The sequence below is a fragment of the Crotalus tigris genome, unplaced genomic scaffold (genome assembly GCF_016545835.1).
Source record: "Crotalus tigris isolate CLP2741 ecotype Arizona unplaced genomic scaffold, ASM1654583v1 scf7180000017667.1391209, whole genome shotgun sequence".
In the NCBI taxonomy this organism is placed as follows: domain Eukaryota; kingdom Metazoa; phylum Chordata; class Lepidosauria; order Squamata; family Viperidae; genus Crotalus; species Crotalus tigris.
Genome location: NW_024096553.1, coordinates 140,175 through 211,000, shown reverse-complemented (window position 1 = coordinate 211,000; position 70,826 = coordinate 140,175). Strand labels below are relative to the sequence as shown.

General features: G+C 39.9%; 2 protein-coding genes across 9 annotated transcripts; both read right to left on the bottom strand.

The window, feature by feature from the left end:
• Positions 1–10,098: 10,098 nt before the first annotated feature.
• Positions 10,099–33,399, bottom strand: LOC120305321 (dimethylaniline monooxygenase [N-oxide-forming] 1-like). Of its 5 annotated transcripts, none has more exons than XM_039336996.1 (6): positions 33,226–33,389; positions 25,838–25,912; positions 21,260–21,396; positions 18,268–18,456; positions 17,439–17,601; positions 10,099–10,158 (listed from the first exon to the last, which is right to left on the bottom strand). In XM_039336996.1, the coding sequence occupies exons 3-6, from the start codon at positions 21,389–21,391 to the stop codon at positions 10,106–10,108; spliced, it is 537 nt and encodes a 178-aa protein (XP_039192930.1). In that variant the 5' UTR covers positions 21,392–21,396; positions 25,838–25,912; positions 33,226–33,389; the 3' UTR covers positions 10,099–10,105. The 5 variants fall into 5 exon arrangements, with proteins under 5 accessions (XP_039192930.1, XP_039192932.1, XP_039192928.1 ...); XM_039336998.1 differs by lacking the exon at positions 10,099–10,158 and adding an exon at positions 11,807–17,248 and having other exon boundaries at positions 33,226–33,386; XM_039336994.1 differs by lacking the exon at positions 10,099–10,158 and having other exon boundaries at positions 11,807–17,601; positions 21,260–21,393; positions 33,226–33,398.
• A 10,007-nt stretch (positions 33,400–43,406) lies between these two features.
• LOC120305319 (dimethylaniline monooxygenase [N-oxide-forming] 2-like) lies at positions 43,407–62,017 on the bottom strand. Of its 4 annotated transcripts, none has more exons than XM_039336990.1 (9): positions 61,716–62,017; positions 58,318–58,454; positions 56,580–56,768; positions 54,617–54,779; positions 53,021–53,163; positions 51,231–51,430; positions 47,885–48,240; positions 47,145–47,217; positions 43,407–43,966 (listed from the first exon to the last, which is right to left on the bottom strand). In XM_039336990.1, exons 1-9 carry the CDS (start codon positions 61,732–61,734, stop codon positions 43,615–43,617), a joined length of 1,632 nt encoding a protein of 543 aa, XP_039192924.1. In that variant the 5' UTR covers positions 61,735–62,017; the 3' UTR covers positions 43,407–43,614. The 4 variants fall into 4 exon arrangements, with proteins under 4 accessions (XP_039192924.1, XP_039192923.1, XP_039192925.1 ...); XM_039336989.1 differs by lacking the exon at positions 61,716–62,017 and adding an exon at positions 61,236–61,371; XM_039336991.1 differs by lacking the exon at positions 61,716–62,017 and adding an exon at positions 58,664–59,311.
• Positions 62,018–70,826: the final 8,809 nt, after the last annotated feature.

Sequence of the window (70,826 nt, the reverse complement as noted above, 5' to 3'; positions counted from 1 at the left end):
AAGTAAAAGAGGGCCAAGGGTGGGAGGTGGGAGGCCGGTGGGCGCAGGGAGGGTTGCTGGCGGGCGTGGGGCCCGGTGGGTGCCTTACCTCCCTTGGGCTGGGCCAGCTGGTGGCCCAGCCGGTGGTCGGCCTGTGCCGTCTCTGCCGCTTGCCAGCTACGCCTCGGCCGGCGCAGGGGGCGGCACCACGCATGCACGGCGCTCCCGGGGAGTGAAAGTCCTTGACTTACGACAGGTTGGGTAGTCCTCGACTTACAACTGGTTGGGTAGTCCTCGACTTATGACTGGTTGGGTAGTCCTCGACTTACGACTGGTTGGTGTCGCGGCATTAAAAAGCTTGAGAACCACTGATCTAGAATCACACATCGTAGGACTTGGCAAGTTCAAAATATTTTTCATGTGGTGTGGGTACACGTGTGTATGTTTTAATGGTGTATTTTTACCTTTTTAATTTTTTTTTTTTAATTTATATCCTGCCTCTTTAATTTTTAGGCAGGGGTCTTCAAACTCGGCCCTTTTATGACTTGTGGACTTCAACTCCGAGAATTCCTCAGCGTGGCTGAGAAATTCTGGAGTTGAAGTCCACAAGTCATAAAAGGGCCGAGTTTGAAGACCCCTGACTTAAATAACCATACCTAATATTCCATCCTCTTCCTATTTTTCTTGATGGAAGTAAGGGAACAATTCCCAAAAAAAAGTATACTGTATCTACAATACCAATTTTCAGGAAAAAGAACATACAGATAGTCCTTGAGTTAATAAAAGTTTGTTTAGTGACCGTTTGAAGTTACAATAGCCTAGAAAAAAGTGACTTATGACCATTTTTCACACTTTCGACCATTGCAGTATTGCCACAGTCATGTGATTTACATTCAGATGTTTGCCAACGGATTCATATTTATGACTCTTGCAGTGTCTTTGAGTCATGTGATCCCTTTTGTGACCTTCTGACAAACAGAGGCAATGGGGGAGCCAAATTCACTTAACAAATGTATTACTAACTTATGAACTGCAATGATTCACTTAACTAATGTGGCAAGAAAAGTCGTAAAAAGGGACAAAACTCATTTAACAAATTTCTCACTTAGCGACATAAATGTTGGGTCCAATTGTGGTCATAAGTTGAGGACTACCTGTATTTCTTCCTCTCAAAGGTTGTAACAGGGAAAAATATTTATCTGTGATGCATAGATGCTCCCAAGGTCAAACAGACACCGGAAGTATGGAACCAAGAGAAATTTTGTGTTAAAACCAGTAAGAAGTGAAGGATGGAGATCAGATTGGAAAAAGTGATCCTGCTGACATTTCAATGTAGGATTGATTGAATGATTGATTGATTGTATGCCATCAAGTCATTTACGACTCCTAGTTAATCAGAATAGATCTGGAAGGGACCTTGGAGGTCTTCTAGTCCAAGGCTTTTCAACCAGTGGTACGGGTACCACCTGTGGTACATTGGCACCTGGCAGGTGGTACGCGACCATCCTAGAAAAGTGGTAGAGGGGGAGGGGAATGGGCTGAACCGGTGGCAGCACCACACAAGCCTGAGCGAGGGATGGCTGGAGTTGCAGGGCTGTCAGGGCTCAGCGGAAGCGCCAGGATCAGTGCCGCTTTCCAGCTGATGGGCGCTACTTAGGGGCTGTCAGTGGAAGTGCCAGAATCAGTGCTGATTTTACAACCTTTTTTGCTGTGGTCACTAAGTGACTCATTCTTAAGAGAACAGTAAGTGGCCCCCAAGTAACCCAACTGGATGATTGGTTTCATGCCAAAGGCAGGACTAGAACTCACCTTCTCCTGGTGATTGGCTCAAAGTCACCTTGTCTAGGGCAAGACTAGAACTCACAGCCTCCTGATTTCTAGTTCAGCATTTTCATAAGAATTGTTGCTATTTTCCAGAACTGCTCTGGAAACTGCTCTCTCTCTCATTCTCTCTCTCTCTCTCTCTCCCTCCCTCTCATTCTCTCTCTCTCTCCCTCCCCCCTCTCATTCTCTCTCTCTCCCTCCATCCCTCCCCCTCTCTCATTCTCTCTTTCTCTCTCCCTCCCTCCCTCTCCCTCCCTCCCCTCTCTCTCATTCTCTCTCTCCCCCTCCCTCCCCCTCCCTCCTCCCTCCTCTCTCATTCTCTCTCTCTCCCCCCTCCCTCCCCCTCTCTCTCATTCTCTCTCTCCCTCCCTCCCTCCCCCTCTCTCTCATCTCTCATTCTCTCTCCCTCCCTCTCCCCCTCTCTCTCATTCTCTCTCTCCCTCCCTCCCTCCCCTCTCTCTCATCTCTCTCTCCCCCCTCCCTCCCCCTCTCTCTCATTCTTCTCTCCTCCCTCCCTCCCCCTCCCCCCCTCTCTCTCATTCTCTCTCTCTCATTCTCTCTCCCTCCCTCCCTCCCTCCCTCTCTCATTCTCTCTCTCTCTCCCTCCCTCTCTCCCTCCTCATCTCTCTCTCCTCCCCAAATCTAATCCTCTGCATGGAGGTCTTCAACTCCTGGCTGTTGACACATTATAATTTAGCATCTTGAGGGATATTTTAAGGCTGTAATTTAAGGGTTGGGGTTTTAGAGTTGGGCAAGACATACAAACTGATCTCCCTTCCCCCTTTCTTCCCCTTCTCTTCCCTTTTTCACTCCTTCCCCCCATCTCTTCTATCTCTGTCAGCCTACTGATGGGAAAAAGCCAATATTTCTCTATTTTATTTATGTATAAGATTTTGAATCCACCCACCCAGCTCCATAAGGACCTGGGTGGCTTACAATATTAAAAGGCATAAAACAGGAAAGCAGATTTTTCAATTTTATTCAATCATGTCTGATTTATTTTTTTCAGTTTATTTATTTATTACATTTATATGCTGCCCGTCTCACTCTGAAAATCCATTCTGGGCAGGCTAAGATTCTAGTTCTCAGTTTTCTTTGCAAGGTTTTTCAGAAGAGGTTTGGCATTGCCTCTTTCCTGGGGCTGAGAGAAAGTGACTGGCCCAAGGTCACTGTTGAGTCCGTGGCGGGAAAACAGACACGAGAAGCAGCTGGAGTTCTCAGTTTCCTTTATTCAGCGTTCAGCTTACAGGAAGATGGCTTCAGCCTCGCCCAAACGCCTCGCAGCCTCTTATATAGGCAACTCCCAGGTAAATGGGTTACTTTTCCCGCGCCAGCACCCGCACATGCGCATGGCGCTGGCGACAGCCTGTCTGGTCCCGGGCAGCTTTGCACCTGCCCGGGACTGCCTGCAAACGCCCGAGCCGTTTGCAAAGGCTCGGGACATAACACCCCTTTCCCCCGGGCTAAAACTACTACCAACATACAACATTTATTTTATACGACATTTTGCTCCCCAATGTTCCCACTGTTTACTGGCTTTTGCTTTGCCAGCAATGTTATGTAGTCTTCTAGGTACTTGGGAGATTTCTTTGCTCTCTGTGACCTTCTTAGCTCTGGATTACTGGCATAAGTCCCCTGACTGGAGGGAGGCGTGAGCCTGTTCTCTCTATTGTGTCCTGGTGTCTTCCAAGGACTGTGCCCCGATGCCTGGCCTGCTTGCTTGCCCACCGGGCTCGTCAGGCCAGGGCTTCTGTTACTTTGTGACCTGGTTGACCTACCTAGCTGTAGACCCTCAGGCCCCTTGAAGTGATAGCCGCTGCTGGGCGTCTCTGTAGAACCTCCTAGGTCAGTCCAAGACCTGTCAGGAGGCTGTCCATTCCCTGAACCCCATTCTGTGTTCGGGCTCGTGTGGGTTTCTGTACTTTCCCAAAACTCAGGTGTTCCCTGATTTGTGCTAGGGTTGTTGTAGTCGGGACTTGGTTCCTCGACTAACTCTGTGTATGTTTGACCCCCTGTAGGATTTGGGGTAAGGTCAGGCCAACCTTGGGAATTGTGTGCCAGCTCTCTTGCGGGGAATGATTTGTTGGGATGCCCCCGGGTATCCTCCGTTGCTGGAGTGCTGTGTGATGTGTGTGGAAAGTGAGTATGCCCCCGGGGTGACTCCCTGGCTGGAGTAGGCGTGAGTGCCTGTTGTGTGGGTAAGCTCCATGACTTTCTTTTCGGAGCAATTGCAGAACCTTGGGACGAGCCGTTTGTGGCTCCCTCAGTGGAGATGGGCAGTAGCTCTTGCCCTTCCCTTTGCTCCAAAGGGTCCCCCTCCCCCCCTGGAAAAGACCCAGGAGTCTCAGCAGAAAAGTCTCACCTAGAGCAAAGTTGGTCGATGTGCCGACGCAGGACACGACCGTTGTCCAGGGCAACCTCGTAGGAGAGAGGACCTGTGATCCTGGACACAGAAGCGGGGACCCATGTATGACCAGGCCGTAATTGCGAGCCCAAACCGGGGCACCCACAAGTAGTTGTCTAGGTGCCCTAGGATGTGAGGTAGATGAAGGCAGTCTGTCCGGATGCAACCGGTCAAGTCTAGTAGTAAGTTGGCGCCCCCAACGAAGTTCAGCTGGACTTCTCCCTGTAGAAGTGGACGGTGTGGTGCGATAAGAAAGGAGAAAGTCAGCCAACCTGTGATGCCAGTCCCCGTAGGTGAGTCTCTTCAAGGCGTCCTTTGCGATGCGCACCATACGTTCAGCCATACCGTTGGTGGACGGGTGAAAAGGTGCATGTTGAGTCCGTGGCGGGAAAACAGACACGAGAAGCAGCTGGAGTTCTCAGTTTCCTTTTATTCAGCGTTCAGCTTACAGGAAGATGGCTTCAGCCTCGCCCAAACGCCTCGCAGCCTCTTATATAGGCAACTCCCGGGTAAATGGGTTACTTTTCCCGCGCCAGCACCCGCGCATGCGCACGGCGCTGGCGACAGCCTGTCTGGTCCCGGGCAGCTTTGCACCTGCCCGGGACTGCCTGCAAACGCCCGAGCCGTTTGCAAGGCTCGGGACATAACACCCCTTTCCCCCGGGCTAAAACTACTACCAACATACAACATTTATTTATATGACATTTTGCTCCCCAGTGCTCCCACTGATACTGGCTTTTGCCTTGCCAGCAATGTTATGTAATCTTCTAGATACTTAGGAGAGTTTCTTTGCTCTCTGTGACCTTCTTAGCTCTGGGTTACTGGCATAAGTCCCCTGACTGGAGGGAGGCGTTAGCCTGTTCTCTCTATTGTGTCCTGGTGTCTTCCAAGGACTGTGCCCGATGCCTGGCCTGCTTGCTTGCCCACCGGGCTCGTCAGGCCAGGGCTTCTGTTACTTTGTGACCTGGTTGACCTACCTAGCTGTAGACCCTCAGGCCCCTTGAAGTGATAGCCGCTGCTGGGCGTCTCTGTAGAACCTCCTAGGTCAGTCCAAGACCTGTCAGGAGGCTGTCCATTCCCTGAACCCCATTCTGTGCTCGGGCTCGTGTGGGTTTCTGTACTTTCCCAAAACTCAGGTGTTCCCTGATTTGTGCTAGGGTTGTTGTAGTCGGGACTTGGTTCCTCGACTAACTCTGTGTATGTTTGACCCTCTGTAGGATTTGGGGTAAGGTCAGGCCAACCTTGGGAATTGTGTGCCAGCTCTCTTGCGGGGAATGATTTGTTGGGATGCCCCCGGGTATCCTCCGTGCTGGAGTGCTGTGTGATGTGTGTGGAAAGTGAGTATGCCCCCGGGGTGACTCCCTGGCTGGAGTAGGCGTGAGTGCCTGTTGTGTGGGTAAGCTCCATGACTTTCTTTTCGGAGCAATTGCAGAACCTTGGGACGGGCCGTTTGTGGCTCCCTCAGTGGAGGTGGGCAGTAGCTCTTGCCCTTCCCTTTGCTCCAAAGGGTCCCCCTCCCCCCCTGGAAAAGACCCAGGAGTCTCAGCAGAAAAGTCCCGCCTAGAGCGGAGTTGGTCGATGTGCCGACGCAGGACACGACCGTTGTCCAGGGCAACCTCGTAGGAGAGAGGACCTGTGATCCTGGACACAGAAGCGGGGACCCATGTATGACCAGGCCCGTAATTGCGAGCCCAAACCGGGGCACCCACAAGTAGTGTCTAGGTGCCCTAGGATGTGAGGTAGATGAAGGCAGTCTGTCCGGATGCAACCGGTCAAGTCTAGTAGTAAGTTGGCGCCCCCCAACGAAGTTCAGCTGGACTTCTCCCTGTAGAAGTGGACGGTGTGGTGCGATAAGAAAGGAGAAAGTCAGCCAACCTGTGATGCCAGTCCCCGTAGGTGAGTCTCTTCAAGGCGTCCTTTGCGATGCGCACCATGCGTTCAGCCATTACGTTGGTGGACGGGTGAAAAGGCGCAGACGTGGCATGACGAATCAGGTTTGCCTGTAAGAAAGCTTGGAATTCGGAGGAGGTGAATTGAGGGCCGTTGTCGGACACGATGACATCTGGCAGCCCGTGTGCAGCAAAAATCCCCCTCAGTACCTGAATAGTCTTTGCAGTGGTGGTGGATGAGACAGGCACAACCTCAAGCCATTTTGAATGGCTGTCAACAAGGACCAAGAAGAACTGGCCTGAAAGGGCCCAGCGTAGTCAATGTGCACCCTAGACCATGGGGACTGTGTTTCCTCCCATCTATGCACAGGAGCTTGGGGCATCTCTGGGCGAGATCGTTGGCACAGGTGGCATGCGTGTACCTTAGCCTCAATATCTTTATCTAAACAGGCCACCACAAGGGGCTTCGTGCAAGAGCCTTCATACGACAATGCCAGGATGACCCTCGTGGAGGGATTCTAAGACCCTAGTCCTCATTGAGGTGGGAATGACAACTCTGTTTCCCCAAAGCAGACAACCCTGAGAAAGGGACACTCGTTCCTTTTGGACCAGAAACTCTGAAAATCAGGACTAGGGCAGTGCTCAGGCCATCCGGACAGGACCCAGGAGCGGACACGTGAAAGTGTGTGATCTGTACCTGTTTCAGCGGTAACATCCCTGGCACTAAGAGGGAGCTCGGGCAAGGCTTGGATTGATAGAATGTTGACAGCTGGCGCGGGGTCAGCTTCTACTACTGGCAGAGGCAATCTACTGAGGCCATCAGCATGGCCCATTTCTTTCCCAGGCTTGTGGAGTAATGAAAAATCATATGCAGACAAGAAAATAGACCACCTAAGCATTCTAGGGGAAATGATGTGGGGAGTCTGCTTACGTGTGGTAAACAGTCCCAGCAGAGGCTTATGGTCAGTGAAGACCGTGAAATGCCTGCCATATAGAAAATCGTGGAATTTTTTAATTCCAGCAACAACAGCCAGAGCCTCCCTGTCTATCTGAGCGTAGTTGCGCTCGGCAGAAGACAGTGTTCTGGAGTAGTATGCAATAGGAACCTGAGTTCCATCAGACCTGAGGTGACTCAGGACAGCTCCAACCCCGTAGGGGGATGCATCACAAGCGATGCACACAGGAAGAGACTCGTTGAAATGTGCAAGAACACTGTTAGAAGTGAGCAAGGCCTTGACTTCTTTAAAGCAAGCCTCATGTGCTTGTGACCACAGCCACACAGCTTGTTTGTCTAGTAGCCTGTGAAGAGGCTCAGCTACACTAGCTTTATGTGGAAGAAAAGAATTGTAGAAATTCAGGAGGACTAGGAAGGCCTGAAGTTCGGCCTTAGACTTTGGCCTGGGTGCTTCTAAAATAGCAGTTAGTTTGGATTCAGCAGGATGAATCCCAGCAGCATCAATTTTGAATCCCAGAAATTCAGTAGAAGGCACCCCAATCTGGCATTTGTCTTTTCTGAGCTTGAGGCCTGATTTCCTGAATCTTAACAGGACAGCCCTAAGCCTTTCAGCTAGAATGTGTGTGGAGTCTCCTGCAATCAAGACATCGTCAAAGTAGGGGCAGACCCCTGGTATACCTCGTAGTGTGTTTTCCATTACGCTTTGGAAAATCCCAGGAGCGACATTTACTCCAAACTGTAGCCTTTTTACTTTAAAGGCTCCCCTGTGGGTCACAATGGTCTGAGCTATGGCAGCATCATCATCAACAGGCAGCTGTTGATATGCTTGAGCTAGGTCAAGCTTTGCAAAAAACACGCCCCCCCTTGAGAGAGGCCAGGATGTGACTGACCACAGGAACAGGATAGGCATGTTGCTGCAATGCCTTATTGAGTGTGCATTTGTAATCAGCACAAATGCGAATGTCCCCATTTGCCTTTAGAGGCGTGACAATGGGGGTCTCCCACGGGCTGGAATCAACAGGTTCTAGGATTCCCTGTTGGATTAGTTTGTCTAGTTCAGTGTCAATCTTACTTTTTAAAGCAAAAGGGACCCTTCTTGCTTTAATCCTAATGGGAGTGACAGTGGGGTCTAGCTTTAAGGACACAGGTGGTCCTTTGAATGTGCCCAGCTGGGGGCTGAAAACATCTGCAAATTCTTTGCAGACTTCCTGTAGGTGAGTGTTTGTAAGCTATTGAGTCCTGTGACGTGTATCCCCAGGGCCTCAAACCAATCGAGTCCTATGAGACTCGTTCGTTCACCCCCTACTACTAATAAGTCTAGTGGACCTTCAAAACTCTTGTATTGCACGTTAAGGGTGGCCTCCCCCTTAACACACACTCTTGAGTTCTGAAAATCTGTTAATACAATATCAGAAGGCCTTAACTTGGCCTTAGACCCACTTCTGGAACAAATCTTCCTAAATGTATGCAATGAAATGATGGACAGGGCAGACCCTGTGTCTAGGTCCATAGATACTGGAACCCCTTGTAGCTTCACGTTGAGTGACAGCTTTTTCTTCATGGGCTTGTGTGTGCCTGTTCTACAGATGCTTCTTCGCGAAGCGCAAAAACCTACCCTATTCTGGCTGGGGAATCTGGTACCCTTCAGGCGTTCTTCTTGGGGTTGTGCCTTTCATCGGCCCAGGCACACAGCTGCAATGTGCCCTTGTTTACCGCATGCCCGGCAGGTAGCGGAGCGGAACTTGCAGTCGGTTCTCCTGTGGCGACCTCCACAGCCGATGCACTTGAGCGGAGCCGAAGAGCTTCCCTTCTGGTTCTCTTTCTTCGCGGGGTGTAGACGGTTGACTTCCTCGTCCGGATCCTCCTCGGAATTTCGTCGGACGTCTTCCTGGTGCACGGACGCACCCTCTGCACTGTTTCTGATCGGCCGCATGTTTTTGACGGCGCCGCCTGCTGCTTCTTCTGCGGTGACTTCCCTTAAGGCGTCTTGGAAGGATAATTCTTCCTTTGCGAAAAGTCTCTGTTGTAGCTCGCGATGCCTTAACCCGAACACGAATCGGTCCCTCAGTCGTTCCTCGAGGTCCTTGAACTCGCAGGGCTTGGCGGCCTTCCGTAACGCGGCGATGTATTCCTTGGTTGACTCACCGGGCCATTGATCCCTTTGTTCGAAGGTGTGGCGCTTTGAGATAACGGACACCTTGAGGTTGAAGTGCTCTTTCAGCAGCTTCTTCAGGTCTGCGTAGCTTACAGACTCTACTGGAACAGGTGCTGCAAGGTTTTCTGCGATTTCGAAGGCGTCTTGGCCGCAAACGCAAAGCAGGGTGGCCGCCTTCAAGCTATCTTCCCTCACTTGGTTTGCCTTGAAGTAGTTCTCCATTCTGGATACGTAGGACTCCCACCGCTCTGGATGTGAGACGTCGAATTCCGAAAGCCTTCCGATTTCGCCATCTTCGGATCTTCAGGAGACGGGTCTATCAGCCAGCCTACCCCCGAATGCGCACCGGATTGGCGGGCAGCTGCCGAGTCGACGCCTTTCCTCTTTCGCCGCTCAGGACTCCTTGGGTAAGCTTACACTTCTTCCTTTCCAGGTAGTGCAAGGCATCCCACCTTCGTCGCCAGTGTTGAGTCCGTGGCGGGAAAACAGACACGAGAAGCAGCTGGAGTTCTCAGTTTCATTTATTCAGCGTTCAGCTTACAGGAAGATGGCTTCAGCCTCGCCCAACGCCTCGCAGCCTCTTATATAGGCAACTCCCGGGTAAATGTGTTACTTTTCCCGCGCCAGCACCCGCGCATGCGCATGGCGCTGGCGACAGCCTGTCTGGTCCCGGGCAGCTTTGCACCTGCCCGGGACTGCCTGCAAACGCCCGAGCCGTTTGCAAGGCTCGGGACATAACAGGAACTACATCAGCTCTTTTCCAGTCCTCTGGTAGTTCCTCAGTGCTCCAAGAACTTTGAAAAATATAGTTCACTGGTTCTGAGATCACATCTTCCAGTTCCTTGAGAACCTTGGGGTGTAATCCATCTGGTCCTGGTGATTTGAGGCTGGACAGGTGCTCACTTATCATTTTCTTGCCTTTCTTTTTTTAATTTTAATTTTTCCTTTTTCTCTTTACAAACAACAAAATACAAAGTACATTTTTTCTTTTTTCTTAACAATACTATGTCCTATATCTCTTACATTTATTTACATTTATTTACATTACTTCTCATACTTTTTTATTCCTCAATTCTCACCAATTGTAATACATGTCCCATATCTTATAAAATTCTGAAACTTCTTTGTCCTTTATTTCTAAGGTAAGTTTGTTCATCTCAGCACAATCTAATATCTTGCATATAATCATTGCATTTGTTGGTATGTTTTCCCTTTTCCAGCATTGCGCATATGCAATGCGTGCTGCAGTTATTATATGTATAATGATGTATTGAAATTGTTTTTCCATTTTTGGATTGATTATGCCTAATAGAAATATTTTGGGTTTAAGTTCAATTTGTTGTTTTGTTATTTCCTGTAACCATCTCCTTATCTGCTCCCAATAGATCTTTGCTTTGGGACATTGCCACCACATATGGTAAAATGTTCCTTCTTTATTTTTGCATTTCCAACAATCCGGATTCATATTTTTATATATCTTGGCCAATCTCGCCGGTGCTAAATGCCATCTGTAGAACATTTTATATTGGTTTTCTTTGTATGCAGTTGACAGTGTTAGTTTATAATTTCTGTTCCCTATTCTTTCCCATTCATCTAATTCTATATTTCTACCTATATTTCGTGCCCATGCTATCATTGGACCCTTTACTATTTCTTCTTCCAATTCAACTTCTAATAAGAGTTTATAGGTTTTTCTTAAAAATTTTCCTCCCTTGTTTGTCAGTATTTTGTCCAATTGCTGTGGCATCCAACTTATTCCATACTCTTCCATGTCTTTGCTATATTTTGATTGTATCTGTATATATGGCCACCAATAAATAGTTATTCCCTGTTCTTTTAATTCATCTCTTGATCTTAGCTTCTCTTGGTTATCTAATAATTCTTTGTACCTTATCATCTTTGTTTTATCCAGTGTGTTTGGGTGAATCATTGCCTCCATTGGTGAGATCCAAATTGGAATTTTCGTATAATATATTTTTTTAACTTTTTCCCATGTCCAAATTAATGCATCCCTTATCTGATGCCGGTAAAAGTATGTGTGGGATTTCTTATCTTTTCCCCATAAAAATGCATGCTATCCAGCCTGTAAATCATGACCTTCAATTGTTAAAACCCTTTTGTTTTCTAAGTTTATGCAATCGCTAATCCAAAGCAACCCCGCTGCTTGGTAATAGATTTCCCATTTTGGGAGCCCAAGGCCACCTCTACTTCTACTGTTCTGTAATGCTTTAACATTTATTCATGCTTTTTTACCTAACCATATAAATTTCTTAATCATTTTGTTTAATTTGTCAAAAAAAATTCCCCAATTTTATTGGAACTGTTTGAAATAGATATAACAATTTTGGTAGAATATTCATTTTAATCACCGAAATCCTTCCTAACAATGTTAATTGTAATTTCCCCCAAATCTCTAAATCTTTTTGTATTTGTAGTATCATTTTTTATAATTATCTTCTTTTATTGAAGAACATCTTATGGTGAGCCAAATTCCTAAATATTTAATCTTTTTTACAATTTGCAACCCCAATTTTTCTTCTAATCCCTTTTTTGTTTTTCAGTTAATTTGTTTACTAATATTTTAGTCTTTTCTTTGTTTATTTTTAGTCCTGCCACCATTCCATATTTTTCTATTTCATTCATTAGAATATTACCTCTTTTTAATGGTTCCTCTATAAAAAACACCAAATCGTCTGCAGATGCCTGTGTCTTGTATTCATCTGTTTTAACCTTTAGTCCTTTTATCTCTTTGTTGTTTCTAATTTGAGTTAATAGCACTTCTAACATTAGAATAAAAAGTAGAGGTGACATTGGACATCCCTGTCTTACTCCTTTATTAATTTCTACCTTCTCTGTATTCTCCCCATTTATTATTACTCTAGCCTTTTGTATTTTGTATATTGACTTTATCATTTGTTCAAACTTCTCTCCAAATTTCATATCTTCTATCTGTTGGAACATAAATTGCCAATTAAGTTTATCAAATGCCTTCTGAGCATCTAAAAATACTAATGCAACCTGTTTTTTGGGGTATGCTTCATAATATTCCAGGACATTTAACACCATTCTCGTGTTGTTCCCAATTTGTCTGGTAGATAAAAAACCATTTTGATCCAAATGTATTATTTGATTTAGTATTATTTTTAGTCGTTCCGCAATTATTGTAGTAAAAATTTTATAATCCGAATTCAACAACGAAATTGGTCTATAATTTTTTATTTGTTTAGGATCCGTATCTTCTTTTGGAATAAGAGTTATGTTGGCTTCTGTCCAGGAGTCTGGTAATTTGGCTTTCTCCAATACATCATTATATACATCTAATACTATCATTTCCAGGTCTTCATAAAGAGTCTTATATACTTCCCCTGGTAGACCATCTGGCCCCAGGGCTTTATTATTTTTTTGTTTTTGTACTGCCATTCTTAGTTCCATTGCTGTTATTTTTTTATTCAATAATTCTCTGTGTCCTTCTTTTAATTCCGGGAGACCATTGGCCTTTAGATATTGTTTTATATTCTCCTCCTCTTTTCCTCTTTTTTATATAGAAACTCAAAGTATTTCTGAATTATTTTTTTCTTTTCATCTATTTTATATTGCAACTCTCCATTTTTGTCCTGTAGTTCCTGAATAAATCTTTTTTCCTTCTCTTTTTTTAATTTGTAAGAAAGCCACCTCTCAGGTTTATTTGCATGTTCAAAAAATTTTTGTTTAGTTACTTTCAGTTCTCTTGCCAATTCCTCTTGTTCTACTATATTTAATTTATGTTTAGCCAGAGTCATTTCCACTTGAATCATTTCATCTTGTGGCTCCCGTTGTAATTTGGATTCTAATTTTTTAATCTTTTCCAGAAGTATATTTTGTGTCTGCCTTTTCACCTTATTTTTCCTAGGTGTACATGCTACTGCTATACCTCTCAGTTATGCTTTGGCAGTATCCCATATAATTTGTAATGATGCTTGTTATTTTGTATTCTCTTTAAAAAATATTTCCATTTCTTTTTTAATCCTTACAGTGAATTTTCTTTCCTTTAAAATTTGGGTATTAAGTGTCCATCTTCTCTTTGCTTTTTTCTGACCTGTCCACACTATTTTCAAAGGATTATGATCTGCCCATATATTTGGCATTATTTCTATTGTCTCCACTTCTTGTCCTATTTCCCCGTTCATCCATGCCATATCCAACCTAGACCATGATTTGTGTGGATTTGAAAAAAAAGTATATTCCTTTTTTATGGGATTCTGTTTCCTCCATTGGTCAAATAAATTAAATTCATGTGCCATCTCAAAAAATGTTTTTGGTAGTGTTTTCCGCTTCTTTTTATTTTTCATATTGATAATATAATCCATTTTTACATCCACTATCACATTATAATCTCCTATTATACAGATGTTTCCTTGTCCAATTTCTATAAGTTTTTTGTGTAGATCTTTATAAAATTCTTTTTGATTTTCATTTGGAGCATAAATTGTCACCAATAACCATGATTTCTGTTCCATTTTTAGTTCTATTATTAATACCCTTTCCTCTGTATCTTGATATTTTAAGTTGGCTCTAATTCCTTTTCTAATATAAACTGCTATTCCTCTCTGTTTTTGTTCCATTAGTGATGTATATAATTCTCCTAATTTTGGAAATTCCAAATATTTTCTGTGTTGCTTTTTTGTCTGTACTTCTTGTAGACATACTATGTCTACACCTTGTTTGACTAATTTAGTTAATATTTGTTTTCTTTTAGCTGGTGCATTTAGGCCATTGACGTTAATTGATACTAATTTAATTTTCTCATCCATTATTTTACTTCTCAGTTTGTCTTGCTCTCAAACCTGTTCCTCTTTCTTTCCTTTGTCTTTTTACCTCCTTACTTTCTATCTCCTTCTCTCTCTCTTTTAACTCTAGTTGCTGATCTTCCTGACTTTTAGATTCTAATTCTAATTCTTCCCTACTACTATTCTCTTCTTCTTCCCCTTCTAGTTGTTCATAAAATTCTCTTGCCTTGTCCAGGCTGTCAATTTTAATCCTTCTCTCCTGCCATGTTATCAGCATCCCCTTGGGGATTAACCATCTAAATGGAATGTTTTTTTTTAATGATATGTGCACTGAGACATCTGTAGTTTCTTCTCTGTTCCCTCACTTTCTTTGGAATTTGTTTTAATGTTTGAATTTCTATGCCTTTGTAAATTATTGGATCTTCCCTTGTAATCCTGTGTATTAGGTCTCTAATTTTTTTTCTGGCGAATCTTATATGTATCTCATGTGGTAGTTTATTCCTTCGTGCATAATTTGTGTGGATTCGGTACACCTCATCTATTTCTGGCAATATTTCTTGTTATCTCTTTGTAGAGCTTCTGCTATCAGCTCTACCATAATGGTGCCCAAATCCTCTTCCTTATCCTCCACCACATTTTGAAATCTTAAGTAAAACGCCGCCCTGTCAATTTCCAGATGTATAATCGATTCTTCCAATTTTTTGTTAGTTCCCGTCAATTTTTTATCTACTGTCGACTTTTTCCCCTATTTTATCCAATCCTACTTCTACTGTCAATATTCTTTCTTCATTTTTCTCAATTGTTTGTTGTATTGTTTCAATCTTATTATCTAATTTATTCATATCTCCTCTCATTTCAATATGGTTTTTTGACATTGTCTCCTGCATCTTTAACATTGTTTCTTGAATAGTTAATAATGTTGTCTGCATGCTTTGCATATTTGATAGTACATTTTGCTTCTCTGTCCCCAACATTCCCTCTGTTGTTCTCTGTCCAGGAGGAAATGAAGGTGTCAGTGCTAAACTTGACATTGTTTTTTTCCCTGTTCTCAGTGTTGTCATCTTAATATCTTATTTATCAAATACTTTTTATTCTTTATGTCTCTTTGTTTAGTCAGCAAGCTTTCTAACTTTAGTCCTCTCTTCTCCTTCCCTAATCCTCTTCACTTTCTTTTTCCCTTTTTTATTTAACACCCAATCTCTCTAGGACTCCATTTTTTTTCTCCCAACTTATATCATCAACCATTAGTCTCTCACCGCCCAATCACGTCCTCTAGCCGTCTCCTTCACTTTCCAAACTTTCCACACTTCCAGGTTCACTTCTTCTGTTCTCTTCCAGCCTCGCTTTCTCCAATCTTCTATAACATGCTGTTTCTCCGATCTCTCTCGAATTCCAAGTTTCAATCCATTCCTGTCACTTTCACTTCCGTATTACGCCCTCTCGCTGATTCCTTCACTTTTCAAACTTTCTCTTCCTTTCTGCTCCAACTTCACTATTCTCCAATCTTCCCCGATGTACTGCTTCTCCGCATTTGGCACGCATTCTCTCTATCAATTTCTCTCCTTCTAACCGTTCTTATCACTTTCGCCACTGCAACACGTCCTCTCCCCGTTTCTTTCCTCCTTTCTCCTCCGACCTCACTTTCTACAATCTTCTACAGCTCGCTGCTCTTCCGTCCTTCTCAGATCACCATTTTCACCACCGTTTCGGCTGTCAGCTTGCCAATCATCTTCTTTCATTTCTCTCCTCCTAGTCACTTCGCCTTCTACTCCGTCTCCATCTTTTGTCTCCTAATCTCTCCTTCCACAATCTTTCACCTTCTTTGTTCTGTGCTAAAACATTTACCACAAAACTTTTCTTTCTTTTTATCTCACTCCTGTTAAACCTCTGGCTATTTTAATGCTGAATTACAGCTCTTCCCGCCGGGTTGCCACTTGTGCTGAGGATTCCCTCTTCTATTGAGCTTCTTTACAACACCAGAACCAACAGACAGGTAAATCTTTTAGACTTTTCTAGTACTTTGGAATATTTTTATAAATTTTTAACTCACTCTATGACAAGTCCATTAAGTATATCTTGCTTCCGCATCCTCTGTGGTTAGTCGAGGCCTCAGATCCGCCATCCATTGAAAGCAGAAGTTTTCAAGTTGGATTTAAGGGTTTTCCTCCATCGTAGTGGGTGCTTGCCTCTCACCTCACTACTCCCCAAGGCTTCACCCTTTTCACACGTAGCCCTCCAGACTCTCTGTGCCCCCGAAGGGTCTCCAAACTTGAAAAGATCAGAGTTAGAGGACGGAGACTATCCTCTTTCCCCTGCACCACCTCAACGTCTTCTTGTCTGTCTTAACTTGTGTTTCTATACTGTTTTTTATGGCACTATTTTTGATAGGTTGGTTTTTCCCTTGTGTAAAGACAGATGCAAAAAATGAGTTAAATAGTTCTGCTTTCTCCCTATTGCTAGTTACCTTCTAATACTTTCACCCACTAATGGACCAATTGTTTCCTTCACTTTTTTCTTATTTTTTTACATGTTGAAATAAGCTTTTTTTTATTTGAATATTGCTTAATGCTAGCAAAACTAACACTAGGGGAAGTGTTTTCTCCCTTTAAGGTTAAAAAAAAATTGAATCCTTATTGAGGATTCTTTTAATATGAATCAGGATAAAGATTAATGAGTCAATAGAAGTATATATATTATCTCCCATAGCAATGTGAAGTAGAGATGGTTAAACTGATCCTTTTATCCAAAGATGAGAATATATTTACGTTAGCTTCTATATTGAAATTGCTTCCAGATTTTGTGCTTACAATGATAAAGAAAATGAAAACTTGATTTTGTTTTTGTTAATCAGACAGGTGTATTGTTATAGAAATGGTTTGTACATATTGTTGTGTAAAAGCAAAAAGTTGTGACTAATGTTATCTTCTACTGTGTTAAAGAGAGTCGGAAGTTGGTGCCTTTTTCTTTTTTTCATTTCTGTTTGTATTTTATATTTTGATAAATCAATAAAATTATTTAAAAAAATAAAACAAAACAAAGAACCTGGTGGCTGGACACTATTAAAGCTGACACCAGCCAGAGCATAGAAAAACATAAAGAAATAGTGCAAGATTGGAAGATGTGGAGAGACCTGGCCCATAGAATTGTCAAGTCAGACTTGACTGAAAGGATAAAATCATCATCATCATCATCATCATCATCATCATCATGTTTACAAAGATATTTAAGTGTGTATGTACCTATATATTATATTGTCATTTCCTTAAGTATTGCAACCTGTAATTTAACAAATAAAACAGATGTATTAATGGCAAAAGTCATGAAGCACGTCTAGAGAACACAAGTTCAGCAAAGTGACAATTGATCACTTCTTAAGAATTCTGTCCATGTGTTTTGAAATAAATATTAAACCTGGAGTACCTGATTGTGCATTTCAAATTAGATATATGCTTGGAAATAGATATACCTGGGTAATTGTTGAGTGGCAAAAAAGGCTCAGTAAGGTAGCCCACACAAACCATCACAGCATCAAAAATGGTTGAGTTCTGCTTCCCATTGGCCTCCGTAACAACTTCCCACTGGCCAGTGTTAGAGAAATGAGGACACTTCTTTATGCTGATCACTTTTGTCTGAAACATTTCCAGAAAATAATCAGTTGTGATAATCCCCAAAAAACTGAACTTGTAAATACAGGTAGTCCTTGACTTACAACCACAATTGAGCCCAAAATTTATGTTGCTAAGTGAGACATTTGTTAAGTGAGTTTTGCCCCATTTTACAACTTTTCCTGTCACTGTTGTTAAGTGAATCATTGCAATTGTTAAGTTAGTAGCATGGTTGTTGAGTGAATTGACTTTGCTTGTCAGAAGATTGCAAAAGCTGATCACATGACCCCATGACACTGCAACCTTCATAAATATGAGCCAGTTGCCAAGCATCCGAATTTTGATTATGTGACCATGGGGATGCTGTAATGGTCATAAGTATGAAAAAATGTCATAAGTCACTTTTTTCAATGTTGTAACTTTGAAAGGTCACTAAATGAACTGTTGTAAGTCGAGGACTATCTGTACATCTGGCTTTATGTTCATCTGCATCTTTTTAGATTAGAAATAGATGAATGTACAAATGAAGGTGAATAAGTGAACAAGCCAAAACCATATATTTGCTCTGGAAAGTTTACACTGCGAGAGGCAAAGTCTGGGTTTCAATTGCACTAAACCAAAGTCTCTAGAAATAAATGTACAGCTTTTTTTAAATGTGAACATTCAGCTAATGATACTTTTAAAGCTTACCTTTAATTGAATGTATTTCTGGAGATCAAAATGTTTTGTATACATCCTCAGATATTCCAGGAGTTGGTGGTGGGATAAAAAGGATGGAAAGTTTTCTGGAAATGGAAAATCTGTGAAGGCAGACATCTCCTTAGAGGTGTTACTAACCATTGACTTGTACACGCTAGGTCTTCCATCTTCAACATAGTCCTATCCATAAAATATTACAAGATTATGTATTAAAAAGCCAGTTCAGTATAGTAGTTAAGGCACCAGGCTAGAAACCAGGAGACCATGATGTGTGGGCAGGATTCCAAAAGGCACTTGGAATCTAGGTTTCTTAATTTAAAAAAGGGGTAAACTGCAATTTTCTTGAGTTTAGACAGATTCAGGTAACATTTTCAGGCAAACTTCCATTTTCAGATCAAGCACAATACTTGTTATGAAAAGGATATGTGAGGTGATTAAAGAAGGCTAATTACAATTCTATTATCTGTCGGCAAATATCTGATAAAATACAAACATTTAAACCCAAAAAACTGGAAGGTGGCAAATAGATCAAATACTGTACAATACTTGAAAGCTGGATATATTCTTTCATGATTCACCCACTGTGAATAAAAAATGGAACTTATTTTGCACAATAAAGGGCATAACAATAAAAATTAATTAATTAATTGATGTTGATGTTACTATTCACATGATGTAACTCCTAAAAAGTTTATGCCTGGAGAACATTGAGGTTAATGAGACACTAACGTGTAGAAAATTATGGGATTTTGCCATTATTTTGCAGTATCATCCTTTTTCCTTATATGAAATATGTATGTGTTTGTGTGTGTGTGACTGTTATACAATAAGAATAGAATAGAGCTGGAAGGGACCTTGGAGGTTTTCTAGTCCAGCCCCCTGCTTAAGCAGGAGAACCTATACCATCTCAGACAGGTGGTTGTCTAACCTCTTCTTAAAAATCTCCAGTGATGGAGCACCCATGATTATTGGGGGTAAGCTGTTTCACTGGTTAATTGTCCTCACTGTCAGGAAGTTTCTCCTTAATTTCAGGTTGCTTCTCTCTTTGATCAGTTTCCAACCATTGTTTCTCATCCTTCCCTCTGGTGTTCTGGTGAACAACGTGACCCACTCTTCCTTGTGGCAGCTTCTCAGATACTGGAATACTGCTATCATGTCTCCCCTATTTCTTCTTTTCCTTAGACTAGCCAAACTCAAGTCCTGCAGCTGTTCTTCATATTTTTTAGTCTTCAGGCCTTTGATCATCTTAGTTGCTCTTCTCTGAATTTTTTTCAAACGCTTAACATCTTTTTTGTGATATGGTGACCAAAAGTGCCTGCAATATTCCAGGTGTGGTCTTACTAGGGTTTTATAAAGCGGTACTAATGCTTTGTGTGATCTTGATTCTATGCCTCTGTTTATACAACCCAGGATTGTATTAGCTTTTTTGGTTGCTGCTGCACACTGCTGGCTTATAGTCAAGTGATCATCCACTAGGACTCCAAGGTCCCTCTCACAGTTACTGATTTTAAGCCAGGTCTTGCCCAATCTGTACTTGTACCTTTGATTTTTCCTGCCTAAATGTAAAACTTTGCTTTTCTCCACACTGAAACTCATTTTATTGGATAGGCCCATTGTTCAAGTTTGTCCAGTCCTTTTTGGATCCTGAGTTTGTCTTCTGGGGTGTTGGCTACTCCTGTCAGTTTGGTGTCATCTGCAAATCTGATGAGTTCCCCTTCAATTCCCTCATCTAAGTCATTTATGAAGATATTGTGGAAAACTGGGCCTAAGACGGAGCTTGTGATACCCCTGTCAGGGCCCACTTCAAAACCTCATCCCAAGAAAGCAGAACTCATGGAAGCAGTGTCTTCCAAAAGGAAGTTTTATTAGGAGAAGCTGATAGCAGGCATAATAGACAGGATCTGAGGATTTTCCGCTCAAATCAATAGGTTAAAAGAGTCCCAAGCAAACCCCACCCCAATAGTTCATCTGGTCAATTCAAATGGGCCAATCCCCAAGTGTTAAGTCTGTTATGGGAAAAAGCTGATAACAGTGATCTGCCTCTGGCTTGTAGCAATGTTTGTTGGGTCTTCGCACCTTCCCTTCCAAAACAGGAGATAAACCAGATGGCCAGAGGCGCATTCCTTTCCCCCCTTTCAAGCTGACATCAAGGGGAGACAGTTCAAAGAGCATGTAATCAGAGACAGCAGAAGAATTACATTGTAGTGATAGAGAGAAACAAAGAGGCAGCCCTCAGCATCTTCCCTCCCTTCTAGTAGTATGGCAGAACCCAGAATAATAGAAGAAATAGAAGTAGGAAGAGCCCCTTTAACAATATGGGTTCTGACAACCCCACTGCTTAATTCTCTCCATGTGGCTGTAGTGCCACTGAGGACTACTCATTGAGTACGGTTTGTCAGCCACCTGCAGATCCATCTGGGGGTAATGTTGTCTATTCCACCTTTTTCTAGCTTGCCAAGGTTGTGGTTTACTTTGTCAAATGCCTTACTGAAATCTAAGTATGTCCACAACATTTCAGCGGTCTACTAATTTAATCACTTTATCAAAGAATGAAATAAGATTGGTTTGGCATGGTCTGTTTTTAACAAACCCGTGCTGGCTACTGGTTATGACTTTGTTTGCTTCTAGTTGTTCGCAGATCTATTTTTTTATTATCTTTTACAGTTTGTTCTATTTTCTATCTGTATAACATATGATCTGATTTAAAGAAAGAATTGGGAAAATAGTTATTAAGTACAATTATTAAATATTTTGTGAATATTTTGAAATTATTGTTAGCGTAAATATATTGAATACTTTTCATCAGAACCTGCTAAGGGAAAAATAGTTTTATTTATCAGTTAATTTGCTGTTTAAATAATAAAACCTGTAATAAAAGCCACCCTCACATAGTCCAAACATTCAGTTGTCTCTTTTCATAGTTAAGCAACTTAACACATGGGCATGGTAGAGATGAGTCTACACTCCACTGTCATTAACTTACTGTGAATCGCCACAATCCCCCTATGTCATCACTTTGCTCAAAACAGGTTGGCTCCAGTCCCTCTTCCAGGCAGCACTTAATGGAGGTCAGTCCGCTCACACCGGCTCCAACAATGGCTACTTTTTTCACCATGGCTTCTTGAAGCAAGAAAAGCAGAAACATATGGGGTTACTATTTAAAAAAATGAAAGTAGCTTCCTGTTTTAGCTTGTCATGACAGCTGGTTGGACCTTTCTTAAAAATTGTGTTTAAATTACACTTTTAGGTCTGAATTCTGATTTCCTCTGGGTAGAATACAGAATAACACAGTTGGAAAGGATCTTGGAGGCTTTCTAGTCCATCCCCCTACTCAAGCAGGAGACCTCATACTATTTCAGACAAATGGTTGCCCAGACTCTTGTTAAAAACCTCCAATATGGAGCCTACAACTTCTGAAGGCAAACCATTTTATTGATTAATTGTCCTCACTGACCGGTAACTTCTCCTTAATTCTAGGTTGGATCTGTCTTTTTAAAGCTTCCATCTGTTACTTCTTTTCCTGCCCACAGGTGCTTTTGAGAACAGGTTGATCCCCTCTTTGTGACAGCCCCTCAAATATTGGAACACTGTTATCCTGTCATCCATAGTTCTTCATTAAACTACTAGACAATAGCAGTTTCTGCAACTGTTCATCGTATGGTTTAGCCTGCACTCCCCTAATAATCTTTCTTGCTCTTCTCTGTACTCTTTCTAGAGTCTCAACATGTTTTCCAAATGTGACCTTGCTAGTGCAGTATAAAAGGGTGCTAATGCTTTACATGATCTTGATACTATCCCTCTTTTATGCAGTCTAGGACTGTATAGGCCTTTTTGGCAACTGCAGGATACTGCTGTTAATTGTTGTCTATTAGAATTCCCAGACCCTTTTCACAGTTACTGCTATTGAACCAGGCATCGCCTATTCTATATCTATGCATTTGATTTTTCTTGCATGTGAAAAATCTTATTTTTCTCACCACTGAACTGCATTTTGTTGGATAGGGCCCAATGTTCAAGACTGTCAAGATCCTTTTGGATGTTGAGCCTATCTTCTAGAGTGTTGGCTATTCCCCCCAGCTTGGGGGGATTAAAAAGGGTGCATAATTGAAAAGAGGTTTGCAGGAAGTTCCATTTCATTAATGGATTGTTGGTACAATTCACATGGCCTGTTAATAGCTTATCATTTACTAGAATTCTTGCAAAAATATGTGGAACAGGATAAATGCTTTCATCATGCCTGATCTTCAGATCCATGCCCGGGCTTGGTATATGATTTTCTGAGACAAACTGTGGCAAATAACCCATACGATATGGTAGTATATGTATTCTCGTTGTTTATTCTTATTTCTAAAGACACAGATATTCAGATATGATGAATTGAATTGATTATTCATATTTTGATTATCTTTAGTATAACTTAAATGCAGTATAGTCATTTTTGAATATAAATGGAAGATAATTAGAAAAATTTATAGGAGGCAGAAGAACAGGTAAAAGTAGGTCACGAAGGTATAAATAAAGGAATTGTGCAGAGAAATAGAATTAACTGAAAAGCTGAAATTGGAACTGACCAGGAGACTCTAGTCTGAAAGAAAGAGATAACTAGATATCATATGATTCTCAGGGACAGTCAATCTAATCAATGTTAGCAAACATTTTTGAGGTAACAGGTGCTGGCCTGGGGAAGGACACCATATTACTAAGCAAAGCCTCCCTTGTTGCATGATTGTGTGTATTAGAAGGAACATTGCTCATAAATGCATCTTTTTAATACAGCCAGGTGATGGTCTCAGCTTGGGCTGTTTAATCTCTCTGCATATCTATCTTGCAGAGCAGGACTATCTTCAGATTTGTGTAGGATACAGATATGGTCAGATAAACAGAATAGTGTCTTAGCTTTATGCATAAGAATTCTGTGCAAAACAGTGCATATTATTGGAGACATGTCAATAGTCAAATATATTTTGGCAGATTTCATATTGAGTCCCAAGTTTCTTGGAAATGAAAGTGAGAAGCGATTTACTTATTACACTCACAAAAGATCAAAATATTCTAATGATTTTATTTGGATTAGTTTACAGTGTTTCAGGATATGATAAATTAATATATAGCAAATGATTATACATGCCTAACAGGGTGAAGACTGAACAGTCATATCTGTGCCAATAGGAAAGTTGATATTAGTCAGGTTAAGGTATTGAAGCTCTTGTGAGTTAGAAAAATAACACAGAAGATGAGATATATAGAAGAAGAAAAAAGGAGGAACCTTGTTGTAGTTGTCCCAAGAATAAACTTTATGTTATGTTTAATAACCTTTCAAAAGAAAGTTACTTGAGGTACTATAAGCAGTCATCAATACGAGGGCAATTTGGAAATAAACCTCTGTTTGGTTATCAATGACAGATACTCGCAAATACAGAACTTGTATTATACACCTTAGAAAACTACAACATTACATTACTTTTCAACATAATCACCATTCAAATTGTCATAATGTTTTACAAGGTTTGAGATTTCTTCTGCAAAAATATCTGCCACCTGGGAATCAAGCCACCCTGTAACAGCATTGTGAAGTGTGTTGTCATCGTCAAACCGGTGCAACACAAGCCACTGTTTCTTTTAAAAAAACTGGTTCATTTTCAATTGATCTAGCAGACGAGTCAACTGCAACACAACCTTCTCCTTCCACTCCTTACTGCCTACTGAACTACTGTGCACAGCGCCATAGGACGGGCATTGCTATGGCGCACATGTTCAAACAGAGGTTTATTTCTGAATTCCCCTCATATAAGTATCCAGAACTTGTAAAGGCATAGATATTATCCTCCTAAACCCAGAGTGTTGTAATTCATGACAGTAATATTGAGGGCTCCAGAATCTCTCTGTGCTTTCATATAAACCAGGCTTGATTAGTGTGGAAATATTTATAACTTAACATTCTAAAATATTTCAATTAGCCATTAAGTATTTATCGAAGACTAAAGCTCCGTTTTTTATATAGGATGTAAAGGAGGACACAAATCATGGCTGGAAATGTTTCACCAATGTTCAGTGTTAATAGTTTTCTACCATTAAAGCACAGGGGCCAAAGATAAAAAATTCTATGTCCTGCCCCGCCACGAGGAATGATATGGATAGGAAAAAGGGCATAAATATTCAAAGGGAAAGATAACTGTGGTCAGTTCCTTTCCTATTAATAAATGCATAGTTGAGAGTATTCAAGTGTAGTCTTTCTGTCTTCCAGATGACAAGTGTGGCCAACATTCCTCTTCACAGCTCTATAAGGCATAGGAGATTCCTCCCCTATCAATTACAATATCACTGATGACATCTTATTGGCAACTGATGCACTCCATCACATGATATGGTAGTATGGTGAACGAAAGCATTCAACTGAAAAGACTGTAGTGTCTGAGTTGGCTGGCAATCCTTCTGTTTGCTTTCCTGCTTCTTTTTGCTGAAACACTTAAATTCTTATCTTGAAAATATTGCATAACTTTTTGAAAATGGATTGTTCCCAGTCATCTGGAAATCCCTCCATTACAAAATTAATTGAGTTTCAGGATCTTGAAGTTTTCCTGCACTGTTGACTTAAATCTGCACATTTAAAATATTACCTGGATCAGCTATAGTCCTCATGAAATCAAAATCCTCTCACAGTTAATTTTTAACTGATAATGAGTTGGCATTTCAACTTTCAGTTAGAGTACAATCAGCTTGTCAATCAGAAATAATAGCTAGGAAGCTATACTAATTGTTAGAAAGGTATGGCTGTTTTTCTGTATTGAAATTAAATGGATCTGCTAATAACAAAATTACACAGATGTATTTACTCTTAATACAATTTGAGACAGAATAACATCTGTTTTCCATTCCTTAAAGAGATTTTGTTTTCTAAATGCTAAGTGCAATACACACTGCCTTGGTTTAGAGCAGGGACAACTTTAATATGTATGGACCTACTCCCAGAATTCTAGGAGTTGAATGGATGGGATAGCTGCTCATACATCTTAAAGCCAAGTTTGAAAAAAAAAATAGTTTAGAGAAACAGTTGATAGTACACATATTTCCCAGTAAGAGGATTGGGCAGAGCTGCCATTGTGACGAAACAACATATAGAGATGAGACAGGGTTGATTATAAGAAAATTATAAGAAAACAGCCTTACCTTTCTAACAATTACTACAGCTTCCTAGCTACAGGAAAAGAGAGCAATATTGTAATAATCCTAATATTGTTGGGGGCAATGTAAATATATGTATACATTGCTTACTGGTGTACACCGCTTAGAGAGTGCTTACACTTAAAGCGGTATATAAGTCTCATAAATAAATAAATAAATATTTAGATGTAAAGTGTAAGAATTTTTATACATGGGAAAAGAAGCAATTAGCAGAATATTGTCATACATATATTGACATATATGAAATTATAAGAGAAAATCATAATAACTATACACAATATTAGCAGAACCCAAAGACTGATGTGGTGAATATAATTAAATCAAAGATGAAAATTAAGCATAAACAGAAGAATTAATACATTTAAAAATAAAACAATACCTTTATTATGACAATTTCAGATGTCTAAAAAGTATGCAAGCTTTCAAGTTCTCCAGACCTTTTCTTCATGCAAGACTATAAACATAGTAATCAGTTAGTAGATAAAATGGAGAAAAAAATGATGATAAACATAATTCTGCAGTTACATTTTTTGTATGGTATGGTATACCATTTTCATGGTATTTTGGTTAAAAATTTAAGGATTGGCATATCCACAGATGGGCTCATCCACAAATATATGCAATAGTTTTAAAATAAACCTTTTTTTTTAACAGAAGGAACAACATGCCAGTAGGTATGAAGTACAATGTCTATTTCTTAGCTAAGTCATAGGAAACATTTTTGTGCTGGACATCCATTTAAAAAATTTGAAAATATGAGGTAAATGGGTGGGAAAGCTGCTCATAAAATGGCTGGCACATGTGGCTGGCACAATACACATAGAAGGTTCTACTTTTTCTAATACCCTGAAATACCTCTAATATGATCATCTTGCCTTTGCCTGTTCTCTGGGCAGTGGGTGCCTCCAAGCAAGGCACTTAGTGGAATACCCTTCCCTTTGTTTTTATTATGACTAATGTCCATGCAAGGTACAGAAATAAGGATGCTGTCAGAGATTTTATTGTATGTTGATGCTAAATTATTTTCTTAATTAAAATATTTGTTAAGCTAGAAAAGAAATATGAGAAAGTAGTGGACTTCCAGTTTGCTGACGCAGCTGCCATGGGCGGTTAGAAGGCGAGGTCCATCTTCCACGTCTGATTTCGCACTGCTGGGGGATCCTGGAAAGGGTTGAAAGTCACCCTGTAAAGGCGACGAACAAGGAGGGGATCCCCACTTGATCACAGGAGGACAGTAGCCCTTCTGCTTGATCCGGGACAGCCCTCCAAACTGGCAGATGAAAGACCGGCCATAGAAATATGGCTCATCACTAGGCTGCAGACAGCCAAAGTCAAATCTACCACCAGGCACCCATAAAGCAGTGCAGATGAGACTGGGTGAGATCTACCTTTCTTTAATCCTAACTATTTTTTTGTACCTGCATAAGCTGCCCAACCCCTTTATGGATTACTGCCTTGTCGTGGCGAAGGGGCTTGTGTAACTCAATGAAGCTATAAGCTATGCCGTGCAGGGCCACCCAAGATGGACAGGTCATAGCAGAGAGTTCTGACAAAATGTGATCCACTGGAGAAGGAAATGGCAAACCACTCCAGTATCTTTGCCATGAAAACCCCATGGACAGTACTAAAAGGCAAAAAGATATGACGCTGGAAGATGAGCCCCTCAGGTCGGAAGGTGTCCAATATGCTACTGGGGAAGAGCAGAGGGCTAGTACTAGTAGCGCCAGAAAGAATGAAGCGACTGGGCCAAAGCCGAAAGGACGCTCAGCTGTGGATATATCTGGTGGTGAAAGGAAAGTCCGATGCTGTAAAGATTTTTTCTCCATAGGAACCTGGAATGTAAGATCCATGAATCAAGGCAAGCTAGACGTAGTCAAAAAAGAGATGACAAGACTGAACATCGACATCTTAGGAAATCAGCGAACTAAAATGGACAGGAATGGGTGAATTTAACTCAGATGACCATCAGGTATACTACTGTGGGCAAGAATCCCTCAGAAGAAATGGAGTAGCCTTCATAGTCAATAAAAGAATAGGAAAAGCAATACTGGGATACAATCCCCAAAATGACAGAATGATCTCAATTCGAATCCAAGGCAAACCATTCAATATCACAATAATCCAAATCTATGCCCCAACCACTGGTGCTGAAGAGGATGAAATTGACCGGTTCTATGAAGCCCTACAGCACCTTATAGAATTAACACCAAAAAATGATGTCCTTATCATCATGGGGGATTGGAATGCTAAGGTAGGAAGCCAAAAGATAACCGGAATAACAGGCAAGTTTGGCCTTGGAGTACAAAATGAAGCAGGGCACAGGCTGATAGAATTTTGTCAAGAGAATACGATGGTCATAACAAACACTCTTTTCCAACAACCCAAGAGACGGCTCTACACATGGACATCACCAGACGGTCAACATAGAAATCAGATTGACTATGTGCTCTGCAGCCAAAGATGGAGAAGCTCTATACAGTCAGTAAAAACAAGACCAGGAGCTGACTGTGGCTCAGATCATGAGCTTCTCGTTGCAAAATTTAGGCTTAAATTGAAAAAAGTAGGGAAAAGCACTAGGCCACTCAGGTATGAACTAAATCATATTCCTAATGAATATACAGTAGAGGTGACAAATAGATTTAAGGAATTAGATCTGATAGACAGAGTGCCTGAAGAACTATGGATGGAAGTTCGCAACATTGTACAAGAGGTAGCAACTAAAACCATCCCAAAGAAAAAGAAATGCAAGAAAGCAAAATGGCTGTCTGGGGAAGCTTTGCAAATAGCTGAGGAAAGAAGGGAAGCGAAAGGCAAAGGTGAAAGAGAAAGATACACCCAATTGAATGCAGAATTCCAGAGAATAGATAGACGAGATAAGAATGCCTTCTTAAATGAACAGTGCAAAGAAATAGAAGAAAACAACAGAATAGGGAGGACCAGAGATCTCTTCAAGAAAATTGGAGATATGAAGGGAATGTTTCATGCAAAGATGGGCATGATAAAGGACCAAAATGGCAGGGACCTAACAGAGGCAGAAGAGATTAAGAAGAGATGGCAAAACTACACAGAAGAACTATACAAGAATGAGCTTAACATCCCAGATAACCACAATGAGATGGTCACTGACCTCGAACCAGACATCCTAGAATGTGAAGTGAAATGGGCCTTAGAAAATCTGAGCAACAACAAAGCTAGTGGAGGTGACAGTATTCCAGCTGAGCTATTCAAAATCTTAAAAGACGATGCAGTAAAAGTGCTACACTCAATTTGCCAGCAAATTTGGAAAACTCAACAGTGGCCACAGGATTGGAAAAGGTCAGTTTACATTCCAATTCCAAAGAAAGGCAATGCCAAAGAATGTTCAAACTATCGCACCATTGCACTCATTTCACATGCTAGTAAAGTTATGCTTAAAATCCTACAAGCTAGACTCCAGCAGTATGTGGATCGAGAACTACCAGAAGTACAGGCAGGATTTCGAAGAGGCAGAGGAACTAGAGATCAAATTGCCAACATACGCTGGATCATGGAGAAAGCTAGGGAGTTCCAGAAAAACATCTACTTCTGCTTCATTGACTATGCAAAAGCCTTTGATTGTGTGGATCACAACAAATTGTGGCAAGTTCTTAAAGAGATGGGAGTACCAGACCATCTCATTTGTCTCTTGAGAAACCTATATGCAGGTCAAGAAGCAACAGTGAGAACTGGACACGGAACCACTGATTGGTTCAAAATTGGAAAAGGAGTCCGGCAAGGCTGTATACTGTCGCCCTGCCTATTTAACTTATATGCAGAGCACATCATGAGAAAGGCAGGGCTAGATGAATCAAAAGTTGGAATTAAGATTGCCAGGAGAAATATCAACAACCTAAGATATGCAGATGATACCACTCTAATGGCAGAAAGTGAAGAGGAACTAAAGAGCCTCTTGATGTGGGTGAAGAAGGAGAGTGCAAAAGTTGGCTTGAAACTCAACATTAAGAAAACCAAAATCATGGCATCCGGCCCTCTCAATTCCTGGCAAATAGATGGGGAAGAAATGGAGGTAGTGACAGATTTTATTTTTCTGGGCTCCAAGATCACCTCAGATGGGGACTGCAGCCAAGAAATTAAAAGACGCTTGCTCCTGGGGAGGAAAGCTATGGCAAATCTAGACAGCATACTAAAAAGCAGAGACATCACCCTGCCAACAAAAGTGCGTATAGTCCAGGCCATGGTTTTCCCAGTTGCAATGTATGGCTGTGAAAGTTGGACCATAAGAAAGGCTGAGCGAAAAGAATTGAGGCCTTTGAACTATGGTGCTGGAGAAAACTCCTGCGAGTCCCTTGGACTGCAAGGCGTTCAAACCGGTCAGTCCTAGAAGAGATCAACCCCGACTGCTCTTTAGAAGGCCAGATCCTGAAGTTGAAACTCAAATACTTTGGCCACCTAATGAGAAGGAAGGACTCACTGGAGAAGGGCCTAATGCTGGGAAAGATTGAGGGCAATAGAAGAAGGGGACGACAGAGAATGAGATGGCTGGATGGAGTCACTGAAGCAGTAGGTGTGAACTTAAATGGACTCCAGAAGATGGTAGAGGACAGGAAGACCTGGAGGAACATTGTCCATGGGGTCGCGATGGGTCGGACACGACTTCGCAATTAACAACAACAACAAAGCTGCCTAAAGTACTTTCCCGCCTGTGGAGAGGGAAGGGAGATTCTATCCCACCCTCTAAAAACAGCAGCGACTGACTATCCAGGGGAGTTTAAAACGTTGCAAGAATAACTTGATTCTAACTGGATTTTTATCTTTTCAAAATTTGTGGACTAAAAGACTTTTTATTCTTATTGAAGATTTGGGTTTTCACTTACAAAAAAGAAGTAAAATTGGAATAAGGATTATAAAAATTTTGGACTTAAAAGAAAACTCTAAATGGTATGGGCGACATCTTGTGGCTAAACCGTATATTACAACTTGTTACTGCTTAAAACAGACTTGCCTTGCAGCCCAAACTATAGATAAAACTTTGTAATATTGACAGGTATCATCTGTGAGAAGCCCAGCTGTGTTCTATACTCACTGACAAAAAAATTTTCATTCTCTGATTGTAACACTTTTAACTTAATATATTAATAAGAGAACATGGATGAAGATCAGGAACAGATTCTCTTTATGTTGAAAGCAATTTATGAAACTATTCTTACAGCTACTGATGAAATAAGAAGTTACAGAAAAGAACAAGATGTCAGCCTAGATATACAAACCCAAACTTTGAGTACAACTACAAAATCAACTACACCAAACATAATAGAAGAAGTGGAACAATTAAATACAATGACAGAAGATTCAACTGATCAATAAACACAGTTAATGGAAAACCCAGAAAAGGGACTGACAACATGGAAAAGGGAAAAGACTTTCTATATAAACCAGAAGAAACCTGAGGATCAAGAAGAAGAACAGACTGAAGGGAAGATAAATACTTCAGGGCAACCATGTTGAGATGGAAAAATAGAGAGATGATTTGTTAGTCCTTTCAAAAAAATGGCAATTGGATGGCTTTTTCTACTTAAAACAATATACATAACAACACAGGGTGACTTATTTGATGACTTAAAAGCATGGTCATGGAAGGCGAGTTGGCAAAGAAAGAAAGCTAGAATAAGACTGAAGAAAATTGGGGTTTTGACTTATCAGTGAGAGTTAAAATAGAACATACTCAGATAAGATATGTATTTTGAATACTAGATTTTGCTATGAGCTGAGATAAAGAAAACTTTGGTCATTTAAAACCTGAAAGTATAAATATTAATAGTTAAATTTGAATATTGATTTGCTTATAAAGATTGAATACAAAAGTAATTAAGATATATATAAGCTAAAAATCCATTGATGAATGCAAGAAATACGTTTTACTTAGCTGTTATAATAAAAACTATTAGCTTAAATATGAGATAGTAGACATTGAGAGAAAAAGAGAGGAAGTATTAAATGTTGAATTAAGAGAAATTTTGGTTATTAAATTTAAGACATTTGGAAATTAACAGAAAATAAGAATGTTATACTGTATTATTAATTAGTTGATGTAAAATGGTGAGAAATAGAACATATTCAAATAGATAAGACGTGTATCCTGAACATTTGATTTTGCGATGAATTGTGATAAAGGGAATTGTTGTTATTTAAAACTTGGAAATTATAAATGTTAAATGTTAAATTTAAATATTAATGGAAAACTAAAAATTGGGAAAAACTAATTAGGACATTGATTGTCTATAAAGATTGAATGTTAAAATAACTAGGATATGTATAAACTAAAAATTATTGATAAATGTAAGAAAGTTATTTTATTCAATTGATATAATAATAATTGTATTAGTTTAAATATGAGACAGTAAATACTAAAGGGAAAAGAGAGGAAATATTTAATGTAGTAGTTTGAGACTCGTATTAAAGATACTTGTATGTTATTGAATTATTGATTAACTCAGCTGCCACGTTGCTTTTTAAATATTTAAATGTAAAATTAGAAAATCAATCAAATTTTCTTTAAAAAAAAGAAATATGGGAAAGTAATACTGTATGTGGCAAGATTATTGTGCACACAAAGTTGGGGAAATAATAAATTGCCCAGACTAGAAGATTGGATTCTGAAATGGATGGAGCTTGCAGAAAGGCAAAGCTGACCAATTTGATCAGGGAAAATATAATAGAGATTTTAAAGGATTAAAAATCTCATAGAAGTTTTGCTGAAAGAAGAAAAGATGTTTATGGTATTGAAAAATTCTCATAAAAATTAATTAAACCACTTTAAAATATCAATTATCTATCTATCTATCTATCTATCTATCTATCTATCTATCTATCTATCTATCTATCTATCCATTAATTAGTTTATAATACTTTCAAGGGAAAGAGCCATGACTCTTAATTGGTTGTTTATATCCCTAACTATAAGCAAGCACTCCTAAGAATTAAGTCTGGATTCAAAACTTGTCCTTAAAAGAATATGTAGTTTAAAGTGCCAGACTTCTCCTAGGATGTGAAAAGTGAATTTATTTGTAAAGAAGTAGAGAACCAGCTCACATACATACATCTGGAGTTTCCACAGAATTTCTTTTGGTGACCTCATTAGCTACCTCCTCTGAATATAAATTTAAGTTACTGGGCCTATTGCAGCCTAATATATTCAGCCAAACCCTTTATTAGTTTCATGTACAGAAATTTGTGGACAGCCAACATGGTGAGGTAGTTTAAGCAACTGTAAAAGGAGTGGGCAAACCCTGGTTTTAGTCCCCATTTAAGCATGAAAACCAGCTAGGTTACTTTGGTTATGCCTTGCCCTCTTAGCCCTAATTAGTTTCAGGCTCTGTGACCTCCTGGCTGGAAAATCATCATAAGTTTCATTGTAAGAACTAGGTGAGTACAGTGTAAAAACAAGGAAACCCTGCAACTAAGCAGAACAAATGCTATGAATATGTGCTGAAATTAATGACTGACAATACATGTAGTATATCTACAAAGTATACAATATATCATCATAAACACATACAAAATTACTTTCTGTATTCAAAACTGCTGTACAGGCAAATTATAGATATTCTGGTCAATTGGCAAAATTAATCCTCCTCATATTATATAATTCTGAAAAACAATAGAAAGGATTTTAATGGCAAATCAATCCCTAGCTATATTCAGCAGCAAAGTTTTATTTATTCCTATTATGCATATATTTCTACTTTGAAATGTCTCTAGCAGAAGACTGACAGATTGTCACAATCTTACCTCATTTCATAAGCCCCCATTCAAATCTTCTTCGATTTTACAGGCTTGCATAAGTTGCTTTGAAGGAATTACTTTGAAATGCAGACGGCACAGTACTGCAATGAATATGTGTAAAGTATGTTGCAAGACTGTGTGGAAGGGTGGAACTGCTTTTTCTGAGAGGACAGAACAAACATTCTTTTGATTAATATTGCATTACATAAGAGAACCTTGTAAACTGACATGATCAGCATGTGGAAAGAAGCTGTTTAATCAGATTTAAAATGATGAGAGGAGTTTCTGACATTTGAGCCAAGAAAAAAAAAAGATAACCATGGGCATCTTTTGAGAGATTCAGTCCCCCCCCCCGCATTAAACACCTATTTAGCTAGAGTTTAACACCAGAATATTTCATTGCAGACAGTAGCAAAAACATTCCACACTTAAATATTATGGTTAAGGACTTGTTTGGAATGCTAGGTTGTCTCATCAACAGAATAGGAAAACAACTGTTTCTGAAGGCATAAATGGATGATATCACTTCTTTCAATCCCCTGCTCATCTTCAAAATGACTTCAGGGCTCATTTTTTTCTTCTACTTTTTTCTATTACATTGCCTCAAGCATTCCTGTCTGTTTGGGATAGCATGATTTAGTTTATTGCAGGCTAATTCTAATATTTGATTGATTTCACATTATATTAGTTCTACAGTATTCCCTAGTCTACTAAGTTAACAAGTCTATCAGAGAGAGAGATAAACTCAGCCAGCATGAATTGTTTGTGACAATCTCATGGCGTCTCCTCATAATTGTAATATGCCCATCCTACTCACAAAATCCTAATTCCAGAAGACAGGCTTAAGATACAGAAGGATCTTGACAGACTTGAATATTGGGCGCTATCTAACAAGAGGTGAGGTATCATCAGTATGCAGATGATACCCAATTATATATCTCCACCCCGTGCCCTTTCAGTGAAGCGGTCGACGTGATGTGCCGGTGCCTGGAAGATGTGAGGGTCTGGATGGGGGTGAACAGGCTTAGACTCAACCCTGACAAGACCGAGTGGCTCTGGGTCCTGCCTCCCAAAGGCCAACTGGATGGTCCATCTTTAGTCCTGGGGGGGGCAAATTTACCTCCCTCAGTGCAGGCACGCAACTTGGGTGTCCTCCTAGACTCACAGCTAAATCTGGAACAACATCTATCAGCTGTGGCCAGGGGGACCTTTGCACAGGTTCGCCTAGTGCACCAGTTGCGGCCTTATTTGGACCGGGAGGCTTTACTCACAGTCACTCATGCCCTTGTCACCTCAAGACTGGATTACTGCAATGCGCTCTACATGGGGCTACCCTTGAAGAGCGTTTGGAGGCTGCAGTTGGTTCAGAACGCAGCCGCGAGAGTGATTGTGGGCGCGCCAAGGTACGCCCACGTGTCACCTATCCTCCGCGAGCTGCACTGGCTTCCTGTGGGTCTCCGGACGCAATTCAAGGTGTTGGTTATCACCTTTAAAGCCCTTCATGGCATAGGGCCAGGTTACTTACAGGACCGCATTCTGCCGCATAGCTCCCAGAGACCGGTGAGGTCCCATAGATTGGGCCTCCTTCAGGTCCCGTCGGCCAGACAATGTCGGCTGGCGGGCCCTCGGGGAAGGGCCTTTTCCGTGGTGGCTCCGACCTGGTGGAACCAACTTCCCCCCGAGGTTCGAACTACTCCCACCCTGCCGGCCTTTAAGAAGGCTGTTAAAACCCTCCTGTTCCGGCAGGCCTGGGGCTGATGTCCCCGGGGGGCCGGGATATGACCGGACTCGCAGTATGATCGCAGTATGATTGTATTATTTTATTATTTTATTGTTTTTTGACTGTTTTTTAACTTTGTACGCCGCCCTGAGTCCTTCGGGATTGGGCGGCATATAAATATTAAAAATAAATAAATAAATAAATAAGATGAAATTCAATGGTGAAAAAAGTAAGGTTTTACATTTAGGCAAGAAAAACCAAATGCACAGGTATAGTATAGGTGGTACCCTGCTCAATAGTAGTAACTGTGAGAGGGATCTCAAAGTCCTAGTGGACAATCACTTAAATATCAGCCAGCAGTGTGGTGCAGCTGCCAAAAAAGCCAACACAGTGCTAGGCTCCATTAACAGAGGGATAGAATCAAGATCATGTGAAGTGTTAATACCACTTTACAACGCTTTGGTAAGGCCACATGTGGAATACTGTATCCAATTTTGGTCACCACGATGTAAAACAATGTTGAGACTCTAGAAAGAGTACAGAGAAGAGCAAAAAAGATGATCAGGGGACTGGAGGCTAAAACATATAGGGAATGGTTGCTGGAATTGGATATGTCTAGTTTAATGAAGAGAAGGACTAGGGGTGACATGATAGCAGTGTTCCAATATCTGAGGGGTTGCCACAAAAAAGAGGGAGTCAAGCTATTCTCCAACCCTGAGGGCAGGACAAGAAGCACTGGATGGAAACTAACCAAAGAGAGAAGCAACCTAGAACTAAGGAAAAATTTCCTGACAGTGAGAACAATTAATCAGTGGAGTAACCTGCCTCCAGAAGCTGTGAATGCCCCAACACTGGAAGTTTTTAAGAAGAGACTGGACAGCCATTTGTCTGAAATGGTATAGGGTTTTCTGCCTGAGTGGGGGGTTGGACTAGATGACCTCCAAGGTCCCTTCCAACTTTATTGTTGTTGATGATGTTGCTGCCGTTGTTGTTGTTACTACTACTACTACTACTATTATTTGAACTGCTTTTCAAAGATCTTTCCCAAAAGAGATGTCAAAATGAAACCAGGTCCTTCTTTTTTCCCCTTTCTGAATATGGTATTTGTTCTCCTCTAATCTTATGGGACTACCAGTTCTACAGTAATTCTTAAAGATTACCATGAGAGGATGTGGACATTCCTTTGCCAGTTTTTCCAGTACCTTGGGCTACAATTTATCTGGTCTTAAATACTTGGATTCATTTAAATTAGCTAAGCATTCTCTTTGTTGTAAGTTGCACTTTTCTCTTCTCCAGTAACAGAACTATGATCAATCAGGGTTCCATTTCCTTTCTGAAAGATGACAGATACAAAATAACCAATTTGATATTCTCATCATCAACTGTTACTGCTTCACTAGCATCTTTTTGCAATCAACCTACATTCTCTTTGCTTTTCCTTTCATCCCTATCACATTCAAACAACTCCTTATTTTTAGTGTCTGTCACAACCCTCAGTCATTCTAAAGTTTTACCTTTTTGACGGAGTTTCTACAGTTTCTGAAGATGGTCTTATATCCTTCTTTGGCTAAATTCTTCTCCCTCTATTTACATACCATTTTTTTTTATGGATCCATGCTGGCCTTTTTAGATTTCTCCATGTTTCCTTGTAGGGGGGATTGTTTTAAATTGTACTTCACTGTCTCATTGTGTAGAATTAACTGTTCTTCTTGAACACTTTTCTCCTTCAGGATTTTAAATCTTCCCAATCTATTTTCCTTCTGAGTTCATCAAAACTACTCTTTTGAAATCCAGTTTGCAACTCCAATTCTTCTCATTTGCTCCTCTTCTGGAGATCATAGATTCAAAGATAACATAATCATTTCCTCCAGGGTGCCAGTCACTTTCACTTCTTCAACCAATTTCTTTCTGACAATTATGTCCAGGATAGAGGACCTCCATGTTGTTTCTTCTATCATCTTCTGACAAATGAAGTTATCAGCAAGAGAGGACAAGAATTTATTAGACCATTGACTTTTGTCTGAGTTATATTTTTAGCAAATGTCAGAATACTTGAGCTCCTATATATCTATTTGAAAGATTGCTAATCTTCTGACCACATCTATATTTTCTGCCTACTTAGCTGGTGTATAGAAACATTTCTGCAATGTCTCAGTCATCCAGGTCATGGTTGTCCCAAAGGTGCTTTTTTCAAAAGGCAACTGGACTTTCTTATTTTTCTTTGAAGATGTTTCACTTCAGCTGAAGCAAAAGAAGCTTCAGCTGAAGAAGCTTCTTGGATGAGAAGTGAAACGTCTTCAACGAAAAACAAGAAAGTCCAGTTGCCTCATGAAAAAAGCACCTTTGGGACATTCCTGCAATGTTTCTCTCTCTTTTTAATCTTACACAAATACTTTCAAGAGGATGTCTATGCCCTGGTTCTTCAATTTCTGAACGGGTTTATTTTTTCTTTACATACAAAATGTAAATGGCCAAAATGTGTTTTTTCCACATCTTATATTTTATTGTCATAGGTTTATTTTTGGCAATAAGAATGAAGATATGGAATTTAAACTATCAGAAAGTTCACTTGGTTTAACTTTTTGGCTATACATTATGTAATAATTGTACAAAAGTAATTGATTTTGGAATTTTAATAAAGATTTAGTTACTGGGGAAAGTATTTGCTTTTGCATTTTTCTCATAAGCACTCTAAAGCTGCGATTAGGACAATTATCTTTGGCCATATTGGCTAGGAATTTTGAAAGTTTCATACCTAACCTATCTGAGATGTTAGGCTAACTCTCAGATCACTGATAAGGGAGTAAGGAGCACTTAAGAAAAGTTGGATGAGAATTGGTAACCTGAATCTACCGGTATACATTTTGTTATCCTTCAAATGGATCAGGTGACTGTAAATAAACTTGTCAGGTATGATGGCCTTGGAGGTATTTATATGGGTGTACTCATGGGCACAGGGAGGATTAAATGCTACTTCCTACTTGACAATTCTTCTCAATAAATACCAAGTTCTGCATTCATAGAAGCTTGGAAGATTTAACAATGTCATCGTAAGACTTACTTAATGGAACTGTGCTTTAAGATTACTCTTCACTTCTTAAATAAAAGCAAAATATATTATAACTCTCAATCCATAGCTCACTTTTCTAGGTCATATAGAATACATATAAACAGTTCACCAGAATATTTTATATTGCTAGTTGATCTTGCAGAAACTTGTTCGCATGAGGCATTAAGTACAGCATAATCAGTTGTACTGTAACTTCCTGCAGTTAAAACAGTTTAACACTTCAGTACTTTTTTCTAAATCCCTTTGACTTTGTCTTGTGTCCTGAAATTTCCTGGACAAGTTCATGACCATATTTTCAAAGTGGTTTCTCATTGCCTTCTTCCTATGGTTAAGAAAGGGTAATAGGTCCAAAGTCATCCATCTGGCTTTGTGCCTAAGGCAGGACTAGAACTCGCAGGCTTCTAGTCTAGTGCCTTTAACCACTATACCAAATTGGCTCTTTCAATAAGTATACTTTTATTTTTCAACCTAGCAGCTAATCAAATGAGATTCAAATCCATGTAAGGCTCTTGAAATACATTCTGGCTATTTAAGAGCTATTTCTTAATGAATGATGTACAGGGCTTAACAAACTTATCCAACTTGGTATTCTTTAGATGCAACTCCCATAATTCTTAGCCAAAATGAAAGCTGTTTTCAAATAGCACAACTTTGGGAATGGGGGTTGTTTGCGTAAAATGCAGTGATTCTTCATCCCACTATGTGGCTTATTGTCTGTATGGCTAGGGTGTTTGCAATCAGCCTTTGCCCATATGCTACTCACAAAAAATAGCCTATCCCATAATTAAAATGTAGCTTGGGCTGGCGGAATTGTTTGATTATTTTCTACTCCTTTTAAATAGGAATGTGCAAAATAGTTTGAATGTAAGCTCCTTAGAGCTCAAAACAGCTGCTTTGATTATCTCCTGCCTTGTTCGGACAAAAGTATGTAGTTTTGCTTCATACTTGGAGCAAAATATGACCTTTTTGAGTGGTACTGTTTAAACATTCTCTGTTGTTCTGGAAAATTCATCTGACCTTTGAATAAAAGCAAAAATGTCCTTGGTTGGCCTACACATCAACTGCTATGAGTTGAGGTTGAATGGGATGACCTGGGGGGAAGTGTGGAATGCTGGCACAGGAAGCAGAATCGAGCACATTGTATTTCAAGGAACCAGTCTAGCTCTGTGTCTGACATTTGTAAGAATCCTACAATTAGAAGGACCTACAATTAGATTGCTGTGGTGCAATTAGTGATATACCTACTTGTCCACCTCTATACAACTCCACAGTACCAGCCCAATTTTGTTCAAAGGTGCTACTTTTGTATTTTAGTATTAAAGGAATGTGGTGTAATGGATAACTGATAAGTGGGAAGGAAAAAGGCTGAATGTTGGCTTAAATCTCTATCTTGTTAATATTAACTTAAGGATGTATTAAGAAACTAAATTATTATCCCAGTTGGTTTGGTTGCTAGCACTTCATTTTATGTTTTACTGAACAGTTGCTGGACCGTATATTTAAATGCTGATTTTTATTGAGAGTCTGGCAAAATAGTAATGGGGAGAGAGGTAGCAATATTTTCTTGTGTTTTTTGTAATGTTAACACTTACAAATGCAGCTAAGCAGCAGTCATTCTGCTTAACTTTCTGTTAAGTCTGAACACATTTAAAACGTCTCTATAAAAATAATAGAAATGCAATTAAGTCTACAAGCTTGAGAGTATATTCAGTTTGGAAGAATCTAACTTATAGCCAATTGAAGAATACTGATGAAAGAATTAGCTTTTTGTCTTAAATGCTGGCCACCAGTGTCATGTCAATTAGAAATGCCTGGGTTATTTTTGCCTATATGCACTGTCAAACTTTTAAAAATTATTTCTTTTATAAATCTGTCTACAAGTTGGCTAACTAGTAAGAGTCAACATGGACTGTCATCTTACCTACTCTTATGGGCCCTGGATGAAAAACAGTCACACCATTTGATATGTTTTTGAAATTTTGGAGTAAACTGTATACTTTTTGTATAGTTGCATAGAACTTTGTTTTGAGGGTTTTCTTTTAACAGATAAAGCAATCCTGAATAGTTTCAGATTGAAAGGATTTCATGAGGGCAAAGCTTTTCTGCACAATACAGAATAACAGAGATGGAAGGGACCATGGAGGTCTTCTAGTCCAACCCCCTGCTCAAGTAGGAGACCCTATACCAGGCATGTCAAACTCGTGATGTCACGTGATGTTGTGTGACGTATCCCGACTTTTTCCCCATTGCCGGCAATAGGGTGGGCACAGTTTCATCATGACGCATCCGGCCCATGGGCCGGCAGTTTGACATGTCTACCCTATACCATTCCGGACAAATGGCTGTCCAATCTCTTTTTAAAAACCTCCAATGATGGAGCATTCACAATCACTGGAGGCAAGCCGTACCACTGATTAATTGTTCTTATTGTCAGGAAATTTCTCCTTATTTCTAGGTTGGATCTTTCCTTGATAGGTTTCTGTATGTTACTTCTTGTCCTGTCATCTGGTGCTTTGGAGAATAGGTTGACTCCTTCTCTGTAACAGTCTCTCAAATATTGGAACACTGTTATCATGTCACCTCTAATCCTTCTTTTCATTAGACTAGACATACCCAGTTCCTGCATGGAAGGGCTGTTCATCATATGTTTTAGCCTCCAGCTCCCTAATCATCATTGTTGCTCTTCTCTGCACTCTTTCTAGAATTTCTGGATTAAATTAAATTAAATGTAAACATTTAAAACTATTCTGGGGTGTTCTGACTATTTCAGATCTTTTTGGAAATTGAGAGACAGGTTGGACCATGTTTATCTGTAGTGAACTTTCAGCCAATAAGTACTAATTCTTTTTAGCAATAGCTGTGCCCAGGGAATTGTCAGCTAGTTAGCATTTGCATGCTGAGTAGTAATAGCTCTTCAGAGAAATTAAAGAGGAAATAATATATGATGAATCCATGTTTTTACTCGGTATAATGTCTGATCTCAGCCTCCTTAAAATTATTGATGTTGTCATGTTAAGATTCCTGATATTTGGTTTGTTCGTCCAGTCTAGTCAATATTGCTATAATGGGAGAATTTGGGCTGGGAGGCGGGCTAGTTATGACACTCCTAGTAGGACAGAGACTACCTCTTAAGAACAAGGAAACAAAATCTATATACTGTAATACAATTGATGGAGAAACACAGGAAAACAGGATTTCCTTGTTTTCATCAGCTTAAAGCTACAGTGTCATCTGATGGGTGCGTATGAATGTCATTTTGATCTGCACAACCATCTGAAAATTCTCTTAGTGAAGGCGATTGAAAAATCATCGTCTTTAAACTTTTCATTCCCACTACATATTGTACTCTCTCAGCTAAGAAATAAAAACTATTTATTTATTGATCCATAGTTTATTGTATAAAGACAGATTAGGTGAATTTGCATAAAATATTAAGCCACACTTTATACTACACCAGACATGTCAAACACAAGGCTTGGGGCTCGGATGAGGCCTGCAAAGTGGTTTCATGTGGCGTGCGAAGCCATCCTGGAAACAGTGAGGGAATGGCCCCCACTGCCAGGAGCCAATATACAATTTTGTGGTGGCCATCTATGCTGAAAAGCATTCAGTCTTAGCTCCACAAGGCGGTCTGGAAACAGCGAGGAACAAGCCCCTGCCGCGTCGGCCCCACCCCCTGGGTGTATGCTGGGGATGCACCATTGCCTGGAAGTGGCCAGCAAATGGCCCTCGCCTACTTCACATATCTGGCTTGATGGGCTCTGGGGGAGGGGTTTTGGCAGGCAGCGGAGCGCTTTCCTCACAGTGCCGAGAGGCTGAGCCAGGCGGCGCAAATCCAAAAAGAAACACAAGGCCACCCAGCTCCCAGCCTGCCCGGTTTCAGTAGGCAGCAGGCGCTCTCCTCACAGCGCCAAGAGCTCAGCCAGGTGGCACGAATCTGATGAGAAGTGTAATGCTGCCTAACCCCCAGCCTGCCCAGTTTCAGCAGGCAGCAAGGTGCAAAGTTGGCGAGCTTCCCATCACCTGGCTCAACCTCTTGGTGCTGTGAGGAGAGCGCTCCACTGCCTGCTGAAACCAGGCAGGCTGGGGGCTGGGCGGCATTGTGCTTTTTTTTAGATTTGCGCCGCCCAATTCAGCCTCTTGGCGCTGTGAGGAAAGTGCCCCGCTGCTTGCCGAAACCAGGCAGGCTGGGGGCTGGGCGGCATTGCGCTGGTAACGTTGACTCTCACGCTGCTCATGGCATCCCCTCCCCCAGAGCCCACCAAGCCAGATATGTGAAGTAGGTGAGGGCCATGTGCTGGCCACTTCCAGGTGATGGTGCATTTCTTCATTCCTCACGAAAGGTGACACCTCCCCAGCTGCGTTCCTTGCCTGTTTTTCTCCCTCCCTCATCTCAAATATTTCCCCACCACTCTATACTTAGGAAAGAAGGAAGAAAAGAAGGAAAGAAGGAGAGGGAGGATCTGAGGGAAGTCCTGCCTTACTCCTGCCCTGCTGCCCTTTCACCATTCCCTTGCCCCCTCCTCCTGGGGGTCTCCTATCCTATTGCTAAGGAAGCTTTGGATACAAAGCTGTGTCTCCTCCCATGGAGAGGGAATGGGCCTCCCTATGATTTTACCCTCATACCCATTATGAGCAACGTGGGTAAGGAGAGCAAGCACAGAAGCAACAGCCTTGAGGAGGAGGTAAGTGCAGCTGGGTGCCCCCTTGGGGAAGTGGGGCTGGGCTTGGTGCCATGGGTGCTTGAGGGCAAGGCTGGGCATTTGACCTCTGCTGTCCAGGGCTTCCAGCAGCTGGGTCACCATCCAGCCCCCCCTGCATGGCCTGAGAGGAACAGTGAGGCTCCTCCAGTGGACCATGCCTTGGCACTTGCCCTGGCCCCACCCCCTTCTGCCAGAGACCCTCAGATCTGTCCCACTCCTGCCCAGGCCCCCACAGGCACACTTGACGCGAATGATGTAGAGCTGGCCATGCCCACCCAGTAGGCCACACCCACTCCATCCACGCCCACCCAGTAGGCCACACCCACCCTGACCACACCGACCCGGCCCCCTGAGGGCAACCATAATGCTGATGCAGCCCTCAGTGAAATTGAGTTTGACACCCCTGTTCTACACCAACCATGATAGTTTTTGTATAAAAGCTAAGCTCCTTGAGCAAGGCCCCGTAGAGGAATATCACAGCATTTCATGGAATATATATTTCTGCCTTTAGACATTGATAGACATATTCTGGATAGAATTTTATGATTCAAGTATGAAATCCAAATTTGCTCCTTTTTTAAAATTCAAGAATGAATTGTAATTCACACTGTTTTCTAATGTTAAAAGGAATAAAAAAATTAGGCATGTTGTAGGAGCACCTTGAAGCTGCATTTTGCACGTTCACTTCCCTTTCTTTTTTAAAAAATGCCTTTTTCTTTCTTGCATTCCCCCCCATTTTCCATATCTTTTCCTCATTTATAATTCATAGTTTCTCATAAGATCCTCTTTTATGTTTGTGAGCATACAGAAACTAAGGTGTAGATGGTAAGCCTAAGGTGATCATTAGAGGAATAAAAAGTATGGACACAAGCAGTTGTCACTAATGTGTTTTAGGGTGGAGATCAATGCTGAACAAGGAAAAGGAAAAATGCAGCCAAGATACCAAGGAGACCAATGGCTGTGAGCAGGGAGAACAGAGTGTGGTTTGAAGAGCTGCTCACAATTCGTGTTTTCGTGGGTTTAATAATCCGCTCCCTCTGGGTGAGGATGGCATCTCTGGCTCCAGTCCACTTGCCTGGCCCTTTAAGACGGAATTGGAAAGGGTTGCAGGGCCCAAAAAACATGGCCCAAGCTAGAATGGGATCCCATAACAGCAGTGAGAATAGATCTGGCTTTGATCCGAAGGCTGCAGCAAGCTCGTCCAGGTAATCAATGAAATCGGTTTGAATTGACTGACTGCGGCTGGTGCCAAACCTTTGTAGGTGGGGGAAATAAAGAGACAGTAGTTGAGAGGAGTTACAATTTTGTGATGGAAATAATTATTCCCTTTCTAATAGCAGATTGTCAATTCTATCCCTCCCACTCACTCCATTGCATGAAGTGAATTAAAATGTTGGGAAATGTTATTAAAAGTAATGTTGTTGAAATGCCATGTTTTGATCACTTGATTGGATTATTTATATTTTAAAAAGTAAAAACCTTCAATTCTACATTTTGCATTTTCTTTCTTCCCTGCATCATTTTATGTCTGAACAGAAATAGTCACCACACAAAATTCTAAATGATAAAGTTAGAAACAAGAAAAACAAATAATACTACTACTGATGCTGCTATCCAGCCCCCTCACTAATCACCTGATAAGCTGCTGATATTTGGTTTTTCATTACTAATATGAAAACATTCTTAGTTATTTCATAGTGAGCATATAAGAGAACTAATTTCAATAAACGTAGAGAGAGCTTGGGAAGGATTCCATGGATGAGAATCCTCAAGGGGAAAACAACTCAAGAAACTTGGGAAATTTTGAAAAGTGAGATTATAAAAGCCCAGTCTAGCACAATACCAATGAAGAAGAAAAATAACAGCTCTCAAAAGAAACCGGCATGGCTGCATAAAGAACTCTCTGATAAGTTGAAAGACAAAAAGGACAACTATAAAAAGTGGAAAGAGGGGCACATAACTAAGGCAGAATATCAGCAAGTAGCTCAAGCCTGCAAAGATGAAGTGAGGAAAGGTAAGATTCAAAATGAACTAAGGCTTGAGAGAAAAGTCAAAAATAACAAAAAAAACTTCTTTCAACATGTAAAAAACAAGAAAAAAGTCAAGGAAATGATTAGTCCGTTAGTAGGAGAAAGTGGCAAAAAGGTGACAAGCAACAGGGAGAAAGAACTACTTAATTCATTTTTTGCATCTGTCTTTAGATAAAGGGAAAAAACAGTCCGACATATCAAAAACAGTACTGTAAAAACAGATTAGAAACACAAGTTAAAATAGGCAAGAAGATGGTAAGTGAACACCTGTCCACCCTAGATGAATTCAAATCACCAGGACCAGATGGATTACACCTGAAGGTTTCGAAGGGACTGACAGACGTGATCTCAGAACCACTGAACTATATCTTTCAAAGATCCTGGAGCACCAGGGAACTACAAGAGGACTGGAAAAGAGCTGATGTAGTTCCCATCTGCAAAAAAGGAAAAAAATGGATCCAGGAAATTACAGACCTATCAGTCTGACCTCAATATCTGGGAAGAGTCTGGAAAAGATAACCAAGCAACTAATCAGTGAACACCTAGAGGCAAACAAAGTCATAACCAAAAGCCAACATGGGTTTGTCAAAAAGAGATCATGCCCGACAAATCTTATTGCATTTTTTGACAAGGTGACAAAATTAATGGACCAGAGGAATGTTGTGGACTTGGACTTCAGTAAGTAGATAAAGTATCTACCATTTGATAAAGTAGAACAACAACCTACTAGTAGATAAGATAGAAAAATATGGGTTAGACAGCAGCATCACCAGATGGATTCATAACTGGCTGACCAATCGCACTGAACGTGTAGTCCTCAATGGAATGGCATCTACATGGAGGAAGTATGCAGTGGGGTACCCCAAGGCTCTGTTTCAGACTCAGTACTCTTCAATATCTTCATCAATGATTTGGATGAGGGGATAGATGGGGAATTCATCAAATTTGCAGATGACACCAAGCTGGCAGGAATAGCCAACACTCCAGAAGATAGGCTTAAGATACAGAAGGATGTTGACAGATCTGAACATTGGGCACTATCTAACAAAATGAAATATAATGGTGAAAAAGTAAGGTTCTACATTTAGGCAAGAAAAACCAAATGCACAGGTACAGTACAGGTGGTAGCTCGCTCAATAGTAGTAACTGTGAGAGGGATCTTGGAGTCCTAGTGGACAATCACTTAAATATGAGCCAGCAGTGTGCTGCAGCTGCCAAAAAAGCCAACACAGTTCTAGGCTGCATTAACAGAGGGATAGAATCAAGATTACATGATGGGTTAATACCACTTTATAATGCCTTGGTAAGGCCATACTTGGAATACTGCATCCAGTTTTGGTCACCATGATGTAAAAAAGATGTTGAGACTCTAGTACAGGGGTGTCAAACTTGAAACGTCACGTGATGTGTCATGACGTATCGTGACTTTTTTTCCATTGCCAGCAATGGGTGGGCACGGTTTTGGCATGATGCATCCGGCCCGCGGGCCAGCAGTTTGACACCCCTGCTCTAGAAAGAGTACAGAGAAGAGCAACAAAGATGATCAGGGGACTGGAGGTGAAAACATATAAAGAATGGTTGCTGGAATTGGGTATGTCTAGTTTAATGAAGAGAAGAACGAGGGGTGACATGATTGTATGTTCCAATATCTGAGGGGTTGCCACAAAGAAGAGGGAGTCAAGCTATTCTCCAAAGCACCTGAGGGCAGGAGAAGAATCAATGGATGGAAACTAATCAGAGAGAGAAGCAACCTAGAACTAAGAAGAAATTTACTGACAGAACAATTAATCAGTGGAACAATTTGCCTCTAGAAATTGTTACTGCTCCAACTCTAAAAGTTTTTAAGAAGAGATTAGACAGCCATTTGTCTGAAATGGTATAGGGTTTCCTGCCTAAGCAGGGGGTTGTACTAGAAGATCTCCAAGGTCCCTTTCAACTCTGTTATTCTATTCTATTCTATTCTATTCTATTCTATTCTGTTCTGTTCTGTTCTGTTCTGTTCTGTTCTGTTCTATTCTATTCTATTGTTATAAACCCATGCCAAAGCATGTTTTCTGATATTTTTCTCAAGTTAACTATGTAAAAAAATATTGCCCACTGATCTGTAGCAGAGATTAATAACGTATCTTCATGTTTAGTCCCATCAAATTTGTGGGAAGCTTTTTAAGATGGAGAAGTATCTTTAAAATAAGGAAGATCCAGTCCTAACCATTTGACGCCCAAATGTCAAAATGTGTGTTGCGATGTCACAAGACAGCTTCTGTTTTTTTCTACTTGCATGATGATATTGCATGTAAATATATAATGGACAATGCTTGCACTGTAACCATTACAACACAGCTTTCATCCCTTGCTATCCCTTACCCTCTCTATATATGCCAATGCCTAGGAGAATCTCTTACCACTTAATCCTTTTTTCATTTCTTTTAATGGTATCAGCCATCATGGCACACTCTGAAGGCAGGAGGCTTAACCCTAGGGGAAAAAAAATTGAATCTGAACAAGCCACTTATGCCTCTGAGAAGATATTACAGCAGGATAGTTATCTCAGCACAGCCCATTCCAGTTTTACACAAGGTATACACATGCATAAGCTTAATTGGTTTATAACACACACTTGATCTCCAAAAAGAATTCTATTTTTCTTCCCAGTAATGTAAAAATCCTGGATGTGGTTGCTGTTGTTTTTATAATCATTACCATTGTCATCTATTTTTTCTTATAATTTTGGTAACTAATATATAAAAATTATATTTCATTCTTAGAGAGAGCATTTTAATATCACTTTCATCTTACCAGTTCTTCAATTGTGAGCCAGCTGCCAATGCTTGAATTGCAATCTCATGACTACAAGGATAGTGTAAATGATCTTAAGTGTGAGTAACGGTAGAAGTCATACAGTATGTCACTTTTACCAAGGCCATTGTAACTTTGAACTGTCATTAAACAAATGGTTGTAATTCGAGAACTACCTGTACCTTGAGTAAGTTTAGTGTTCTTCATTTCCTTTTATTATTATCAAGTGTCAAATTTTAGATTTCAAGTTTCTTAAGTCAGCATGTTACCCCTTTATACTCTGCAGATTATAATTCCCCCATTGGCATCATGTTATATAAAATATTCAGCTTCTTTATAATCTTACCCTTGAAAACTCTTGTAGCCCAACGTGCCTGCAATTCTGAAGTGGGCATAATAGGCCCAAGAGGTTGGATGAGACCAATAACAGCCAAGGTTGGCTTCTCCAGATGAGGAGGGAAGACATGCTTATACAGTGAGACACGATTATCCTCCACCTCAAGGACTGACTTGTCCAGGAAAGGGAATGCAATGCTGTAGCCTGTTGCAAAGATGACAATGTCTACATTCTCCACCATTGTCCCATCTTCAAATATGGCTGAGGTTTCTGTGAACTGCCGGACAAGTGGCTTCACGCTCACATATCCACACAGGATACGGCTTGGCAGGTCGTCATTGAACACTGGCTCTTTCATCAAGTACCTAAAATGTACAAAACAATAGATGGAACAGTACTGCTAAAAAAAATCACTTTCATAATACTTTGTATAATTCAATTTTGTCATATTCAATGAAGAGAAGAGCCTTTCCCAGAAGATAAACATTATCTTTCCTCAGGAACTCATTCTAGTTTTCTTAAGTCAATCTACACTAACATCGCTCCTTATTTTTGTAACATAACTCACTCTATACAAAACGGCTTTCCCCACCAAAATTTGATGACATCTCCCATTTTTCTTCTAAACTAATTTTAATGTCAGATATTCCTGACTCAGCTTGGGGGGGGGGGCTCACAGGCATCCTGCCATAAGAAAGAAGAAGGGGGAGAAGGAAGAAAGAAGAAAAGATGAAAAGGCGATAAAGCTTTGTCTATACATGAGAGCAAATCGGGAGGAGGGGGATGATAGGTGAGAAGGACCAGAGCAGACAGATCCTGTTTGTACCAGCATCCCATGGCCAGGCACCCTGAGAAGTATGTGGATTACCCCCAAACATCTCAGAGTACTTAAAACATATTGGCAGGTTCTGGTTGGCTGGAAGGGGCTGGTAGGCAAACCTACACCTTATTTTTGTACCCAGTGAGTGTGGATTTCAGAGCAGGCTTGACTTTACTGCAACCATCACTTTTAGTAAAAGAACCTGGATGGCTGGGAGAGGACAACCCACCAAGACCCCTATGGTCCTTCAGGGTCAGGAAGAAGGAAAAATGGGAAGAGAAATCCATGGAAGTGACATTCACCTGTGGAGGCCGAGGCAGCTGCCAGCGAGAGACCCAAGTGGAGCTGGAGGAACTAGAGGAAAAATTGAGTACAAATGAGCCGGAGCAAGATGACTGGATGCTGGAACAAGCCATAAACTTTCTGATGGGGGCTTTTGGTAGTCTCAAAGCTCAAGACGTTTAGCTTGGGTGGCACATCCCACTGACCAACCATCTCTAGCCATAGTAAATGAGGGGGCAACTACCCTACCACCACAATGGCAGCAGCAGTGGCAACTGCCCCTTGGCAACTGCAACTGCCCCAGCACCTGGCCCCGCAGCCAGCCTGCACTGGCTGTAGGAGCAGCACCAGCATGGCTGAGAGGACATAAGCACCAGCCCTGGGAGTAAAGTTCAACAGAGACCTCAGGCAATTAGGGTTCTTCCTAGCAGAAGTTTGGACATACATGCAAGAATATGGTCCAGAAATAGCCACCTGCACCCCAAATCACAACCATCTCCCGACCCCATTATGATCAAGGGAGAGCAGCACTTTGAAGTCAAAGACATTTTGGACTCTTGCATACATCGGGGAAAAACCCAGTATTTGGTAGCCTGGAAAGACTTTCATCTCTCAGTAACTGAATGGATGAACTCCCAACATATTAATGCCCCCAAACTGCTTAAAAACTTCCAGATAAGCTGCATTGAATTGTTTACTAATTGGAAAATTTGTGTATCTCTCCCTCCCTTCTCTTTTTTCTTTTGCAGGACTAATGTCTCTGTCAAGGGAGCAGATTTGCCTGGCTCGGCTTGGGGGGAGCGCTCATAGGCATCCTGCCATAAAAAAGAAGGGGAGGAGGAATAAAGAGGGAAAGATGAAAAGACAATAAAGCTTTGTATGTACATGATAGGAACTCGGAAAGGGGGGAATGACAGATGAGAAGGACCAGAGCAGCCGGATCCTGTTTGTACCAGCATCCCATGGCCAGGCACCTAAGAAGTATGCAGATTACCCCCCAACATCTCAGAGTTCTCAAAACATGTTGGCGAGCTGTTGGTGGCTGGAAATGGACTGGTCATGGGGGGGATGGGCTGGGGGGCAAATCTACACCTTATTTTTTTATCCAGTGAGCATGGACTTCAGAGCTGGCTTGACTTTACTGCAACCATCAAATAGAGTTGAAGGCTTTTCTTTCCTAAGGGATTGGATTGGGTAGGTCTGACATTTAAACTTAATTTTAAATGTTAAAATGTTTAACTAAAAATTAATTAAAAACTAAAAATTAAGCCAGTTTGGTCTAGTGGTTAAGGCATCAGGCTGGAAACCAAGAGATTGTGAGTTATTGTGGCAAGTTCTTAAAGAGATGGGAGTACCAGACCATCTTATTTGTCTCTTGAGAAACCTATATGCGGGTCAAGAAGCAACAATGAGAACTGGACACGGAACCACTGATTCGTTCAAAATTGGGAAAGGAGGCCGGCAAGGCTGTATTCTGTCGCCCTGCCTATTTAACTTATATGCAGAGCACATCATGAGAAAGGCAGGGCTAGATGAATCAAAAGTTGGAATTAAGATTGCTGGGAGAAATATCAACAACCTAAGATATGCAGATAATACCACTCTAATGGCAGAAAGTGAAGAGGAACTAAAGAGCCTCTTGATGCGGGTGAAGAAGGGGAGTACAAAAGTTGGCTTGAAACTCAACATTAAGAAAACCAAAATCATGGCATCCAGCCCTCTCAATTGCTGGCAAATAGATCGGGAAGAAATGGAGGTAGTGACACTTGGGAGCTTGATTTCCCACATAAAGCAGCCCTTCCTACACAACTTTAGTATATACAATACACCTGCAATTAAGACAATTGAAAGACTATTAAGTAATTGAAAGGACACCTACAATTGCTTTGCCTACATGCTCTAAGTTTAAGTCAATAAAGACTTGGCTGTTCCCCCAGGCATTTTGGGTGGGGACAGGGAGAAGTAGGGTGTGTTGAGTGAGCCCTGCCATTGATTGGTTTTTATTATTCTTGTCTGTTGGAGTTGGAATGTTTTCTGCAACTTCAGACAGTTGGATTATTGATTTTTGCTATTGGTTTTAATTCCTATATGTCTGTACATGCTCTATTCATTAAAGAGTCCTCATATTGCAATTGCAAAAACACCCAGCAAAATGATATCCAAGAAATGAAAGGGATTTCAAGGATAAATGCTACTGCTGAATAAATCTCTAGAAGTCAGCACGGCAACAAAAGTGCATTTCTCTTCAGATACCTGTTTTGAGGCACCAAACCATAGTTTTCATGATTGAACCATTGATTCATCTTCTGTTCTGTCATCCATTTCAAAACAAACCATGGGACAGAATTTCGGATAAAATTAATAAAGCGAGTGTGATAGATGGTGTCCCAGGGATAGCCATTGTCATATACTCGACTCATCACCCACGTGCCTCCCCTGGCACTGAGGACCACCTACAGAACCACAAGAGAAGAATTGAAAATTTCTATTTTGATGTGATCGTTTTCCTGAAATAATTTTCTTTTCATTAACTTACTACAACATTTGGGCATAGGTACATGATGATCGCACACGATCATTTCCCACTATAAATATGAACTTTTCTATAGTCTTCTGCTATTTTTAATCATTTAATTTCTAATTAGAAGTGTTAATATTGTTTTGATTCTCAAAGGAACAGCTTTTTTCAACATAAATCTCAAACTCATGCTGTAGTTTATAGGACGGGGTGCTATAGATTTTAGCTCTTGATTATCTTGTAATTCTATGCTTTGCTGGTAGAGGTGTGGGATTTTGATATGTCCCACCTAGTGGATATTTCCTATGCAAATAAGTGATGAAAATAAAAATACTATAGAACCACAATACCAAGTCAGGGAATAGGCCAAAGTACATAAAACCTAGCAAATTTGGGGAGGAAAGGATAGAGATTCATTTTTCACCCCATGAGATTTCAATATCCAAAGAATTTCTGAAGTTCTGAGAACAGGAAATGTTAGTACTCTGAAGCTATTCTGTTGCTCAGAAATGAAGAGCACTTAATGTGGCCATAAGATCAGTGACTGCTCAAAGATCCTAAACATCCTTAGCTCTTTGAAAATATATTTCTCATTACATTAGCTTAAAATAGATTTCTTAGCAATTCAAACACTTACAAAGTTGTAAAGTTTAGCTGGTTCTAAGAAAGGTCATAATATTTCATTGTTGTAACAAATTTCATAATATGTGAGATTTGTGATGCAAGCAGTACATATTATTCAAACAGCAATTTTACAGGGAAAATTCAGGAGCAAGATTAGCATTGTGAATTGGGCTGGAATATCATTTGCTTGAATTTGACAAATCACTTTTGCCTTTTCTATGGTGTTTGTCAGGAGACATTTAAAACTCATTTGTTTGCATTATTTTTTTCTGTGGTGTATCTGTTTTCTACTTCTGGCACACTGAAATTAGAGATGGAAGGAGAACTATCCTCCCTCCCTGGTAATTTGGGACAGAATAGGTGGGATTATTTTAATCTGGCAAATGCAGAGTTTATTTCAGAATTATTACATGAGTCAAAGCGTTTGCACAGTTGAAAAGTGAAGCCTCTTTTATCCACTCCAGGTGGTTTTTATGAAGCCAGGAATGAATTTGTTTTGCTTTCCACTAACTAGATTGGGTTTTATGTTTTGGCAAATGGATTCTACAATTCAAGAAATGCAGAGAAGGCCCAGGGAAATCTTTCTTTTTGTAAGAAATTGATGGATGCATGTTACTCTTATTTCAAGGATCCCTTCTAACCATTTGTTCTTGTAAAAAAAAACAAAAACACCCAGGAGTATGGTATGCAATTTTTATATTTAAACCTATATTTTTCTGTATCCTTTTCACTTTCCCTATTCCTGTTCGTGTGTGTGTGTGTGTGTGTGTGTGTGTGTGTGTGTTCATGCATGTCCTTTTTTAATTGAGTCATCTACTTTCATGCTCTGGCCCTATTGCAAAATCGTAGGACCACATCTGAAATATTATAACCTCCTCCAAACAACCTACTCTCCCTTTACCTTCTTTGCTTTCTTGCAGATCTCCACAGCAATGTCAGCAGCTGAATTTCCCATTCCAATGATCACAACAGTCTTCCCTTCAAATTCTTCTGAATCCTTGTAATTTTGGCTGTGGAATGAATTCCCCTTGAACTTTTCAAAACCTGCCATGAAACAAAGCACAACTATAGTACAAGAATTTTAGGCTGCAAAAATTGGTTTTGATATAGCAGATTTTAGAATCTACAGTGTGTGGGATTTGGGTTTCATATTCAAGTTTGGTTACATGTGACTACTTTAGTTGTAGAAAGAAGGAAATAATTCACACAATCGTCTTATCTTTTGAGGGAGGAAAAATGAAGTGAAAATATTTAGAAATTTTTTTAAATGTGACTAGAAATTAACGTAATATACAAGAAAATACTAAGTTAAATATACACATTATTTCATATAACTATTTACAAATATAATTATGTAAACTCATAGTCTTCTATCCCAATGACATGTTAAAGACCAAACTTGAAACAAAGTGCTGATGCCTTGTTCCCCTCTGCAGCAGATGGGTAAGCTTCAGCAGGCAGTTGTGAATAGGGAATAGGGAAAGAGGAAGGAGAAAAGGTGTGCCATCCCTTCTCCTCTTGTCTGATTCCTCTGATGAGACCTGTCCAGTATGATTGACTCTAGCATAGCTCTCATCTTCCTCAGAGTACACAAGCTCCACAACCACATCAAGGTAGTGTCTCACTGGGAGTTGTTGTTATTTAATTTTTGTCAGATGATGGATATGTGTTTATCCCAGGCTTGTTTAAATTCAGTTACTGATGATTGACTCACTACATCCACTGGAATTTGGTTCCAAGCTTCCACTACTCTTTCTGTGAAGCAATACTTTCTAACATTACTTTTAACTTCCTCCTTCAGTTTGAGGTTATGCTCTGTGTTCTTGATTTTTACTTAATATTGAAAACATTGCCTTCTAGAACCTTATTCACACCCTTAATATATTTAAAGGTTTCAGTCATGTCATCCCTTTTCGTTCTGTGCTCCAAGCTGTACTTATTCACTTCCTTTAATCTTTCCTTATATGTAAAAACTATAATCTATAAAACTATAATCAAATATAAAAAGCTAAGTAAAATACTGTTTCTGATTATATTTTTCAGGTCTGTAACATTTTCCTTTCCATTTCCAAATGCATCTGTGTGCCAAGCCAGGAATCAGGTTCTTTGTTATATATCATTTACAACAGGGGCCCCCAAGCCCTGGGCTGCGGTACCGGGCCGCAGCATGCCAGCAACTGGTTTGCACAAACAAGCAAAGCCCCATCCATGGGATGCAGGCAGCACACAAAACCACACACCTCTGTTCTGCAGAAAAACCTCTCTCCACGGAATCGGTCCCTGGTGCCCCAAAGGTTGGGGACCTCTGATTTACAAGATTTAATTAAACACCACCCCACATTTCAGCATGATCCATGGCTATTTCACTGGTCTCTATAACAGAGCTGAATTTATTCACCCCCAATCTCTGGATCCTTGGACTCCAACTAGAATGTGTTTTTCCTAAACATTTGCAAAAACATTCAGAGTTTCAATGTTCTGTTAAGCCAAGCCATACCAGGAAAAGAATTCAGCGGAGTATGTGCTTCTATCTGATGTCCTGTACAGATCATGACAGCATCAAAGGTGAAGGATTCCTGCTTTCCATCTTTCTCTACAATCACGTTCCATTGGCCAGTAGTAGAGAAATCTTGGCATTTTTCTACATGGACAACTGGAGACTAATATAAAAACCGAGAAGGGACACAGTTATTATATATATATATATGTGTGTGTGTGTGTGTGTGTGTGTGTGTGTATGTATGTATGTATGTACAGTAATTGTTGGCTGCTAAAATGGCTTATCTCATTTTATTTCTTTGAATGCTATGAAGTTAAAGAACAAGTTTGGCATTTACATAATGGCTATGTTTGATGTGCATTTCTTCAGCCAGGAGAAATAACAAGGCTGATTGATTGGAACTGTGTTTACAGATTTTATGTGGAACAAATTAAGGTGAATTCCTCTTGTAGCCAGTTTTATCTCCCACCGAGTGTCACCTGCCAATGAGGAATAAATATATCAATCATTCTTCCGGTGGACTGGAGGAAGCAGAGACTTTTGAGTGTTGCAGCAGTGCACATTTTGAGAACAAAGGGCACTATGAAAAAATTATTGAAACATTAGGGAGCAAACTCACAGGGCCTCTATAAAAATAACAGAATCTCCACAAAGGGAGCCTCCCTAAAAAAACAGAGCCTCCCACAGTCTCTTCAGAAGTACCACTTGCTAGAAGATTAGCACAAAGTTGTCCTGAGTTTGGCGGTCTCTGCAAGAAAGCCTCGCCTCGCCTTGCTTGGCCCAGGCTCCTCTGCAAAAAAGAAAGGTAAGTTGGGTGCTGCTTGGCCCTAGAGATGTGATCCTCGGGTGGCTGGATGGGCAGTTGGCTGAGGCCTACAAGTTATAATTTTCCTCCCTGCTCTAGTAACTTCTTTAGGCTCCCTTATATCACTGAAATGCCAGATTGATAGCAGGACTCGGCCTGGGGGAATCCCAAGGGACTGAGAGCATCAAGTCCCTTGAGGGTGAGAAAGGCCTGGAGCAGGTGGGCCTGAGTCTGTGCTAGGCTTCTAAGGATCTCTCCCACCTCGAGGCACCCAGTTATCCACTTGACAACCTATACATTTGTTTAATGATTCATTGGGGAGAGCAGGGATGGGAGGCCATTAGCCTTGACATTTCACTTAACGACCATTGCAACTTGCAATTGTAGTGGCATAAAAATGTATTTTGTCCTGTTTTTATTGTTTTTATAAATAACTCAAGTTGGTGAACATACCTAATATTCTCTTCTCCTCCTATTTTCCCAACAACAACAATTGGGAGGTAAGTTGGTTTGAGAGTGAGAGGCTGGCCTGAAGTCACCTGGCTAACTTTTAAGCCTAAAGTGGGACTCAAAGTCTCCTGGATTCTAGTTTGGTGCCTTCACCACTAGATTAATTAGATAGATAAACTAGATGAAGTGGAATTACTCTAGATTGGGAAGTTTGCCAGTCAAGAAGGAGATTTGCAACCAAAGCGGGACAGGGTTGCATTCTTTTTCAGAGTTCAAGTGCTGTGTCTGGGCTTGATGGAAAACAAATACACCATCAAAGGGATGCCTTTTACAGTTCTGATTATTTTATTAACTGCTCCTCTGTATAAAAAAATGGTTATTTTCTCAGTTATATGTTTTACCTGGTTAATAAACTACTATACTTCATTCTACTTAGAGCTGCCTTGGTTTATTTAAACTGGTAAATTGATATCAATATATAATGTACATGCCATGTAGTCCTTTGAGATATACAATATGCTTACTGCTACTACAAAGATGCTTTCCATTTTCTTTTATTTAAATCGGTGTTTTTCAAATGCTGGCTGGAAAATTCTGGTAGTTGAAATCCACACATCTTAAAGTTGCCAAGTTTGAAAAACACTGATTTAAACAGTACTCGTATGAAGCATCCATATGGCCACTTGGGAATTCAACCATACTCACCTTGAATCTGATATATTTGAGCACATCAAAATGTTTTGCATACAGTCTCAAATATTCCAGGAACTTTGCATTGTGCAGAAAGTTTGGAAAGTTATCCGGCATTGGAAAGTCACTGAAGCAGCTCATCTCTTTGGAGGAATTACTGGTGAGTGACCTGTAGATACTTGCTCTTCTTTCCTCTACAGTTTCCTAAAGAATATAAAAAGAACCTTTTTTCCAATATTCTCTACAAAAAAAGCCACCATGTATGACCTTAATACTGGTTCTTTAGTATCTCTAACATCAATTCTCGACAATGAACAAGAGCCAAGCTTCATTCTTCATTCTGCATTCTAACAAATATTGATCACAAGCCTAACTTTTGACTTGAGCTTATTGCTCACATTTATTTATCTGCATTCTTCCTATAAAAAAATGAACTTAGAACCAAATCTATCCATGTCTATGCTACCAAAATTGCAAGAATCTGAGCTTTGTTTAATTTAACTATGCAAAAAATATTTCAGAAATTAAGAACTTGATATATGGAAAACACAGACTACCTATAGTAAAAGAGTATCTCTTTCCTTCAAATGGAAAGCCATTTAACTATAAGAAGTAAGTGCCTTGTTTTAGAAACATTATGGAGGATTACTTATAGTACTCTTAGTGATCTGAGAAAATGTTTGTTTTAAAAAGCAGACTTGGCAACAAGTATAGAATGCAGTCATATATTCAACTCTGGATGAGAGGCTAGAATATTTTATTAGTAACTGTCAGTAATAATAGGTGGTATTGATTAAACACATTAGTTGAGTTGCAATGTTGAGAAAGATGCATCAAATCTTTGTAATATTGAAAATAAAAAGTGATCTTATTTTATGCTAGTAGGTCTCCAGGCAGATTTGCCTAATGAAGGAGTATTTATTGGGAATTTTTGAGTAAGTATTACTGTGTTATGAGGAAGACCTGAAAGATTAGGTTAGGGATAGATCATCATGGATCAGATGTATCTGCGTGGTTGGCTAAGGGTAAATACTGACTTAATGGTGCATAATCGATCAATTACTGTAATCAAATGGAACTACTACTAATATGCAGTTCAGGGGGGGGGGGCTGGAAAGTTCATTTATATTTTCCGAACTACTACTAGTATGCAGTTCGGGGGGGGGGGGGAGGCTGGAAAGTTCATTTATATTTTTCATGCAATGCACAAAGTATCTTTAGTTCAACTCTACTAAAGTCTCAGCCCAAAACCAACTAGAATTAGACACAACATTCAGTTGCAGGCTCTCTCTCTCTATATAAAAATGTTAATTTTTTTATACACAGCTAACATCATGCTTGGTTGGCTCTTAGGACCAATTGTTGATGAATGTTATGTTGACAGGAGAGGGCTTTAGACTTTTTTTACATGCATCATACATCCAATCTACATAAACAGGGTGAAAGTTCAAGCATGCAGTTGTGGCATCTTAACTTTTTTTACCCATCCTGTTTGCCTATGCCCTGGGGAAGACCCTCTAAGAGATACAAATTCCTAGATTAACCTTTACATTCAGTTCATAAAAGGTTTTACACAACTACAACATTTTTCCTAGGATTGCTGTCAGATTTAGAACAATAATCTTTATAGGATTCTTTCTCTTTTGAAGAGGAAAATTCCTAAGAGGATTTCATTACTTCAATTTTTCAAACTTTGTCTGCATATTATATTTGTTTCTATAAGAAAGCAATTAAAAATTTTCTATCTACTTACTGTGAATCGCCATAGGCCACCAATGTCACTGCTTTGCTCAAAACAGGTGGGTTCAAGGCCTTCCTCCAGGCAAGCTTTGATGGATGTCAGCCCACTTACTCCAGAACCAATAACTGCTATTCTCTTTGACATGGTCCCTACAATAAAAAATGATCAGGAAAATTCTTCTAAAGCAGGGGATCCCAACTCAAATCCTTCCTTCAGATCTAAAGGCCTCCAATGAATGTTATTAACTCAAGATAGTAGCTCGGCCAATTTGTTATATTAATATTGGGTAGAAGTTATAAAAATTATCTTAGGAGTTTGCTTTTAACAAATTCTATTAATATTTTTTCTTAACACTTACAAAGTGCTCAATAAGCCAAGATGCCTGCTTTTGCCAGAAACACCATGATTAAGAACAGTCACTGAATCTATACTTTAAGCATGAACCTTTGCTTCATAAAAGCTCAGATCCTTTGCCCAGATAATTTCAATTTCTTCCTCTTCTCTTCCTCTCATCCTTTAATAAAACTTGCAGATAATTAATAGGGCTTGAACCTCATATTCTAGACATATTTACCTAACTACAAAGAGGTTTAGAAAAAACAGACACATTGCCTGTCAAGGAACCTTATTTTGACTTAAGATAAATGGAAAATCAGAAAAATGAGACTTTAAAAATTATTTGCCATATATGGAAAATCAGGGAGAAAGAACCAAATACTGGAAAAGTGGCATTGAGTCTGAGAAGCTTTGAAGTTTTATAATAAAGAGAAAACTTTGCAAATAGGAGGAAGAAAATCCAACCACTTCACCCCCCCTCCATGCGTCTAGTTCTCTTCTATTAAAAGAGATGTTTTTCCTGATTTATTTATTTCCATTTGTGAGTAGTCATCTCTTCTTATTTTCTTATGCCCCCTTTTCTTCTCATCCTTTTTTCCATTGAATGAATGGATAAGTGGGCATGGCCATGATGAAAGGCAGCAATATAAAGAATGAAAGACCGGTGGCCAGTCTGATGCAGGTATTTCTGATATCTATGAGTAGATTTTGTAAAGGCTACTTTGAGGAAAGTGCCACTTATGAACCCAGGTTGCTAATGTAGGAATGCAAGAGGACATTCCAGATCATTGGATGCAACTCTCAGAGTCTGAAAGAGTTGAACGGAACTTTAAAAGCTTCAGTTAGATTCCCACAAGGATAATTTTAGGTGGCATTCCAAAGTATTCAGGGAAAAATCTTAAATAGCCTTGACACCAACCCACCATGTGATTTGTAATGGCATTCCAAAGACTAAGTGACATCCAGATCATAATGTGGACTCAATAAGCATCATGTGAACAGACTGGAAAGAAACTGACAGATTCATCCCAAACTAGGATGAACCAGATTCATCCAGGTATCCACTTTCTGTTCATTCTGCAATAATAGAAAACTTGAACTGCTTCTACAAACTTGGCTTCCTTCCTCTTTCTTTTTTTGTGTGCATCACAGGTCTCCAACCACATTTTTTAAAATCTTTCTTCCCATGTTATTGTTGTGCACTCATTTATCTGACTGTCTTTTTTATTCTTTTAGTCCTTTTATGCAATCTTTTTCCAATTCTTCTAACTCTTTCCTGCCCCCCTTTTCCTGCTGAAAGCACTAATAGCTCAACGTTTTCACTCTTCTAGAATTCATAACCCAATTGGGCATATATTACTCTAACACATAATGTAGTTTGTTTACTTTTGTGTTTTATGGTAACAGATACACTGTGGATCATGAAACAAATAGAGGTTAAAATATGGTGCTGAACCCTGCCATGAAGCAGTGGAGGTATATTACAGCTAGCTTTACTAGATTGGAAAAACTAGTTTCAATTCCATTGCAACAGTGAGAGAAAAATAAATGGAATGAATGCATTAAAGGGGAAGGATATTATGCCCACTGTCCTTGTCATTTTCATAGTCATAGTAAGGCATGGACCCTATGCATAGTGGAAGAACTCTGCAGTTTTTGCACATATAGACTCTCACTGCCTTTGACACTCAAGAATGTGGGGCAAGGATACCTCTTCTATCCACTTACATGTCTGCACACATGGAATGAATAGGATTGTTCTGATACAACTGTTCTCCTAGCTTTTTTTTGGAACTAGACTTACAGGACATCCTGATATACCATTTCCATTATCCATGGCAACTTATAATACTTAGTATGGATGAATTCATCAAATATCTATTGCTATACTTATTCAAGTTTGGAATTGAAGAATAGATATTATCTCAGAAATGTTAAATATTTATTGACCAAAATCAGGTAGATGGGGGAGAAAGAGTAAGAGCATACAGAAATATTCAATAGTCTGCAAAAAAGGATTCTAACTCACATCTTACATACACTACTTTTGATTAAGCTTAAATATTAGGCTTTGCTATTCATGCATTATTGTTATATCAACTTGTCAAACTTTGCGATACTTTTTTTCCAGGCTGCCACTAATACATGTAAATTAGACTTATCGCCATATAACATAGTAAGCAATTATGCACTAGCTTCAAGAAAAGAAAAAAAATATGAAACGGAGTTAAGTAAACCATAACACTGAAAAATTGAGACCCGCTATACCTGCTTTTTAGTTATATAGAACAGCTGCAAAGGGCTCAGATTTTGAATGGAATAAAAAGAGTTATAATCCTTTCTCCAATGCTGTCTTTACAATCTAAATTGAATCACATCAGATGAAAACAGAGACACCAGGGCCTTGGGAAGCTTTCAATTCATCTAGCAGTGTGCATGTTTGTGTAAGTAAGAGATACATTTTAGTGGTTTCTTTCACTTGCTTGCTATTTCCATCAAACAGAAATGTTCGTCTTTCCTTATAGACTTTTTTTTAAAACTAGGATAAGCTGATTTGAAGAGAAAAAGTATAGGAGAGAAGGAACAGTTCTTACCTGGTGTCTGTCTTCTAGAATAAGCTAATTGTCCCTTTAGTATCTGGAGGGAAATTGACACTGACATGCAAGATCCAGAGAGCTTTAAACAAACAGGCAAAACCTCATGTGTTTTTCTATTCCACTGGCAAAGACCCAGAGGGCTATGAATTTAGCCAGATCCTTTCTACCCTGTCTTTTTTATTGAAACATTACACTTATCAAATGATAAATAGAGTTTAGTTGACATATAAAGTTTATGTGTTTTGGGAGGGAGACTTTTAAAAAATGCAAGTTTACCCAGGAATCAAAATTGGAACATTTTCTGGAATGAAGAAGCAATAAGTATCCAACACTTGGTTGTTGTTTTTTTGAACTTTCTGAAAATATTTAATAATAAATGTGTAATAAAATGTTTAAAAAGGACACTAACTTTTGAAATTGTTCAGAGGAGGTAGTTTTGGTTGGTGCAGAAATGGAGAAGGAAAAAAAAATACTTACCAAAAATCTCTTTTTTCATAGACCAGAGCTCTATGAGTCCAATTCCTATTACAGTCTTCCTTCCAAATGGCCATTTACCTTCTGCTTAAAAAGAGTTCCAGGCTGAAAAGATAATTTTGCAATTTTGGGGGAGGATGGGGGGGGGGTTCATCTGTTCTATCTTCCCATTTACTCTACAAAAGGCTTAGTTTTTGTACATTCCTTGTCTCTCTCTTCTGCCAGACTGCATGGAATTTGAGATTCCAATCTCTCCAAGGTGATTTGCTAGCCTCTGTAATGTTCCTTTGCTCACAAACAAAGAGTGAAAGGTGGAGAGGGGATTGAACAGAGCTTAGGATAATATTTGATAGATTTGTTTAGGATAATATTTAATAAACTTTATTCCAAAAGGAAATGAGGTTTGGACAGTATTTAATAATCCAAGGGAAACAAGGTTTAGGACAAATATTTAATAGAGCCTTCTTGAACTGGCATGATCTATCTGAAAACAAATGCAAAATCTTTTTAACAAATTTTTGCTCTGGAAACAATCCAGTCACTGAATAAATTCCAATACTGATGTGTAGATTTTTTTCTTCTCAGCTTTGCAAATTCTTATTCTAGGAAATTATTAATGTGTTTGATTGCAATGTTCATGAAACCAATACAAATCTGTAGATTTATTCTTTTATAACTAGCCATCACATAAAAAGCCAGTGCCAAGAAGAAACAAAATATTATACAGATAGAAGACAGGATAAGGAGATGGGCTTGTCAGAAAAATAATCCATTGGGAACTTGAACATAAAGTGCATGTTATCTTTAGATTCCTAGAAGTAAGATTTTTATATACTGTAGCATTTGCTGTACTTCCAGATACTGCATTCCCTCTTCTATTTTTTTTAATAGAGTTGCCTGCTTTCCTTCAAATGATCTTCCTGTTTATTTAATCCTTCTCTCCACAAACCATTGAATAGCCACAAATATTAGAATAAGCCCACAGTATAAAGCAGCAGCTAAGATGAAAGTGGGTGAGAAAATTCTGTTTTCTTTCCCTAAGACAATAGTTCAACCTTTTTCAACCCAGAAGGACAGTTATTGTATTACAGAAGAAAACCCCTAGATCAGTTTTATACTGGACATTCAGGCTAAGAAAATTCTAGCTAGAAGCAAAGCCACCATTATTTACTGTGCCAGAACCTAATCTAATGTAATGTATATTCATACCCTTTTCTATTACTGCATCTTTTACCAGCGCCCTAACAGATTTTTGGCTTAGCATTCTCTGGGTGGTTTACAGTGTAGAAGCATTATTTGCATATTGCCCCCAACAATCTGGGTCTCATTTTACCGACCTCAGAAGAATGGAAGACTGAGTCAACTTTGAGCCATCAGGATCAAATTCCAGGCTATGGGCAGTTTGCCTCCAATACTACAATTTAACCACTGCACCACCAGGTCTCTAGAGAACAAACTGGCTCAACAAGGCAGAACTTATGCCTCTTTTTTCCCTCTTTGTTCAATCATGTCTGATCCTCCATACTCAACTCCAATTTTAAAATTAACTGTGAATCTAGTCCTGCCTTAGGCATGAAGTCATCTGGGTGACCTTGGGGGCCAGGCCCTCTCAGCAGTTATGAGGAGGCAGTGGCAAGCCACTTCTGAAAACCTGCCAAAAATACTGCAGAGACTTATCCAGGCAGTCAGCAGAAGTCAAAAGTCAAAGGCACACATACATAAAAGGGCAAGTGGGAGCCTGCATAGCCACTATGCCCCTTCCAGCTAAAAAAAATTGGAAAGGCCCCAAAATCAGTCAGTACTCTGCACTCTTAGCCATCAGTCCTGACTAATAGATCATTCTTCTTTCTATGGCAGTGGTTCTCAACCTTTTTAATGCCGCGACCCCCAACCAGTCGTAAGTCAAGGACTACTCAACCGGTGGTAAGTCAAGGACTACTCAACTGGTGCAGCACCGTTTGCAGAATGGGACTTTTGGCGGGCTCAGCAGGGCAGAGACAGCATGGATAATTCCTATTGGCTTTTGAAAGCCAATAGAATTAGACTCTATTCAAGAGAGTCTATTCTATTGGCTTTCAAAAGCCAATAGAATAAAAGGGAGTAGCACAGCTAAGGAAAAGGGGAAAAAATGGTGGACTGTGTTGTTTGGCGACCCCCGTGAAATGGTCGTTCGACCCCAAATGGGGTCCCGACCCACAGGTTGAGAACCACTGTTCTATGGGATTAAGAATTGACACTTTTTCTTTTTGGATTGAACCATTGCTATCCCTACAGTTCCCCAACAGTGTTAGGCTTCTTGAAGAGTTTTCAGCAGTCAGCAACCATTCCTTCCTCCTTTCACCTCACTTTGACAGCTGTTTGGCCTCCCTCTTCTTGTGACCCATCCAGAAATTCATTAATCATCCCTTTGTCTGGCAAATGCTTTTCATTTGCAGCCCAAGTGGTCATAGAGAGCAGGGATTGTGCAAGAGGAACAAACCACAAGGAACAGCATGTTTTCCACCCCATTTGCCCAGCCCCAGCTTCCCTCACAGAGATAATTTCTAACAGATACATGGATTGAGAAATAGGACATGAAAGGCATAATGAGCAAAATATCCTTCTGTAGCATTTTACTTATGATGGCACAGTGAGTATAATTCCAGCCTCGTAAGTCAAATGTTTCAAGTTTTAAACTTTTCTTTCCTACCTTCCTACTTTTCCCTTTACTTATTTTTTTTTAAAAAAATAAATAAAATAAGTACAGTTTCATAATTCCATTGCTATGCTGTGACAAAGTATTCATGTTATTTGGGAGCTGAGAATAAAATCCATCTATCTCAGTGCCTGGAAAATCACTGAATTTATTTAAAAATATAAATAATTAAAACATAGAAGAAGGAAGCTCAGAAATAATAATAGAAGAGAGAGGACTGGAAAAAAAATGACAAAATACAAATAGAAGTAGAATAACTGTGGCAAAAGAAAGCAACAGTAGTACCAATAGTAATAAGCACCTTGAGGGCAATTCTAAAACATCTGGAGCACCACTTGAACACTATGAAGGAAATAAAAGTTATTCTTTTATAAAATTATAGAAAAATAATTGTAGAAATGTAATGCCAATATATGAAACTGTCCTTTTAGTATAAATGTAACACTGTAACACAAATGTAGCAATACACTGCCAAATGTGTGAGAAGGTTTGTTCAATGTTTACTGCCTAAAATTCCTCCAGACACAGGAACTTACACTTTGAGTAGAAATCACTATCAAAGAGGGGGATTTTGACCCAAGGTGAGAATTACAAATATACAAGATAACAGCAGATGGATGGAAGAGGTCAGGTTAACAAAGTACAACTTCAGAGTACATCTATAAAGATGAAAGAGCTGCTTAGATGTGACATGCATTGTAGGGATATAAAATGCAGATCTTCCAGTGTGCTCCTGGAATCCAATCCATAGGGAAGGATCCAGAGGGCCGCGTTTGCAAACACTCTTCTCTTCTCTTCTTTCTCTTTTCTCTTTTATTCTGTTTATGTTATTCTCCAATAAACCTTTGTTTTGTTAACCAGACTTGTCTTCATATTGTGAGTATCAAAATTTGGGGTTTTTACATCTCACAATCTTGGTGGAGAATGCGGGCATTAAGAGCTTCTAGGGGACACTGTTCTCAGTAAAATCAGGAGCGCGCCTGTTGATTTCAACTGCCTGGAGTTATCTGAGATCTAGTTTTCCTTTGCAGGCTCTGAGCCAAACTAAATTGACAACTCTGGTTTATAAAAATCAAAGGATAGGAAATAGGAAGAAAGTCAACAACTGAAGCCCAGACCAGGTAACCCAGTGCACTGGCCCAGGTAAGGAACTTTTGCCCCAAAGGAGGGAAGCATGCAATTGTACCTGGGTGATCAGGAGAGTGATTGTGGGAGGATTTCTGCGATAACGGCTGTGTGAGTATGATGTGCTGTGTTCTGGGAACACTGGTAAGTCCAGAGGAGTGTGGACCTGAAAGGGTGAGATCCCTTACTCCCGCAAGAGGGAAGGCCAGCCTGAAGGGAAGCAAACTGGTGTTAAGAGTTTTGAGTGGCCGTCCAATCGAGAACCTCAGGGAACCATAATCAGGGAAACTCTCAAGAAGATGGGCTGTTGTTGTAAGTCGTTGTTGTAAACCTAAAGAAAAAATAACTGTAAAATTAAGTAGCTTCAAACAGGAAAACCCATCTTGCTAGCAGCAGATGCCTTGTGTCTGTGAATGGGTTTCCCAGGCTCTGCCCATGTGGAGCTAGGGTAGAAAAGGAAGTTTTGGGAAATAAGGGGAATGAGAGAAATGTGTGTTTGTCTCTGTGTGTGAGTGAGAAGACCTTTTTCCCAATCAGTTTTCTGTTCTCTTTTCCTTGTCTTGGTACGTATATGTGTGTCAGAGTCTTTGTGTGTGAAGTAAATATGACTGTTACTAACCTCAAGAGAAAAGAAGATACCAAAAGAAACATCCTCACTCTGTTTGTCTGGCCAACAAACAAAGTGAAGGAAGATGTGTTTGTTTGTTTATTTATTTTTCTCTCTCCCTCTTAAGAACAGCCCAAAGTTACCTGCTCAGGCAGGAAATCCTATACCATTTTCTTGCCTATTCTGCTCTCTCCCTTTTGCAAATGTTAAGTGTGTTAATGCCTTTTCAAACTCTATCTGCAGACACAACCCCCCCCTTCCCCCCTTTCTTTTTCTGGTTGTGTTGCTTTGAGAGGGAGAGAGAGAGAGAAAGGAGAAGGGGGGGTTGATCTTTTAAACTTTTTCTCTGCTTAGAATTCAGGTTTGAGAAATGTGGGGTGGTTGTGAAAATTTAATGCCCACTTTTGCAATTTTTTCTATTCAAAAGAGGGGTCAGTAATTGTTGGACAATTTTTTTTTGGGGGGGGGGGAATTTTTGAGTTTAAATTGTTTAATATCAACCAAAAGAAATGATTCTAAATTGTTTTGCTTAGATTTGTAAATGTTTTCCCTATTTAATGGAAATTTAATGGAAATTTGTTTCCATCTGAATGGAATTTGATTAAATTGGAATTTGACTAACTTTATATTAAAAGCAATACTAGAGTTTGGAAAAAAACTCAGAATATCTTATTAAACTTGTTTTTTTTGTGAAGTTAAAACAAAGAAGTTGAGAAAAATTTTGGGATTATAAATAGCTATGTTGTTTTCATTAAAGATTTGTATGCAAAACTGTTAGAAAAAGAGCTTGTGTTAACAAGTGCAAACAGAGTTTGGTGAGCTCTCCTTTGTTGGCTCTTTGCTTAGGTAATTTATTTATAAACAAGGACAAAGGTTGCAGGAGGTTTTGATCCAGAAGTGTGTGTGTGTGTGGGGGGGAAAGCAGCTAGTGGCATTTTTATCTAAAATTGACATTTGGGGACATCTTGGTGGTTAGCATTTCTTATCAAGTGTGGACAATTTTAATCAGGAAGCCTAAAGGAGGTATACACTTGTTCATAGCAAAGTAGTTGGGAAAAGAAAAGAACAAGAAAAAGAGAGATATAATGAAGATACGATAGTATATGGGAAAGGAAGGATTACCAAGAATTGAATTAAAAGATAAAATAATTAGAAAATATGTACTCGAACTGTCCAGATGTTTTTCTGTGACAGAAAGGCATTCTTGCCCAAACTCCTTGGACTTTGTAGTACACCAATACAAAGCAGGACAGTGCGTGTACTAACTCCAACCTGGGAAGGACTTTACATCATCTTGTTAACCACTGACAGCTATCCGGACAGCTGAAAAAGGTTGGACCATTACTCCCAAGTAAAAGGGCCCATGCCAGCCCCAGAGGAGTGGAAGGTGGAATCTCACCAAGGAGATCCACTGAAGCTAAAGTTCCGAAGGACTTCATGGACTAATAGTCAATCTTTCTGACAGAAAGGGGGGTAATAGAGGAAAAAGGACTAAACTTTATATTTCTTTTTCTATCTAGAACCAAAGGAAAACCAAGACCTCCCGCATGTGCTGATTTCACGGGTATCTTTGTGGGTGTTGTTGCTGCTCTCACTGTATTAATTGTGTTCAGTGCACAGGGTGTGAGATAGAGTGTGATATTAAGTCTTAGAAGATGTATTGGAACATTACAAGGTGGTATGTCTGGGGGGGAGGTTCTTATTATATTCTTAAAACCTGTCCAACCATTAGAGTCACGTAAGCGATGTGTAAAAATGACAAAGGGAGAAGGAGAAAATATACACTAACTCCAAGTATGTTTATGGAGTCTTGAACACTGGTGGAAGAAAAAAAAAAGAAAGAAATTATGCTAGAGTGGCAGAAGGGAAGGAAGGAATGGATAATAAAAGAAAGAAACAGGAAAGTTGTTTTAAGTTGGTTTGCACAGACTTGTGAATTGCATGCATTAAGCAGGGAGACTGCCATTAACGTGGTCAGCCCAAACGTGTGAATTGTATGCCTTAACACAAGCCTTAGAATGTTGAAGGAACAAGAATGTACTAAAGATGGGAGGTGGATGTTGCAAGATGGGAGAGGGATGTTGAAAAGAAAAAAGAAAAAACAACAACAAAACAATGGCTAGAACATAGAAGCAGCCACTGAAGGGGGGGTCGCAAGGGATGATTAATATTTTCTAAAACAGGATGGTTGTATTTATACTTTAGTTAAACAAATATGTGATAAAATTCAAAAAAAGCTTTACAACATTTAGTGGTGAGACCATGTCAATATAGGCCTCAACTGGAAAGTTGTTTTTGTTTCTTTGAAATGGGAGGCTTTTGTTACATGAAGGTTCAAGAATGTCAATAAGAAGAGAAGAAAGTTACTCAGTATTTGCATAATGTGGTGCAGGTTTTGTCTTCTATCTCAGTACAGGCCCAGGCTGCCTTACCACCTGTCTCTGGCCATTGTTCCTGGAGAGTGGATTCAGGTGAAAAGAACTGTCACCTAGAAATACCAGTCCTGAGTGGTCTCAACCATGCCAAGTCCTCCTGATTTAAGGAATCAAGGCGTGAGTCCATGGAAAGTCCCATCATATCCTCTCTAGTGAAAAAACTCCACAGCTGGACGGCCTGAAAATGAAATTTTAACCTGCCTCACCTGTTGAATTGTTTCCATTTAAGTGGGAGAAAAACTTCAAAGGATTGGACATGTTCCTAGAACCTGGACTATGTGTTGAAAAGTTTTTCTTCTGCTAATGTTGTTTCCTTAGTACCTTCTTTGGTAGAAGGAAGGACCATGGGTCCTTTAAGGAACGTTGGGGAAAGAAGACTCAGAATATGAAAACTTGCTTGCACAGGAATCTAAAGAAAATATAGGAAGTTATGAACTGTTAAAAGTATAAAAGAATAAATTCAGGTGGGAGAGAAAAAGGGGGGATTGAAGGAAATAAAAGTTATTCTTTTATAAAATTATAGAAAAATAATTGTAGAAATGTAATGCCAATATATGAAACTGTCTCTTTAGTATAAATGTAACACTGTAACGCAAATGTAGCAATACACTGCCAAATGTGTGAGAAGGTTTGTTCAATGTTTACTGCCTAAAATTCCTCCAGACACAGGAACTTACACTTTGAGTAGAAATCACTATCAAAGAGGGGGATTTTGACCCAAGGTGAGAATTACAAATAAACAAGATAACAGCAGATGGATGGAAGAGGTCAGGTTAACAAAGTACAACTTCATAGTACATCTATAAAGATGAAAGATCTGCTTAGATGTGGCATGCATTGTAGGGGTATAAAATGCAGATCTTGAAACCAGGCCAGTGTGCTCCTGGAATCCAACCCATAGGGAAGGATCCAGGGGGCCGTGTTTGCAAACGCTCCTCTCTTCTATTCTTTCTCTTTTCTCTTTTATTCTGTTTATGTTATTCTCCAATAAACCTTTGTTTTGTTAACCAGACTTGTCTTCATATTGTGAGTATCAAAATTTGGGGTTTTTATATCTCACAACTATCAGTATTCACTAGTATTCACTATCACTAGTATTCACTGTCAGTATTCATTCAGTAGTCAATAGCAAAAGGCAGCTTTATTTGGAACAATTTACCCCCTGTGATGATACATTTAACACCATTAACAACAGCATCCACCTATCCCAGGTCCTTGGGAAGGACTCAATAGGTCTAAAACAGTGTTGCTTAATCTCAACAATTAAGATGTATGCACTTCATCTTCCAGAATTTCCCAGCCAAGCTGTTGAAGAAACACTAATCTACAAGATACTAGAGCTAATAGTAGGTGTCTACTCAGTTGCAAGGGCAATGGTACTTCTATAAACTAACCAATGAACTGCTGAGGTTAATCTGTGTCTTGATGTAGCTCAAGGTGATGCCCTCCAGATAAATTAAGAGGGGAAAATGTTTTTCAAAAGTTTAGCAGAGAAATGTGCTCAGAGTTTGCTTGGAAGGTGACTGGAAGAATAATAGGGCCTCTGAAATAATTGCCTGTCCCTCTGGCAGTTTGGAAGTCAGAAAGGATGGATAAGCCTTTTGAAGGGCACTGAAAAGACTGAGGTTTTAGTCTACTCTTAGCCACAGAAGCTCTTGGGTGAATTGGGGCCATTCAGTATTCTCTCTCGGCCCCATTTCACAGGATTAATTGCATACTTCAAAACCACTAACCACTCTGACTTCTTCACTGCTGAGTTTCTTACCTAGTTAAAAGAAAGTCACATGAGAATATTTTTAATATGCCTCACATCAGTGAACAAAGGAAATAGTTTTATGCTTAATACACATACTGTACTCAGTAATATAAAACACAAACAGCAAAGAATTTCCTATGAAAATACTCTAAAAGTGCTTACTAATCTAAACTGACCAATTCTAGACTGTGACAGATCCAAAGATGATAACTAACCAAAAAATAATGAGTATAACCTTCATCTGGGTGGACAGAGATTTTTTTAAAATATATTTTATTGGTTTTTTAATTTTAACAAAAAGTACTTAAGACACACTGTGGTGTTTGGGTAAACAAACATTCCAAAATAAAAACATACATAAACAGCTCAACTTAGTACATTCACTGTCATCTCTCTATTTCCCTCAAATAACATAATAGTTTTAATATATTCCATTTCTAGCTTAAATTTCTATTACTACTAAACCTGTTTTAAAACTTTATCAATTTACAATTAC

Coding starts and splice junctions, on each gene's coding strand:
- LOC120305321 (XM_039336995.1), bottom strand. CDS start 21,391: ATGGTGAAAAAAGTAGCCATTGTTGGAGCCGGTGTGAGCGGACTGACC. Junction 18,457..21,259: donor GGGGATTGTGGCGATTCACA/GTAAGTTAATGA, acceptor TTTTATGGATAG/GACTATGTTGAAGATGGAAG. Junction 17,602..18,267: donor AGAAATACATTCAATTAAAG/GTAAGCTTTAAA, acceptor GAAATGTTTCAG/ACAAAAGTGATCAGCATAAA.
- LOC120305319 (XM_039336989.1), bottom strand. CDS start 61,302: ATGTCAGTGTCAATTTCCCTCCAGATACTAAAGGGACAATTAGCTTAT. Junction 56,769..58,317: donor GTGGCCTATGGCGATTCACA/GTAAGTAGATAG, acceptor TATATTCTTTAG/GAAACTGTAGAGGAAAGAAG. Junction 51,431..53,020: donor TCTGCAAGAAAGCAAAGAAG/GTAAAGGGAGAG, acceptor GTGGTTCTGTAG/GTGGTCCTCAGTGCCAGGGG.